Source organism: Poeciliopsis prolifica, unplaced genomic scaffold (genome assembly GCF_027474105.1).
Source record: "Poeciliopsis prolifica strain line A6 unplaced genomic scaffold, Auburn_PproV2 SCAFFOLD036, whole genome shotgun sequence".
NCBI classification, from domain to species: domain Eukaryota; kingdom Metazoa; phylum Chordata; class Actinopteri; order Cyprinodontiformes; family Poeciliidae; genus Poeciliopsis; species Poeciliopsis prolifica.
The window spans coordinates 1609389-1679757 of NW_026562411.1; the positions used below are offsets into that span (position 1 = coordinate 1609389).

At 40.5% G+C, this 70369-nt stretch overlaps 3 protein-coding genes and 2 long non-coding RNA genes across 8 annotated transcripts in view; 3 read left to right on the forward strand and 2 right to left on the reverse strand.

Moving 5' to 3' along the window:
- Window positions 1-10049: 10049 nt before the first annotated feature.
- Window positions 10050-26066, forward strand: LOC129374453 (tissue factor pathway inhibitor-like). Of its 2 annotated transcripts, XM_055052898.1 has the most exons (7): window positions 10054-10206; window positions 15486-15689; window positions 20082-20258; window positions 20643-20711; window positions 21842-21898; window positions 24794-24982; window positions 25055-26066. In XM_055052898.1, exons 1-7 carry the CDS (start codon window positions 10125-10127, stop codon window positions 25120-25122), a joined length of 846 nt encoding a protein of 281 aa, XP_054908873.1. In that variant the 5' UTR covers window positions 10054-10124; the 3' UTR covers window positions 25123-26066. The 2 variants fall into 2 exon arrangements, with proteins under 2 accessions (XP_054908872.1, XP_054908873.1); XM_055052897.1 differs by having other exon boundaries at window positions 10050-10206; window positions 24794-26066.
- Window positions 26067-27263: 1197 nt separating this feature from the next.
- calcrla (calcitonin receptor-like a) lies at window positions 27264-49235 on the forward strand. Of its 2 annotated transcripts, none has more exons than XM_055052877.1 (13): window positions 27264-27427; window positions 38470-38575; window positions 39818-39971; window positions 40440-40550; window positions 40670-40782; window positions 41018-41109; window positions 41202-41328; window positions 41579-41732; window positions 41847-41907; window positions 41977-42043; window positions 42920-43138; window positions 43912-43953; window positions 44826-49235. In XM_055052877.1, exons 2-13 carry the CDS (start codon window positions 38501-38503, stop codon window positions 45045-45047), a joined length of 1437 nt encoding a protein of 478 aa, XP_054908852.1. In that variant the 5' UTR covers window positions 27264-27427; window positions 38470-38500; the 3' UTR covers window positions 45048-49235. The 2 variants fall into 2 exon arrangements, with proteins under 2 accessions (XP_054908852.1, XP_054908853.1); XM_055052878.1 differs by lacking the exon at window positions 27264-27427 and adding an exon at window positions 37205-37592.
- Window positions 30983-32040, reverse strand: LOC129374462 (uncharacterized). The gene is made up of 2 exons (XR_008607503.1): window positions 31680-32040; window positions 30983-31328 (listed from the first exon to the last, which is right to left on the reverse strand). It is a non-coding gene; the product is annotated as an uncharacterized LOC129374462 (long non-coding RNA).
- Window positions 49236-51756: 2521 nt separating the features above from the next.
- Window positions 51757-52749, forward strand: LOC129374461 (uncharacterized). Its single transcript, XR_008607502.1, has 2 exons — window positions 51757-51871; window positions 52133-52749. It is a non-coding gene; the product is annotated as an uncharacterized LOC129374461 (long non-coding RNA).
- A 15918-nt stretch (window positions 52750-68667) lies between these two features.
- LOC129374455 (uncharacterized) overlaps window positions 68668-70369 on the reverse strand; it is a 2337-nt gene continuing 635 nt past the window's right edge. Inside the window, exons 2-6 of one of the 2 annotated variants that reach the window (XM_055052900.1) lie at window positions 70153-70369; window positions 69850-69978; window positions 69635-69763; window positions 69503-69534; window positions 68668-69376 (exon numbers count right to left, since the gene is read on the reverse strand). The exon at window positions 70153-70369 is cut by the window's right edge and continues 89 nt beyond it. In XM_055052900.1, the coding sequence (XP_054908875.1) occupies window positions 69104-69376; window positions 69503-69534; window positions 69635-69763; window positions 69850-69978; window positions 70153-70369 (780 nt within the window). In that variant the 3' untranslated portion in view covers window positions 68668-69103. Of the gene's footprint in view, window positions 69392-69502; window positions 69535-69634; window positions 69764-69849; window positions 69979-70152 lie in introns of both variants that reach the window. The other variant, XM_055052899.1, reaches the window with a different exon arrangement.

The window sequence follows — 70369 nt, forward strand, 5'->3', positions numbered from 1 at the left end:
GTCTAAAGTCTGCAGCAGCGGCTCAGTCAGCTTGATGTGAAACATTGTCCTGAGATGAGCTGTCAGGACGTCTGCAGCAGTGAGTTAAAGCTGCTTGTTCCCCTGGGGTGCTGCAGTCTCCAACAACTTAGACACACAGAGGGTGAGTGAAGAAGCTGAACTCTCTGGGCTGTCTGACTGGAAAGCCCACAACTTTTTGTCTGACATCCTGTGGAAATCTTTCTCTGACGTTAAATCGATCTGAAGGCAGACGAGCTTCTGTTCTCAGAAACAGAGAAATCCACCATCTTGACTTGATTTCCTCTCAAAGATCGTCAAAAATCTGCAGCCACAGCTTCAAAACAGACATTTCACATCTTTACCAAGTCAGGTTGAAGACGATTCTTGGCCTTTAATTAGGCCGTTTTAGATGATGATATTTTAGGAACCTGGGTGTGAATGATGGGTGTCCATCATTGGACGGAGGACATCGACAATGAACAAGTTCAGAGGGAGCGAATGTGATGTGTGCAGGAACCAACTGGTTTCCATTAAACCAGTTGGTTCCTTTCAACTGGAGCATCTCAATGGGAACTGGTTGATAAGTTGGTGAAGTCACAGGCGTCCCTCCACCGAGCCACACGGCTGTCTGACCCCAACGCCTGGTCCGTTTCTGACTGGGAACAACGCTTTGCTGAAAATGGATGAAGATCTTCTGCACTGTTCCAGGATGAGCAGCATTTTCTCCTTTTGAATCAGAAATCCAACGATCGGTTGACCCGTCCAGACTCCCAGAGCTTCAATCCTTTCAGTTCAAATATTTCATCCAGGTCTTGGAGCCCGATTGCGTCCAGGACATTTAGGAAGCATCCAGAGGTCCTCAAAGAAGCTTTGAGGAAACTTTTCCAGGAAGGCTGAGAAATATTCCTCAAAAGTTTCACCTCCAGCCCGGTTGACCACTTGGCCAGTGTTGTCCTCCGCGTCACATCGACGTATCGCGTCAACCCCAGGAGTCCGGAGCGTCTCAGTGAAGAACATCCAGTCCTGGCAGCAGGACGTCCACCGGGATTTCTGGCAGTTGCTTTGTCTTCTGTATTTTGGATTTCCCTCTGTGTTTCCATTATCTCATCTCATCAGACTGCGCTCTCGTTTGTGTTCAGGAACACTTCACACAGCAAGACAGTCCAAAACGTTAAACATCCGGGGCAGACCTGAAGTCTTCTGAGGAAACCAGATCACTCTTAACACACGGCAGGAAGATTCCTGAAGATGATCTTTAGAGTCGTCAGGATAATCAGGGCATCCCTCTGGTTTTTGACAATATCAGAATGAATATCTTGCCGTGTGAAGCAGGCATTAGGGAAGAGCTGCTCAACCAACAGAACCGGTTGTGTGGACTGGACCGTCAGGACATTAACAGGCTTACTGACTAATACTGGCTCTCAAAGGATCACAACAACATCCATCAAGAAAGGACTAAGAACCTTTAGCAACCTTTGCTTTGTGTTTTTGCTCAATGGGGACAAATCATGAGGATTTGTTGTGGCTGATGAAAAGTCTGTAACTGTATTTAAACATCTTCAAACCTTGTGGCGAATCTCAACGTCTTGTCCTCACTGGGTTATCAGGAGGTAATTATTCTCACATCGTTTAAGGATTTTCTGCTGTCAGATTTTATCTCCAGAAGCCTATTTTTACTTTTTCCCTAAAACCATTTCCAGATATCTGTAGTTCAGAGTTTGAACAAAACCTATGAGAGCACAGCGAAGCCTGATCTGCAGGAAGTGATGGAATGAGCTGAAAATCCCCTCCAGCTCCTGTTTTTGACTTCAGCCGGGATCTTTAAACCGTTTTAATTGCGTTCCAGAGGAGTTCTGCGTTAATGTGGTGATGTAATGTGACACAGAAACGGTTTTGTTATATGGGGAGCGTGTCCTTCCCTGAACCGGATCATTTCAGCAATCCACCGAGAGGGAATCAGGCCTGCAGGGCCCAGGAGGATGTGAACTCGGGGCCCTTCAGGTTGAAAACAAACCTTCGTGCATTTAGAGCCACTGAGTTTGAGTCAGTTAGCGTCTCTGGATGTGATTCTCATTCAGCTGCGATCACAGGGAACACAAAGTTTGGCTGCTGTACCGCAGTCCCCCACAGGGTGGCAGTGCTAAATGGTTAATCTCAGTCACACAAAGGGTCTAGATCTTATTTAATTACAGGCTAATACAATCTATGTCATCAAATTGTTTAATCTGGTATAGATTTTGTTTTGACAGGGAAATATCGTGTATTTTGTTCTCATTGTGACGCTTGCATGCTAACTGCCCCACTAGCTTAGCAGCTAACGACAACATGGCTCCAATCTTTGCCATATTCCACATTAACGGTTGCATGTTCACCCACATGACGTCACATTTATTGTGCATAGACTTGCTATGAAGCTCTTCCTGTGTATGAAGTTCAAATGATGTGTAATGTGTTAGTTCTGCTAAACTGAAGATTAAATGTTATCTGGAAAATATTTCATGTATAAATGCGTCATAATATCAGTACGGAAGACAATTAGGGCCAATGAAAGGAAAAATCTCATTTGACTTTTCAGAGTCAAAATTCAGAGGAAAAAAGTTCAAATTCCATAAAAAGCAAAGAAAAAAAATTAAAAATTTGATATTAAAGTCTGAATTATTTTGTGTCGTCTGTAAAGCTGCATTTAATTGTTTCTGGAACAATTATTGAATCGGCCTGAAGAGGGAAACAGAAAGCAGCAAATGGTTTCCATCTCCTCGTTTAATTCCTGATTCTGTGGCGATCGCGTCGGGCCGATACCTGATGCAGGTACCTGGTGCCGATACCTGGTGCCGATACCTGGTGCCGATACCTGGTGCCGGTACCTGGTGCCGATACCTGGTGCCGATACCTGGTGCCGATACCTGGTGCAGGTAACTGGTGCCGATACCTGGTGCCGATACCTGGTGCCGATACCTGGTGCAGGTACCTGGTGCCGATACCTGGTGCCGATACCTGATGCAGGTACCTGGTGCCGATACCTGGTGCCGATACCTGGTGCAGGTACCTGGTGCAGGTACGGGTGTGTCTCTGCACATCTGGGTCACTCCGGAGGCAGACGCTCACCGTCCCACAGGACTCAGCCAATCACAGAAGGACGTGCAGAAATGCCCATAAAATGTTGATGAGGGCCGTAAAATCTGAGGATTTATAAAAGACTCATCTGTGCTTGGCAGGTTCACACAGGCTGGTGGAAAAAAACGCAGCTATTAAGCTAATGTCAGGTGTTTACACAGTGAGTCAGAGCCAATTATCCCTAAATGAAAGAAGTTCTGGTGCGTTCCTGGGAGCATGCACATTCTCTGGGGGATGAATGTGGTCAGAGGGAAATTAATTCAGAGGCATTGAGTCACAGATGCAACACCTGCAGGCCGGCGGGAATCTGCCTCGGATTATTCTCATCTCTGAGGAGGTTATTTCTGCTGTCCGCTGGCAGCCGGGTGGCAGGTAGACGAAGCCGCTCATCATCCATGAACTACTTTGTCTTTGGAGGCAGACAGAGAAAATTACATGTACATTAGAGTTTACACCTGGTTACAGCAGGCGCTCTGATCTGGGAGCCGCTCTGCGTCATTTCAGGGGGAAGAAGAGCTTCTATTGTTCTAAAAATAAAACCAGGTGAAGCTGCTGCTGCTGCAGAGACGGAAATGGAAAACTTTCCTTCCAGCTCAAAAATCCCCTTTCCTGTCAAGACGAAGCTCTGGCAGCCGTTGCATCACTTTGATTCTTCTCTTTCTCAGCTGTTCTGTCGTAAATCTGCTTTCATTTTCCTCAGCTGCTGGATGCAGGAGTTTACAGTGAATAGATGGGTTTCCATCAGCTTATTATCATCTTTATTTTGAAGAAAAGGTCGATGGAAACATCAAAACTGCTGTTACTGTACAAAAGGGGCGATGGAAACACAGCCTGTCGCAAAAACCAATTCATCAATACGTCGTTCCCACAAGAAATTAAATTAAAAATCACATCAGAACAAGTTTGTTCAGGCAATAAGTCATTAAAAATCGTCATCCTCCAACCATTTCCTGTCGTCTTCTTTGTGGTTTCCACCAGCAGTAACTTGCAGTTATTGGTCATGTGACTTGGGACGTGAACATTTGTTTCCATTGCAATTTTGCAAAAATAAAGTATGTCAGAGAAAAACACCTCATCCCAGCACAAAATGTTTTATCAAAAAAATATATATATTTTTATTTTAAATTGGCAATTTTCCATTCAGGGAATTTATTTTCAAAATTCCAATTTGGTAATTATATTTCACCACATATAATATCACATTAGCAAACGTATTTGCATGTGATTTCAATTTAATTTCTTATTTAAACAAAACACAGCAGTTTTGTTAACTTTTTCAAACATTAGTGGAATATTCACCAAATTCTGCAGATTTTGAAAGAATTCATAACTTCCCATCATCACTTCACCAATAGTTTTACTTCATGTTAAAACCCAAGTTAGTTTTATGCCCATATTTTGCATTAAACATATTCAATCTAATTGGATTTTTCCATCTTATGTTCTTGTTTATTTTCTTTCTTAATAAATATCTCGCGGTGAAAAGAGTCAGAATATTTTTTAGTGTTGATACATAAAATGGAAACCAATCTTCAGTGTCAGGCAGAAGAAAGTTCCTGAAAAACAAACAGCGTCTCCCTTTATCTGTAGGCTGCAGAGTCACAGATCTGCAAACTTTGAACATATTGAGGTCAAGACATTGTGGGGAAACTTGCACACAGGAAATTCCTTCAGATCGGAAAGTTCGACTTCTGCTTGTCTTTCTTGTCTTGTTTAAGTCGCCCCACAGAGCGGCTCCGTTTCCCTGAACAGTGTGAGTAATTTCTCTGCAACATTAGACTCACAGACAGGCACATTCTTGTCGGCTGACATCTTGAACAAAAGCTCACACAAAAAAAGCGCACTCACTGAGAAACGTGTTGCCAGCGCTGCGGTCTGCTGTTACCTCAAATGAATCATCCTCATTTCTGCCTCCAAGGCTCTTTTTTTTTTAAACCAGGGGAAAGAAGGTCTGTTTCATGGAGAAGCCGGCTGTGTTTGGCTTTTGTTTGTTCTGGAAACCCGAAAAGCAGACGTCACCGTCTCAACAGGAGCCAGAATATTTGGATTTAGTTCTGACTGTTGTGAAAAGTCAAAGTCTACAACCTGATCATTTTAAATTGACAGCAGTGACAAAGTGCGAGAAACAGAAACTCCAATAAATTAAAGTTTAAAGACACTTCCTGGTGTCACTTTTGATCAAATAAATTACAATTTCACTACGATAAACGTTTTTGTGTTCAGATTATTTATTCATTTTGACTTCAGCCTGATCTTTAATCTTTAATTTATTGTCTCAGAAATTTTTCCTTTTAGCAACATTTCAGTCGGTAAATTGCAACAAGCTGATTGTCAGAATCTCTTGTTGCTGTTTCTGCATTTTGGGTTTTGAGTCGACTCAGTTAAACTTATAGTTCTGATTATATGCAACTGGATGGGTTATTTATTAAAGGTTAACAAGTTATCGTATGAGAAGTTTGTGTGAAAATAAGATGAAAGTGTTTTTGTTGTGGCTCTGCATCCAACTGGAGCAGTCGGCGCTGGCCGGGATCCAGACGGTTCTGAAGCTCGCCGCTGCGTATGGAAACAGAGGGAGATTGATTAGACAAAGCCCGCAGCAACACCAATCAGTCTCACCCGGCTTTGTTCCCTGGAGCGTTTTCTCCTCCACCAAACACTCACTGCCTCGTCTTTTTTAAAGTTTCTTTTAATGTGAAGTTTCAGGCTTAAGAGTCGGATATTCACTTAGTTTAGTTTTTGTTTCGCTCTCATCTGATAAGATTACCTCAGATTATCAACTTAATGAGAGCAAATAATAAAAATGTTCCTGAAGCTGTAAAAGCCAGTCAATGAACTTACTGCAGTGAACCTGCAGAGCAGGGTTAAAGGTCATGAGCCCCTTTTTTATATCATTTGAGCCAAACAGCAAAGTCAATTCCTATATTGTTGCTCCAAACTGAAAATATTTTAGTTTAATGATTCTGTGATAGAGATCACACTCTGAAACTTTGGTAAAGTCATCATAAAAGCTGAAGCAAGTTTTATATGTGGAGTATTTCACAGATCCAGACTTCAGTATTTGGTCACATTCAGGGTAGAAAACAGAAAAGATTACACACTGAGATGTTCTGCAGACTTAAAGCTTTCACAGCGGTTACGCTCGAAACCAAATTCAAAATGTTCGCCGACCTTAGACTTGGGGAAACCAGGTACATTTTCACGCCTGATAGTCCGGTAGAATCGGTTCGATTTGGGACCCAAATCGCAACATTTGTCACATTTTTTTGGTTCTCTTTCACAATCTTTGAGCAACCTGTTCCCCTCCTCGCCTGTGGGGGCGCTGCTCCAAGAAACACTGGAGGAAACAACACATGAAGACACTCAGCACAACTTCCTTCTTCATGAAATGGAAACAAAAATGGAGGCATCAGATTTAGTGATTGTAGGATTTTTCTTTTGTCTTTGTCTAAAAACCTCGAGTCATTTCTCCTGGTAGTGAAAATGCACACCTTGGTTTTGGTTATATTTACCCAGAATGCCTTGTGATGTAGTCCTGATCTTCACCGACTTCAAAATAATAGCAGGAATATAAACGTTGAACTAATTAAAAAATCCTTAACATTTGATAACAAAAACTTTAACACAGATGTTGAACTTCATTCAACTGAAATTTCAAAACAGTCACACAAATTAGCATTTAGCGTTCTTCACGTTTTCAAAGTTAGCAAAAAGCTAAGTGAAAAAATTAGCTGTGCTATTATAGGATTAGCAGAAATTTGAGACAGATGAAACCTATTTATTAATGTTCAGCTGGAAAATGAAATGTATCAACTGTCTGGAATAGATCTGCTAAAGCTAAGCTAACAGCTAACTAGCCTCACTCTAAAAAAAACAGCTTTCTGTTTCATTGCCAACAAACTGTGAAGTCATCTTTTTTCTATGAAGTGTAGGTGGGAATTTGAGAGAACAAAAGCTGATATTTGTTGTGTTTTCCGTGTTTAGCAGAGATAAAGGATCCATGTCGCTGTTAGGAGACGTCAATCAGCGCTGAAAGATTTCAGCCACTGACCCAGAGAATCAGCTCACAATGCAGGAATCAGACATTGACCTGGAAATCGAAGCATCATCGTTTACTCAGGGTGTGTTGACGTCATCTAAACTGACTCATTTTATCCTCACCCTCGGCCATATTCAGAGACATCAGTTCCTGTTTCCTCTGTCTTCTGGTCTTACTGTCAGATGTCCTCATGAACCTGACCGCAGATTCAGACCTCGGCGTTTCCTGGGGGAGAAAAAGCTAATATTACATTTTCCTCCGTCTCTATCAGAGAGCGATAAAGCAAACAAACAGGAGTTCCCACGTTTGGTGATTTCATACTGACAAAACCACAGATAAAATACTCAGATTCATTTCATCATTTCACATGTTTAATTGTGGAAAATGTGAAATACAGCAACAAAGAGCTCAGATATCACATTGGTTTAGTCAGATTTGTATTGTTTTTCTTATTTATCATTTATTTACGGGTCTATTCAGAAACACTTTGGTAATCTAAGTTAAATGTAACTCAAGTTTCTTTAAAGAGCTGCTGTAGATGCTAATGGCTGTGCGCAGGAAGGATCTCCTGTAGAGGTCTGTATTACAGTGCAATGACAAAGCTTCTGACTGAAGACACTCAGTTCTTGTATTATTATAACATTATGATGAAGAGGACGCTCAGGTTTGTCTATAATGCTCTTTGTTTGATGAACTGATGCAGTTTGTTACATTTTTACTCAGAATTTCAGGCAGGAAAATTGAAAGTTTTCCACCAAACTTTTCATTTGCAGTAATTTTATTTACTGCAAATGAAAAGTCGATCTGCTGTTTAATAACCTGAGAGCTTCTAATTGTTCTGATTCAGTGTGTAACAGGAAGTTACTGTCATACAGTGTTTGAAAAAAAGCCTGCAGTGCCCCCCACTGGTCACATTTTGTTTTGTTGTCTGCTTCCTGTCGTACTTTTAAAAAGGTTTGCTCATATTTACTGAATCAATTTGTACAATCAATATTTTTCTGGACTAATATGAAATAGGAAAGTTGCAGAATCAGACAACAGATGCTAAAAATATCTTAAAATGTATCTTAGCAGAGCTAATGCTAAAGCGCTTTAGCATTAGCTTCTGCTAAATTCCATATTAGTTTAGCATTAGTGGAACTAATAAATATGATTAGTGCTGCAGGGTTAGCGCAACTAGCTTTTTAGTTTTTACGTTTTCTGTGCTATTCTATGTTTTATAGGTGGAATTATCTCAGTTTTTGGTTCTTAAAAAAGTTAATCTGCAGTAAATATCTCAGATTTACCTTGTAAATACCTGCAATAACACAAACAGTTTGAGAAGCAGAGTTTACATCAAGACTAATTTTTAGTTTTTGTACTTCCTGTGACATTAATTCCCCATTTAGGATACAAATAAATCTGAATCTGAGTCTGAAGTTTCTTTACTTCCTGATTGCTTGTTACTCATGAGGGAGTAGTTGGACATAAATTATAAATGAAATGACTAACAGCTCATGATGACAGCAATGACTGGTGCATGACCAGGCAGCTGAACTTCCTGTCTCGTCCATATTATCTGACTCTGACGCTGTTTTTTCATTTAGCTAAGATACAGAAAAACAAAACAACCTTCCAGGTCAGATGAAGAAGCATCAGAGGAAAAAGTCCAATTGATTTAAGGAAATAATTTCTCTTTTCTGTCCCAGTTGCAAACTACGACAGCAAAATTAGGACCGTTGCAGACTGAAAAAATGTCACTTTTTGTGAAAAACTCACAAATTTTCTAGATCACAATTTGGAAAAGCATAAATTTGTAAAGTCAAAAATTTGATAAAAATTCAGAAAATAGACATTAATCTGATATTTCTTTTTATAAAATTTAAGTGTGAATGTCAAAATTTAGCTGGAAAATCATCTGGAATTCTGAGGTTCTTATCAGAAATTTTCTAAAAAAAAAAAAAACAATTTGGAAAAGCAGAAATTTTGACTTTAATCTCAAAAACTTGAGAAAAAACTCAGAAATTTCAGAATTTTGACTTCAATCTCGGAAAATTTCTGAAAGTCAGAGATTTTCAACTTTTAATTCTCAGAAATGTTTTTGTTTGTTCTGAAACAATTTCTGAGATAATTCTGTAAATTTGTCAGTTTTTGGCAGAAATTTGCTCCTTTGTGTTTTCTATCTGGATTTCAGCTGCTTGTCTTGCCCTGACAGCAGTCTGGCCTCCTGATGGTTGCAGGTTGCAGGAATCTCAGACCTTATATGGAAATGGAGCAGTTACACTCCGGAAGTGAAGGGGGCGCTACTCCCTGTATTATCACAGTGTCCCGTTTTTATTTTCTTTTGAAATCTGTGATATATTTTCATCTTTAGGAAGGGTTTTCTCTCTTTTTTAACAGATTCTGTAGCTTCCTGTGTTCTTCTGAATCTGCTGCTCAGTCGCATCTTTTCCGGCCTGATGCTGCCTCTAGTGGCGCGGGGTGGGAACAGGAAGTAGTTAGAGGATGATGGCGCCGTGTGAACAACATTCCTGTGTGATTTTATTTTCATTTATTAATTTTATTAATAAATGAAAAGTTGTGGTTTTTTCGCCATTAGCGGAAAATCGACAAAGTTTTGCGCACATCTGTAAGGAAACGCACACAATCACCATGGCAACAGCAGCGAACTGCCCTCTGATCCCATTTGGACCGCAGAGTGTGAACCCGTCAGATTTATTACTTATGCATCGTAATATCAGCTGGAATTGTTTTTCCTGGAAGCAAAACTGCAAGGAAATTATTGGGAATTTTATTGAATGTGACGTTCTTATCAAAACGGAAGGACACACCCTTTCACACACACACACACACACACACACACACACACACACACACACACACACACACACACACACACACACACACACACACACACACACACACACACACAGCTGTAACAGTTGAAGTTTTCCTGCTGGCTTCCCAGTCTGCTGGAACCTGCAGTGGCTGCAGCATGTCTGGCTCTCCGTCCTGGATCCTGAGCGCCGTCTGGATCAGCTGCCTGCTCGGCGCGGCCGCCTGCAGACGCGGCAGAGGTAACGCGCGTGTGTGTGTGTGTGTGTGTGTGTGTGTGTGTGTGTGTGTGTGTGTGTGTGTGTGTGTGTGTGTGTGTGTTGTTAGTTTTAGCTGAGGTTTGCATGCTTTCCTTGGCTTGTTGTTGGTGAGCAGAAAGTTTCTGCGCGTCAAAGTGGATCAGCGTGGAGAGGAGCGCGCGCAGCCGCGGACTCGCTCCACGGGCTGCTGTGTTTTGGTTCCGTGGTCGGTTCGGTTCGGGAGGTTTTTAAAGTTAGCAAACAGGCAAACACTGGCAGAGTTTCTGTAGTTTGGTATTTTCTCTGTCAGTTTGTTCGGTTCGGTGGCAGCAGAATCCATCCACGTCTGGGTCAAAGTCCAAACCGACACCAGAACCGCCGAACCGGCCTTCAGCATTTCTGCTTCCAGAGCTTAAAAACAGATTTTTAAGAAGTTCATTTTTCCTTTTTTTTAAGCCAGGAAGCAGTTCGGTTCTGGTTCTGGTTCTGGTCACTGCCCGCATCATTTCCCTGGAACATTTTCAGGCTCAGTTTTCAGAGTCTTTGCAACAGGAAAATCAACATCTGATTGAGAATATTTCTATTCAAATCGCCTGAGATTCTTCAACAGGAAGAGTTAAAATAACCAGGGCCGTATTTAACCCATCTAGGGCCTTGAGCTGATGTTACTGTGGCCCCCGGCCCCATGGTTACATTTAAATATTACTAACAAAAACACAATTAATGAATAGTTGTATTAACTACTGGTTGCCTGATGCCAAAGCATCACACCAACATAGTAACTGGTGAGGCTAACGCTCAAATCCAAACCTGTTAACTGCAGTAACTGAAAACATTTTATCTCACTGTGAGCTGAATTCGGCTCTTTTCTTCTTCTCTGGATCATAAACATTCAGGCACAAACTGATAGTTTGGAGATGAATATTTAGTTAGCAACTAGATATTTAGTTGACTAACCAAACATTCAGTTTGTATGTTAAATATTTTAGTTTGATTAAGTATTCAGTTTGAATCTTTGTTTCAAACAATCCAGGAGCTTAAAGCTAAATATTTAGCTTGGTCAGAGTGAATAGAATAGAATCCAATTTTTCTTCTTCTTAATCCAAATTATTGCTGATAATTTGTGACCGGCCCTTTAATGATCCTTTAATGTCGGGACCTGAACTTGTTTCCATCTGTTTTTTACGATGTTTCTGTTGTTTTTGTTGGAGTTTTAATTTCCCTATTGCTGGAACTTATTGATGCGTCTGCAGATGTTTCATCAGTTGGTCCCTCATGCAGATAAATACTCTAAATACTTAATAGGTTTACTCTGGGAAAGCCACCACATTAATAATAAAGATTTCCAACAGTAAATAATGTTTTGAGTCCATCGGACGTGAAGCCGCAGGATCAGCTGTTTCTGTCAGATTATTATACGATGGAGGTTTTGTGAAGAGGCCTCTGCTGTTTGCGTTTCATTAATCTGCTGTCTCCTGAGTCCGCTGCTTGTTGCCACAGTGATTGTCTCATGGAGGCGTAAACACCGGCGCTCGTTAATTTGCAGAGAAATTTAATTACTCTGCGTTTGAAGTGGTCCTTGTTCTGTGAGCCTCCGGGCCACAGATGAAGAAGAAACTTTGAAGTGTCTTAATTATCACTTGCAGGAAGCCGGCGACCTCAGAACGGAGACGACGAGCTCAGAATGACGTCCTGGAAATGGGACCCATAAGGACAGTCCAGCCTGGACATTTGGACGCCAAGTGTTTGTCTTTAGTTTACAGATTTAACCATTGGGGTTAAGTTAGCGTTAGCCTCACCAGATGGGGTTAATTAGTGTGAACTATGACCTCTGTTGCATCTTATGGGTTCTGCAGATGTTTGAATTTGGGCTGAAAAGTGTCCATTGTGGATGAACCCGTACAGTTCCCAGTTATCTGGACATAATGACAGGGTTAGCTCGAACTGTTAGCCATCGCTGATGGGGCCCTTTGTTACCCACAAATACATTTTGACCAGTAAACATTTTAATTTTGTATAAATATTTAGTATTTCTTAATAAATGTTACTCAGCATGTTAGCGTAATCCAACACACCAATTGTAGCATTTACGCTAACGTTAGCTTCTTGCTAAATTGGCTAATCCTCCAGCTCAACGCCTGACTTCACGTCTGCAGAGGCTCTGCTGAAGAATTCCGAGTCGCTGCAGGAAGTTGAGAAGGAGAAGACAGGAAGTTCTGAGTCTGACAGATTACAGAGAACAGCGGCGATCAGATGCTGTGCTAAAACGCGCTGCATGTTTCAGGTCCTCCTGTTTAATCAGAACAACTTTCTGTTTCGTTCCTTAAGAACCAAACAGAAAATAAACTGAACTCGACACTAAAGTCGGAGGGATTAGAGAAAAACTGAACAGAACTACAGAAAAAGTTCAGTTCTGCACGAAATGCATAAAAAATCCCATTAAAAACATAATTAAAGTCAAACTAATTATTTAGTTGACATTTGATGGGGTTTCTGTGTTTCTGTGTAAATTAATTTGACAAATTAGATCCTTTTAAAGTCAAATTCAGACGTTAGCCTAGCGATAATCTGTTAGCGGTTTTAAATCTCTGTCGCTCAGACGGATTAACGGCCGACTCTCCCAGCGGAGGAAACGTTTTCCTCAACGATCTCCTGCTCAGGCTGCAGCAGCAGAGAGCAGGATGACCTTTGACCTATCGATCCACAGCAGACACTAAACTGAGCAGCAGCTGCTTCCTGTTCTCCCTCTGAAGGTTTGGCCTTGGAAAGTTTAGTGGAAGGCGAAACGGTGCAGCTGTGTGGAGTAAACCGTTGCCGACCCGTCAGGGCCCCTCAGAAAGCTGAACTGCTGTATCATCAAATACTTTGATGATTTCTTTTCATTAATTATTTAGATATGTATTTATTGATTTAATTTTGTCCCTTCTGGGCCTCCGTACAGTTGGAGTTCATTTCAGCAGCTGGACTGGCGTTATTTTTGTCCAGATTCTGATTTTGTGAAATGTTCAGAAATCTTTTTATGTTTGAATTTACTTTCAAGTGCAGAGTTTCTGTCTCCACATGAACAGTTATACTCCTAAACGTTGGTGTTTTCCTTTCATTGCATGGTTTTCTTTGGTTTAATCAAAGTTTTCAGACTCTTTTTGTGTTTATTCGTATGGAAGACTTCCTAGTTTTGGCAGATGGAGTCGCTCTACTTTCTCCCCATGACGTCACGCGGAGCTGCAGGCGAACTTATGTCCACATCCCTGTTTTCCATTTCTGCTTCTGGGCAGAGAATCAGGCGACGTCTGTCCAGTTAAAGGGGTCAGAGGAATATTTTGACCCCTGCGGATGGAGGGCTGAATAATTATGTTACGTTACTGGGAGAATTTAAAACCAAATCTGGGTCATCATCCGTTTCTCCAGAAAGCGTGTGACTGGTGGACGGCTGCAGGCTTCAGCTCAGTTCAAGATGGCCGAAAGAATCCTAGTAAAAATATAGCTAGTGTTAAAGCACTATGCTAAATATTTACTATCATCAGCCAATTAATTTATTAGTTTAGAGCTAATTAGTTAGTTGGATGACTAAATATTTATGGATCAGCTAAATTATAATTTGAAAACAAAATATTTAGCTTGCTTTCATTAGAAGCTAAATATTTAACTTTAAACTACAATGCTAAATGTTTAACTTAAACCAAATATTTACTTACAAAGCTACATTTTAGCTCTCAGTATTTAATTGAGTTTTGATAAAAACAAACATCGGTTGCAGAAAACCTCCAGAGTTTTTGTTTCTTCCTGTTTTTGAAGTGAAGGTCACTCGATGACTTCATGCTCCTCTGGCAGAAAGTTTCATTTCTACTCCTTTGAATTTCCCTCCCCTGCAGAAGAAAACATCATGGTTTGACCTTTTGACCCCGTGTCGGGTTACGCCCTGAGGGAGTTCAGCAGTAAAACGCTGGGCTCGGCTCTGACTCAGCTGCAGCTCTTTGTTCGCCGAGGGTTCGGCTCCGACGCCCCATCAAGGCATAAATGCAGCAAAACCAACCAACATGTGAGGCGACCAGCAGCAATTAAGCCGTGGATCGTTTATAAACCGTTACACAACCCAGTCTACCTGCACAGCGTCCACTCAATCATGTGTTTCTGTCATAAAATGCTGTGAAATGATTTTAATCAGAAAATTGGCCCTGCTGACTTAAGCCAATTATTATGATCGTTTTTTCATTTAGAGGATTCAAAGTGATGGAGCCGCCGCTCCTGGCAGACATGTTGGCTCCGTTTCTGTTACTGGGTCGGGCCTCTTCGTGACCTCGGACCGACGGAGGCGTTCCCAGATGTTCATGCTCAGGTCCGATACACGACTGCAAAAAGCTAACTGTAGCTTTTACTGTGAATAAGTTAAGAAGAGAAATCCTCCTCTGCTAAAATCTGACAGCGCCATCTTGTTTTCATCTGAAGCAAGAAGTTGCTCTCAATGTCTTCTGAGGTTTTGTGTCATTTCCTTCGATGGTTCTTGGTGCAGCGCCCCCACAGGCCAGGAGGGGAACAGGCTGCTCAAGCGGTTGCCCTAACCCTAACCTAACCCTAACACTTTGATAAAGTGGCTAAGTTAATATTTTGCCTCAAACTGAGACTTTTCGAAATGACTAAGATGATAAAATCAACAAGATTTTTGCTCTCATGACGCACAAGCCCCGTTAAATCCATAACTTTTCAAATAACCTGATGCAACAGATTCTGACAGATTATTTTCAAGTTTCTCTTCCAAACGTTTCCATTCTGCGTGTTTTAACTTCATGCCTCTGATAAACATGTTGGGAAACAGAGGCGTGTTTTTAAACGGTGGCGATGAGCAGCGTGGATAACGGCCAACTGATCGGATCGGATCCAGAACCCAGAGATCAAACCGGGTTTCATATCAGCCTGATTATCAGCCTGTGGAGAGAAACCGATTCACTGCAGCTCAACGTGTCTCTGCAGGCCACAAGGGTTTTCTTCCAGCTCTGGTCTAAACAAAGTAAATAAACTGCTGCAGGCAAAGGTCACTGCAGCTCTGCAGGAGAACAGAAAGCAGGAGTTGTTTCTGTTCAGCTTCTCCTCGTCTCACAGCCTCAGGTTCTCACGCACAAAGTTGATTGACAGCGCTAAGCACCAGAGAAAAACAGAAACAGTTGAAATTACAGCAAATAACCCAAAATGGTGGTCAGTTTATCCTCTGCTAGCCTAAACCAAAGTTAAAAGCTAATGCTAACCGCTAAAGGTAAACCTTTTTGTTGCTTCTTCCTATTGGGCAGGTCATGGCGGCCATCACAGCCCCATCATCTTTAACGAGTTCTGCGCCATGAAGGACGAGTCGGGGCCCTGCAAGGCCATCAAGGAGCGCTTCTTCTTCAACGTTAACTCTGGGAGCTGCGAGCGCTTCGAATACGGCGGCTGCAGCGGAAACGCCAACAACTTTGAGACGATGGAGGAATGCGAGGAGGCGTGCGTCTTCTCAGGTGGGACAAAATGATAAAAACGTCTCAAGTTTAAACGACGTTTGTTTTATCGCAAGCTCCTTTCCCCAGCTGCATCCACTTACCTGTAATTAGCTCATTTCCCTTTTTGCTGTTGTTGAGTTTTACTGTTTTGTTTTCACCTCCGACCTCCTGCGTTTCGGTCCGATTGGACCGCGCCCATCATCAGAAATGTGATGTTTTTATGATGTATCGTCTCTCGCCTGGAGCAGAAAAGGTTATTTTATAACGTGCAGCGAACTGCAGCTCGGATTTCTCAACCGTTTTGCTGAAAGCAGTTCACTGACACTTGACACAGAGATAAATAAAAGATGATTTAATCATAATTTACGACGGTGCTTGAACGCTGCGTCCTGCTCATGTTTAACAGAAAGAAACCTGATAAACATTTGTGGCATTGCTGACCAAAACGTTAGCAGCACTAACCCTGAAACAGTAATAACAAACATTAGCTCTGCTGAAGCTAGTTTGCTAAATTCACCCAATTTGAGTTATTGGACATTGCTAACTAAAATGTTGGCTGTGCTAACCTTAAAGTAGAAGCCATACACATTAGCTTTACTAAAGCTAAAGTGCTAAATCAACATGGTTTTCAACAGAAGCTAATGCTTAAGTATTAAATTTAACTATTTACAGAAGTAGCTACCACTAACTTAAAAGCTAAACTTAAAAACAAATCATAAACATTAGCTCAATGAATGCTACATCAACATGTTAAATAGCAGCAGCTAAAGCTAAAGGACTAAATAGAACCATTTTGAGTAGTGGACATCACTAACGACCAGGTTAGTTGCACTAGTCCTGAAAAACTAATAATCACAAATATTAGTTCTGCTAACATGCTATAGCAACATAACAATCAGCTAGAGCTAATGCTAAAGCTGAGATTTCAGCCAGTGTGTGTTATAACACCCCTAAAGTTTGTTATTAATTTTCTAACTTTGCAGCTCATTTAGCAGAACTTCAGTAGGTTTTAAACTGCAGTGATGCATTCTGGGTACTGGAGCTAATACAGGATGAACATCACTTACTGCAGGACAGGAAACAGAACTTCACCCCTTCAAAATAAGAGAATATAAACTTCTCACAACTTGAAGAGTCAAAGTTTATTCAACTGAAAGTTTACAAAACAGCCAAAGAGTTTAGTGGTCTAGCTAGAGGATGCTAACGGCGCTAAAAACGTTAAAAGTTGGAAATGCTAACATGTCAAATGATATTATTATTATTATTAGTGCATTAATCAATTTAATGTTAAGACAAATTAAACGGAAGTAAATCCCTTCCTTATGAGAACAAACACTTTAACAACACAGTATGATGCTGCCACCACCAAACGGGGCAACTGTTAGCACCTCAGCTGTTTTCAGCCTCTTTCGTATGAAACGACTTGTTGCTTCATCAGTAAAAACACGAAGCAGCAGCGGTTTGGTTCGGTTCTGCTTTCTGAGTCCCAGGTGGAAAGTTTTGTTCTCCTCCCAGTCGTGCTGAAAGCCACAAGTTGGAGCACGCAGCTGATGTTCCCAGAGTGTCTCTGGCCTGCATGGCGTGACTCGGCTTCATGGGTACAGCACGGCCGCAACAAAAGATCCATTTCAACACTTTCTCCAGGCGTAAACACGGAAATCACTGGGAAAACGTCAATCTGCTCCAGGCTTCTCAACAACTTGGGTTCATCTTCATTGTTTTGTTGAGTTTTGTTTCTGTACTCGTCTACCTGTAATCACCTTTCAGGGTGTTTACTCTTGATATGTCAGATCCACCTGTTTTCATTTTATGCTAGCTGGTCAGCATGGGGTCCAAAAGGAAACGGTGACTCACAGCAGTTTAAAGGTTTCCCTTTGCAGAAAGAGCAGAGAACTGAGAGGAAAGTGTAAAGAAATGAGAGAATCTTTAGTCGTATTTATGAGTGAATTAATCCAAATGGATCCAGACGTTTGCTGGATTTTCTGCACTCAGTTGGTAAAATCAGTTCAGCAAAGTTCAGCTCTGACACAATGACAACCAAAGTGTTTCTGCATGTCAGCTTCACTTTGAGCTCTAAATTATTAACATACATAGTTATAAAACTGCAGCACAGAAAGTCAGAGCTGCAAAAGTTCAGACTAAACTGCCAGAAACGGAACAACAGAGGAAACAAAATAACTTCTGCACCTTCAAACCACCTTGAGCACATTTTTATCCAGTTCCCAAAAAAACTTTAAAATAGTTTTTAATTTGAACTTTAGAAATTCTGAAAGATTCGAGTGATTAAACCAAACCATTTAAACAAACCAGGATCCATTTTACAAAGAGAAAATGTAAATAAAATAGAATTTCTGACCCAAAGTGTGAACGATTCCCACCTTTTCATCAACTCAGTCGGATCTGTGTCAAAGTGTCGCATTTTATTACGACGTTGATGCGCCGTATTTCAGCAGCAGAAGAAGAAAGAGGCTGCAAATCTGGACATGAACAGTTTCCACGTTTCCATCCAGTCCAAAAGTTACAGATTTAACTTCTGAAAAGTCGGAAAGACAAAGAAAAACAGGGAAAAGTAACCGAAGTTTTGGCTAGGCAGCCACATGAAACTCACCAAACCTTCGACTTGATAAAACAAGAAAAAAAACAGATTTTCACCTCAGAAGTGCAGAGAATGGAGTGAACATTTTTATCTAAAAATAAGAGAAATATTCTCACTTTTAATGTAATTTTTATGGCAAAATCTCTATATATTTTTCTGTATTTGAAGTTTATTTATCTACTGAGAAAAAGTTCAGAATATTTGGCTTTCAGGAGAAATTTATGGAAAAAAATCAAGAAAATGAGAGAAATGGTTTATTATTGTAGACATGTCGCCCCCTAGCGGCTGCTGTTCGCCTCACACCATAACGTCATTTATTGTCAGATGTAAATAAAATCCTTTGTAAGGAGTAAATGACGCGAAGCAGCAGGTGAAGAGCTTCAGCCGTCCTCGTTTTGCTGCAGATCAAAACAATCGCAGCATTCAGATGAAATGGATTGTTTTCTGTAATCTGGATTCCTCTGCGCTGATTGGCTGTCAGGTTTTCTCCAGCGAGCCGCTGCCTGCTGTCGTCTCAGCGCAGCGTTAGCGCCAAGCTGACAGATAATTCCTCCACAGCTTAAACAGATAATAACATGTTGTGAATTATTCATCAGCGCGTTGCTCTGGAGGAACAGCACAAAGCCGCAGTCTTCTCACACATCTGTTTGCCCGGAGCTTTGAGCCAAAGTCACCTCATGAAATGCATTTTGATTTTACAGCCGCAGCGATTTAATGGCGGTTCAACAGATCAGCAGACAGAAGGTGTGCAGATGTGTTTGGCAGAAGGTGAATTCTTCTTCTTGATTGATGAATATGTCTCTGCGGTCCAGAGGAGAGCCTGAAACAACGAGACCTGCTGGGGTCCAACCAAACATTTACATAAAATTCATCAACACCTCTGAAAAGTTTCTTTCTGTAAACACTTTATCAAAACATTACTAAAAACACTCATGACACACATTACCTCTGCTATTGCTAAACCAACATTTAGCTAATGCTAAAATGCTAACTTCAAACATTGTGAGTAGAGGGAACCGCTAACTAAAACATTAGCTGTTCTGTTTTCAACGAGTTAAACAAAAGAACTCGTTATATAAACACTAAACACTATTCCAGCCTGGCAGTTAGCAGAAGCTAATGCTAAAGGGCTACATTCAACCAGTTTTAGTCGTGGGTACCATTAACCAAAACGTAAGCTCTGTACCGACATAGTATGTAGTGAAATCTAATGCTAGATGCTACGTAAAACGACTTGGAGTAGAAGACACGGCTTCCTTAACCCGAAAAAACTAATCATAAACATTAGCTCTGCTAACGCTAAAGCACTGCATCACCATGATATTTAGCAAAAGCTAAAGCTAAAGTGCTAGGTTCAACCATTTTGAGGAAAAGGCACAATTAGCTCAAACATTAACTGTGCTAACGCTAAAGGATTAGTCATATTTGCTCTATTGTCTCTAAAGAGCTATTCCAGCATGGCAGTTAGCAGAAGCTAATGCTAAAGTGCTAAACTCAACCATTTTAAGTGGTGGGAACCACTAACTTAAACATTAGCTGCACTAATCCTAAAGAACTGATCGTAGCCATTAGCTCTGCTGACACAAAAGTGATGTGCTAACATAGTATTTAGCAAAGCTAATGCTAATGCTAAACTCGGCATTAAATAACAGGAGCTGTTAGCTGCTCTAGATTTGCTGGGGTTTTAATAATGGTTTTGTAAGTTTCTGATTGGCTGAGCTGAACCTCAGAGATCTGCTGCGTCACCATGTTGGAGCTAAAGTCAGTTTTGCTTCCTGCTGCTGTTAGCGACGTCTCTGTTGTGTTTCCGTCAGACGATAAGAACCCGTGCCACCTGCCGGAGGCCCCGGGCCCCTGCCGCGGTTTGGTGAAGCGCTTCTTCTTCGACAGCCAGACTCAGCAGTGCAGACATTTCTACTACGGCGGCTGCTTCGGCAACGCCAACAACTTCAGGAGCATGGCCGACTGCCAGCAGAGATGCCTCAGCCCAGGTCAGCATCACTATGTCCTAGTCAAAGCATCGGTTCGTGATCCGCAGCTGCAGAATGTAATTGTTTCTGTCCTTTACCTCGAAGCATCGACAGCCTTTCAGAGCAGCGGCGTAATCAAAACAGCTCAACCTCAGATAATTAAGTTGGTGATGAATTTTCAGCTGAGCATGAAATCACTTTGATTTAAACGGTTTTAACTGACCGACTCCAGGACACTCAACTCACAGGCACAAGGAGTTTGGAAGCTGAGATTGTCTGGAAATGAGAGAAGAAGCGACTATTTCACTCCGCGATGCGTAGAAAAACCAATCAGTCTCAAACATGAAAAGCGTTAATGATAAAAATTGTTTCCTTTGCTTTTCGCTTCTTGTTTTGGTTTTGCAGACGAACCGACGGCTGCGACAGACGTCCATGTGAGGAAAACCGTCATGGCTGCTCCCAACGTCGCTGCAGGTTTTTATAACATCATATTCTACTTACAGATAAATTATATCTGACTGACTTGTTTTTTACAAATTAGTAAAAATAGTAAAAATGAATAAAAATGCAAACTGACTCATGTTAGAATTATGCAGCATATAAATTCATGACACAGAGTGAAATATTCCAAACAATTTGTTCCTAAAATAATTAGAATATTGGACAAAAGTTGTTCCATGTTCATAGAAAGTTAAGTGGAAGGACAAAATGTGTGCTAAAGATGTCAAAGTCAGCAGAAAAGCTAAATTATTAACTCATATTATTAAGAGTATAAGAATGTAGCAAATCCACAGGAAGTTGAGTGGAAGGAAAAAATATGTGCTAAATAGTTTCAAAGTTAGCAAGAAATGCTAATTCCTCATTTAGAAAGAGAACATATATATGACATAATTTAAAATGAGCATATCTGTAAATTAGGGGAAGTTTGGTGATGATGTCGTGCTTCTGAGCTTCCAAATCTTTCAAACCCTTTTAGTTATTGTCTCACCATCTGTTGTTTTATTTATTTCTGACCCTCCAAGTGAAAAACAAACAGACTGAATTGTAATTTGTGTAGCAAAGCTTTGTGGACAGGTAAACGCCTCCTCTGAACTTTAAAAAGGACGAATTATTAAATCCATGGAGGTGAAATGAAATCTCAGCGTTTTATGATGTAACTCTGTATCTCTGTGTTCCTGCTGTCAGCAGATGATATTTCAGAGGCGATTTAAACGTTTTCTCCAGACCTGAAATTCTCCTCCTGTTCCCATAAATCTCCTTCATGTCCAAGTTTTTAACGCCGGCCTCCTGAGGAAACGTTTACAGCGATCAGCCCAGACCTGCATTTTAAGGAGGCAAATAATCATTTGCATTTTAGTGAGGCGTTAAAACGTCCCTGAGTTTAAATCTGAAGTTTCCATAAATATATTTCCAACACTGCAGGTTTTAGGAGCTAATTTACACTTTTAACTTTGGGGAAAATACATTTTCCAGTGTTTTGTTGTTTCGGTAAAGAAATAAAAGCCGTCTGCTGAACATGGAGGCGAAAACAGGTTGTCTTCCTGTCGCGTTACAAATGTTTCAGTGGAGAGAAGAAGAAGCTTTAATGACTGTTTGTTTTGCAGAGGAGCTGACTGTGAGCGAACCGCAGGTGCAGCTCAACGCCTCCGACTCACAAACAGGTAAAAACTGTTTCCTTATTTCAACTGAATCATAATATTAATGTGTTAAAACTCTTCATGTTAAAGGTTGGGATGGGAACAAGTAGCTAATGCTAAAGTCCAATTCTGCTGCTGGGTTTAAACTCTGAAACCTGCAGATAACTTTTGCTTTTTGAAGTCAATAATTAATATTCATGATTTCCTGTTATGGTGCGTTTGATTCATCAACCCGGGACATTTTGTGTCTGTCGCCAGCTGAACGTCAAACTAAATCACATTACTGAAACCCTTCAAAACAAAAGCACTGAATGTTTTTCTCAGAAATTCCTTTTTGCCAGAAGTGAAATTATTTCATTTAGAATTTTTTAAATATAAATTTGAATATGAAATTTTCAAATTCTGAAGCTCCTGGACTTCAGCTGCAGCTGAGATTCTTATCAGCAACAGCTGACCAAAGTGAAGAAAGTTAACGCTAATGTTAGCATGTTAGCATGAAGCTAACCTCAACATTAGCATGAACGCTAACAGCAACATTAGCATGATGGCAACCCTAATATAGAATATCTTTGGAATAATGGCAGCAATAATATTACCATTATGTTAGCAATATTGTTAGCATTATGCTTGCAGCAGCATAATGCTAACAGTAACATGTTACTGTTAGCATTATGCTAGCAGGCCTGTTGGACTTCAGTGAATGAAAAACCTGGATGATGAAATGGAAACTCTCTGTTGGAGGAAATGATGACAAAGACAGAATGTCAGCAGCTCCAGGTTCCTGTTAGTCGGACCAAATCGTTTCAGCAGAACCGAGATGTAAACCAGATTTTAAATGGGTGGAAACAACTGGAGCGTTTATGACGTTAACATCTGGAAAACCTGCAGCCAAAGTTTCAGGACGTTCCCTGATTGGCTCCATTTTCCTGAAACAAATGTTGGTGCAACTATCGATGTTTCTGGCTGACATGTTGACCCACATGCAGAACCGAACCCAGAACCCGACCAAACACACACAGGAGGACAACAGCTGGCGGCCATTAAACCAGAACATTCAGCTGGTTGTCCTGGGGGTCAAAGGTCGGAGCCAGAGTGCATCAGTGTTATGAGGGATCATGTTTCACATTTCCTGGCTGCTTGGTGTCGCGGCTGCAGAGGAAACCGACTCCTTTAACTCAGACAGAGAGTTTCTGCTCAGAAAAGTCAACAGTCAGAGAAAAGCAGAGAGGAAAAGATCGAGGTGGATCCGGTTTCTGCTCCTGGTTCATCTGCCAGGCAGTTTACAGAGATCCACTGGAAAACACAATGAACCCTGAATGCAAATAATAAAAGAGAATCAATGAAAAGCTGCAAACGGGATCTAAACTAAACCATATTTAAAATACTTTTAATCAAATTCAACAGCGAAGTAAGAGTTTTAGCCTTAGCATTTTAGCTAAATATAGCTAAAATGTTTTCATGTGTAGTAAGTCAGTGTCAGTCAGCATGATGGTGATAATCCACAGTGATGATTGGCGCAATGAAGAAGTTAAACACAAACACAAAATGTCTTCAGGCTCTGATGATGAAACTCGGCAACAAACCCGATTCTGGCCAGAGGGCCAGTTTTCTGGTTTATAGCCAATATTTTACTCAACAACAAAATCATTGTGAAATAGGATTTCAGGTCTGCAAGCTTTAAATTTCACACCACAAAGTTTGAAACATAAACAGGACGAGGCGCCACAGTGACACCTTGTGGCTACTTGGAGGAACAGTTTTAGATAGATAGATAGATAGATAGATAGATAGATAGATAGATAGATAGATAGATAGATAGATAGATAGATAGATAGATAGATAGATAGATAGATAGATAGATAGATAGATAGATAGATAGATAGATAGATAGATAGATAGATAGATAGATAGATAGATAGATAGATAGATAGATAGATAGATAGATAGATAGATAGATAGATAGATAGATAGATAGAAAGAAACAGAGCATTGAAGGAATTAAAATCTTAAAACTCAGCAGCAGAGAACAGGCAGCTGTTTTCTGCTGGCCATAGATAATCCTGTGCAGAAATACAGTCAATGCAGTGGTGATAAAATAAAAAAACTCTTCATCCCAAAGAGCAGAGCAGATTTATTTGACCACTACAGAGCTGTCAGCGCAGACAACAGGAACTGAGATTTATAGTTGAGTGGAAGGAAGACCAACCAGCCAGGGAACAAAGAGACGCTGCAGGAGGAAAGATGAACAGCCAGAACTTGAGCTGCAGGTAGAAACTGCCTGAGATGAGAGTTAAAGATACCAAAATAAATCCTCTGAACTTCTACATATGATTGTCCAATAAGAGCAGCTTGTGAGATTTATTATTAAAACAAAGTGACTCTAGAGAGGCCCATATATTCTCAATGTATGTATATCTTTATGCTCCCTGGATATTTCAGTCGTTTGACTTTGAGACTCTGCTCTGAGGTCAGGAGTTAGTTTTCTCACCAAGTTGACCTCAAATTCCAAAATGGCTGCCATGCGTTTAAAAGTCACTGACATGTAGATAAAAACATCCTGATGGCGTCCAATCAGCCGACATCAGATCAGGAAGTCTGTTCTGTCAATAAAGACAGTACAGCACAAAAAAGCTTAAAGAATATAGAAAAAGTCTCAAAAAATTTATTCTCAGTTCAGCCTAAAGAAACAAGTTGAGGCAGCGGCCATCTTGGGAGGATTTCCATCAAAACACAGATAGATGTTTAGCTGCAAACTAAAATCTTTGCTTTAAACTAAATATTTAGATCCAAACTAGATATTTATTTACTAAGCTAAAAAGGTTTTAGTTTAAAGCTAATTTTATGATGTGACACGCGGCTGCACCGTCCTGCTGCTGCCAGTGGAGGCGCTGTTTCTCTGACTGTCTGCCTGTCTGCCAGACTTCAGCGCCTCAGAGATCTGCTTCAGCCCCATCGACCGCGGCAGCTGCAGCGGCGCCTCCAGGCGCTTCGCCTTCAACCCAGAAACCAGGCGCTGCCAGTCGTTCTCCTACAGCGGCTGCGGCGGGAACCAGAACAACTTCCTGCTCCGCAAACATTGCTACCACAAATGCATCAGAGGCCAGAAGGGTAAAGACTCCAGACACACAGAGACGAAGCACGGTGCCGCAGCCGCTCCTCATCCTCACGGTTCTGTTTCAGGCGACAGGAGGGGGATGATCCGGATCAGGAAGAAAAACATCGACAGCATCGTGAACCGCGGGGACTGAACGCCGCGCCCTGCGGGACGCCGCTCCTCCTCCTCACATGTATTTATCTCTGTATTATAGCTTCCAGCCTTTTTTCTTCAGAAAATCTCTTTTTTTAATAGTGAACTGTTTTTTCATGATGGACAATTCTGTGCAAAAGTCTTGAGTCGTTCCTCAGAGATCAGAGCAGGAAACAAGAGGCGGTTTAAAACTTTAGCACAGGAGCAAAATAGAAACTTAAAGAAACTCTGAGATTATTTTGAACATTGAACTTCCTCTGGTTTCATGTTTCTGTTTTCATCAGCAGAGATTCTTCATTTTACTCCAACGCTTCTTTTTTTATTTCTAGAGTTTTCAGTTTCAGCTCTAAAGTCTAAAGTTGTAAAGTAAAATAAGTTTTGAATAAAGACCCAGGATGTCATTACAGTGGAAACAGTAATGACATCCTGTAATGTAATGGCTGATGGGAATATTTAAACTCATGCAAAGATCTGACTCTTATCTGCAATAATATTAAAGTTTCTTTTAAAAACATGCAATAACATAAAGAGATTTAAAACTGTTGAAGTTTTATTTATGGGTATCTGAGTTCTAAATTATGAAAACATTTCAGCTGTGAAAAAATATTTTGCTGTATTTTCGAGAAAAAGCTGAAACGATTCACCACAAAGTTGTAATAATCTGTAAAAATCCTAAGAAAACATGTTTTTGCACATTTATGCTGAAGAATATTAAGTCTGCATAGGAAAATATTCCAGTTCATTTTGCATGAATTATTCAGTTTGTTTGAGTTTTTGTGGTTTGTTTTGTTGGTGCAAAGCTTTAAAGCTGCAGATTTTGTTCTTTTATTTGTTGAAATATTTTCCTTTGCTTCATATTTCGGTCTCTGAATATCAGCTGTTTATCTGCAGTTATTGATCATTGTAAATGGATTCATTCATTGATTAAACGAACCCCAGAAAATGTGTTTTTAGTCATTATTATCCGTCACCGCAGCAAACTGAACACCAGGGGGCGCCCGTGCATTAAATGTTGCCTTCAGAACCTGGAAAATATTCAACGAAATAAAAATTAATTTCTCTTCTTCCTCATAAAACATTTTGTTTCTCAGCTTCTGCAGGATGATTTCCCTCTTTGTGTCCAATAATGAGACATGAAACAATTAATAAAAGTTTTTATGAATCACTTTATGGAGTAAAAATCAACATCTGTTCCGATCATTTCCATCGAATGCAGGAAACATCTGGATGCTGCTTTTTCAACCATCTGCAGCGAAAAATACTTTAGAAACTGGATTTGCAATAATAAGATTTACTTTAAGGTCTTTTTCCATATTTAATGTATTTTTTCATATTTATCTCCAGTCTTTACTAAATAATTTCTCTTTTTTCCTGCGGTTTTTATGGATTGATTATGAAATATTATTAAAGAGAGGAAATAAATCTGGTTTACAATAAATGAAAAATCCATTAAATACATAGAAAACCTGCAGAACAACTGATCAATATATACACGTATGTATTAGATATTAGGCCTGCAACTAATGATTATTTTAGTCATTGATTATTTTGATGATTAATCGGGTCAAAATCTGTTCCGTTCTGCAGATGTTGCATCGAACCTCCAGATGTTCAGTTTTAGAAACTAAATAATTAAATTCATTTTATAAATAAGAAAATAAACATTTTACTTGATTGTTTGTAGCAAAGGATGGATCTGCTGTGAATCAGCAAAGAAAACTGCTAACCACGAAGAAGAAGAGTACTTCCGGTCCACTTGTTCGTGGTTTCCGCCTGGAGTAACATCCGGGTGTTGATCACGTGACAGAAAGAAAGGCATCCATTTTTAAATGGCGGGGAAACTCCTCCCCTTCTGATAAACAACCTGAGTTTTTTTTTTAAATTGTCACCTTTCGATCATTTATTTGCGTCATTTCAATTTGCGCATTTCCACGTTTTTCCACGTTGCGCATTTCCACTGCATTTCCACTTTATGACTTATTGTTTGGTTTTGACCCAGTTTATGATTTAATGGGAACAGATTTGCGCAGTTTATTAGAGGAACCGCAGTTATTGCGGGTCAGAACCGCCCCGCCCCCTCCGCGCTGCGCAGCGTGGGAGGAGGGAGGGGGGGTCCACTCAGCTGTGGGCTCTCCACTCCACTCCACGGTGATGTAACAGGAAGCAGTGGGCTGACTTCCAACGTCAAGCTCAAGCCGCCGGAGCTGCGCGCAGAGCCACCGCAGACCCGAGCCGAGCCGAACCGAACCGGACCGGACTGGAGGAGCGTGATCGGATCCGAACCCGCGGCTGGATCTCCGTGTCCGGTAAGGAAGCTGGAGCGTGTTGGGGTTTGATCCCCAGCTGGCGGCGGTACCAGCCCGTTTGGACCTCCAGTTCTGCTGATGCGAACAGGAAAAGGTTCGGGACGGACGTGGATCCGTCCTGGTTCTGGTTCTGGAGTCAGGGGGAGATCCGCGGATTTTCTAAAACCTTCCATTGATTGTCTGCTGGTGCTGAGTCAGCGGAACCACCGAACCCGTCCAGAACCTCCCGCTCGGTCCGGTTAGTTACATAACCGGCCAGAACCGAACCTGCTGGCGGGTGATGAAGAGCAGCAGATGATGATGAAGATGATGATGATGCTGTGGTGGAGGTTCTGGTTGAACTGGACCTGCGGTCCGGTTCTGGTCCGGATTCAGGTCAAAGATGAGGAGTGAAAACCCAACAGAAATGATCCGAACTAAAATGGTGCTTAAAAAGCTGAACGTTTAGTCTGGAGTTAAATGTTTTAATTTATAAATATTTTTGAGCTGAATTTTAAAATCCAAGCAGAAATTTAGCAAAAATTGACCTGAATTATTGAGTCAAAAGCTAAATATTTAACTCCAGGCTGAGAATGTTGGTCATGAAAAATATTTAGTCTGGAAACTAAATAAATTAGTTTAGAAGGAAATATTTAAATCTGTTGAAGTTGTTTCTAAATGGACATATAAAAATATGACACTAAATAATCCAGATTATTAGTTTCTCATGGCGATAATCTGGAGCTTCTTGGATTTTTATAGTGCGTGACCTTTAACCCCAGAGCGTGGCTGAGGTTTTACATCCAGTGTTGACACAGCAGCTGGTCCATGAGGGCCTGACGGCGGCGGCCATGTTTCCTAAATATCTGCCATCTTTGATGTGATGCAGGTGATGAAACTGTTTGTTCTCGCAGTGAAGCTTCACTTTCATGAAATAATCCGGATTAATCCGCCGCTGCTGTTTTGAAAAGTGGATTTCAATAAAACTGGTGCAAATAAACCAGCGGGACGTGAAAACTGTTGATTATTAATAATAATAATAATAATCAAGCTGCTGAGTCGTTTTATCATCAGTTCTTTTGGTTTATTTGATCATTTTACTCATTTTGGTTAAATAATCTGAGGACAGTTTAGGTTGTGATAAAAACAAACACACTGAATCTGACGGAGCAGAAAAAACAACTAACCATAGCAACCACAGAAATTCAACAGCACTTCCTTGTTTACACTGTAAAAAACGTGTTTTGAATTTGTTAGATCCATGTTTGTTTTGAAACACAGTTTATTTGATCCTTTGATCTTTTATTTTATGAAACATCAGATTCTCAGAAAGGTGGAAAACGACACGCTAAAAATCAGCAACAACAGTTCAGGATTCTACAAACGATTCGCAGAAAACCCGACGGGTTGCAGCAAAGAAAACTTGTTTTGAAAGCAGCCAATCAAGAAGCTCCATTTCCTTTCCTTGGCACCGATTGGCTGGAAGCTGAGATAAAGGAAACTGTTAGCCTCTGCGGTTGAGCTAAGACGTTTTTATTGATCATATTTGGTGTCTGAATATTAAAATATGTTTCATAAATACTTTTAGGGGGAATCTTTGGTTTTTCAGTCAATAAATGAAGCTGATTTGTGCAGCACATTTTCAGCAGTTGAAAGTGCTTTACAGCAGGAAAACATAAACCACATAGTAATGTTTTATTCTAAAAGTCATTTTAGGTCTTTGTGAAAGTTATTTGCTGTCCCTCATGAACACGGATGCTTCATTGTTTAATAAAATCAAATAACTGCAATTTAAACGTACATCAATTATATTTACACTTTTACCAAATCTACCCAAAAAATGCAGGAATAAAAATAGAAAAAAATTATTGGACATTTATAATTACATTTTTTGTATTATATTTATTATTTATTGTCAATAATTATTATAAAATTATTAAAATAATTTATAGGAATGTTACTTTCTATTCTCATATTTCTGATTGGCTGCCAGTCAATTTATCAAGCTATCTTAGCTAGCATAGCTATCTTATCTAGCATGGCTATGCTAGCTATGACAGGTAGGAGGTGCAGAATAGAAAGGTTTGTAAGAACAAAGATTGAGGCGCCTGCAGCAGCTGATCTGAGGAAAACACATCTGCAAAGAATCTAAATGACCGACTGAAATCAGAAAGTTAGCGTTAGCATTTATGCTAAAGTAATAATAATAACAATAATCACTTAAAGGTGAATAAAAGTAATAAAAGTAAATGGGAAAGTGTAATCAACTCTTTAGCTAAAGAGTGAAGTAACAATTTTAAATTATATATTTTTCTAAAAAGAAAAACAAAGTTCTAAATGTGCCTTTAGTTTCTGGTTTTGTTTAAAGCTGAAATATTTTCCATATTGTGTTTGTGCTGCATGCTGTTCTGACCTCATGGTGTCGTCTGCTTGTGGTCAGCTCTGGATTCAGTTTCATGGATGTGAAACCTTTTGAAATGTTTTATTCCTCTCATGCATAATAAAGAATGAAGGCTGGTTCCCGCCAACCCGGTTCTGGTTCTGGTTCTGATGTGGTGGACGCCGTCCTGGTTGTGGGTTCAGAAAACTTTGAAGATAATTTAGTTTTTATCTTCAGTCTGAGTGTTTTTACCGTCTTTTAACAGGAAGCCTGAATGTTTATGTTGCAGCGTTTTCAGTCTGACGTTGTTCGCTAACGGCCAGCTAGCTTGACCTGCTGTGAAATTATTATTATTATTATTATTATTATGAAGCTCATGAAGCTGCAAAATGGCTGCAGATAATCAGTTTTTCATAAAATGTTCAAATTACTTTTAAAACATGCGTTAACATTTGATTCCGGTGGGAAAGTTTTGATCGAGGCTCAGTCGGAGCAACGCTAGCTGCTAGCTTTCCAGGTTTAATTATTTTTTAAGCTCCAGAGTTCTGAAAAACTCCTGAATTTCCATTTATTATATTCCAGATCTACAGAAGAATTAAAATAATTCAGTCCTGTATGAATCCAGAAAATTTTACAGTGTTTGCCTTTAAGACACTGTAAAAACAGCTTGATTTAAGTCAGTAATTCCTTAATATTGATGGGAAAAGTTTTTGTTTTTCCATGTTACAAGTGAAATAATCTGCCAGTGAAATTAAAACTTTTTATTTTAAATAGTTTAAAACAACTTCTTGATGAAGTTTCTTGTAAGTTTGTATTGTCTTATTTCAAATGTATTAAGAGATTTGCACTATAATCTAGACCAAAAATACTCTACAATTTTGTGTTTTTGCAGTGTAGCACACCTTAGGCTTTACATTTAAGCTTTATTTTTGTTTTTTTCAGTAAATGACAAAAATTCTGTGATTTTAATTCTCATTTTTAAATAATAATAACATCATTTAAGCAGAGAAAACTTTGCTAAAGTTTCCAAATTCTTCCTCAGTCATTATCCAATCTGTTACAGATCTGAGAGTAAAATCGACTGCTGTACATGAAAGAAATCAACAAATTTTAAAAAAGAAAAAAAACTAACATTTTCAAAACAATTAATTTTTGAATGTTGGAGGTTCATTATTTTGACAAAAAGAATCCCATCATACTGAAGCAGATCTTCCTTTAATTCTGGAAATGTTCTTCAGGTGATAAAAGGCCGACTTTGTAACCGTCTCTATGTGGTTCTGAAGGTTCAGGTCAAAGTTCATCACTACTCCCAGATTTCAGGCCTGATAGTGAAATTAAACGATTCCACTTAAAATATAAACAAAATTTAGTTTCCTTTGCGAGTTTCTCTTGTCGTTCCCGTTTTTTCGTATTTCTTTCTCTTTGTTGGGATCAATAATTTATCAGTGATCTGACAGTAAACGAATCTTCACCTGTTGATTTAATCGATGGCCTGGAGATTAAACCTCGTCTGGTTTCTGCTCAGCAGATCTGAAGCTTTTTCTGTTTGAGAAGATGAGAGAAAATATTCCTACTTCAGAATATTAATAAGGAATGAATGAATAAATTATTCATGGAGAAACGCTGCACAGACTAAGAGCTGGAATGTTTTAGACTTTATTCCACATTTCAGTGAAAATCGGTTAAACGTGCCGACCACTGGAAGTAATGTTTTTGTAATTAGCTAAAGCGCTAAATGACAAATTAGCTTCCCTGTTAGCGGCTAAGATAAAATCAACAGTCCAAGCTGTAGCTTTAGCTTTGTGGACTGTAAAAATGTCGTAACAACGAATCAAAATTCTTCTGACAATAAAAACAAATTCATGAAAATGTTGAAGAGTTTGAGAATTTTACCATTTTTGCTCCATGCTGGTGGATTTCTTTGACAGATCCCTGAACCCGGTGAAACAGATCCTCCCCTCTGACCTCCGACATCAAAGCTTTGATTAGCCGGTGTAATTTCTACGATTGAGTTTTTGCAGTGTCTCAGGCTCTCAGTCGGATATCGGGCTTCCTGTCGGCCGGTTTGTCCAGTTATTTTCGGCGCCTCATTATTCGGAGGGAATCGGGGCGACCGGCGCTGACCGGGTTCAGCTGCTCAAAGAGTTTTGAAGGAGTGAAAATGGAGCCATGTTGGAATATTTCAGAGCTGATCTGGATTTTCTCCACCGGTTCGAACTGCTGAATCTGCTCTGCAACTGCAGAATCGGTTTTATTTTTATCTTGGATATTTTTAACTGAGTATTTGTGCCATGTTTTCCTTTGCGCAGAGCAGAGGGTCATCTTTCTGGGAAGACCCTGTTGTGACCTCAGGACCACCATCCTGTTCTCCAGTCAATACCTCAAATCGCAGTTTAATAATCTGGATTATATCTGAGCTCCAGATTTAAATCTGATATTTAAATCAAACTTTAACTCCAGACTAAACCTTTAGATTGAAGCTAAATGTTTTGTTTACAAATGAAAAAATTATCTAGATCAGAGCTAGCTAAATATTTAGCTAGCTTTTAGCTAAATATTTGTAGCTAAATATTTAGCTAAATATGTGTAGCTAAATATTTAGCTAAATATGTGAAAGCTAAATATTTTACTTGCTAGTTTTATAGCTCTTTTAGCTTGCTAACTAAGTATTTAGTTTGGGACTAAATGTTTAGCTTGATAACTAAATAGTTATCTTGCTAATTGATCATCTTTTCCCTCATCTGTAGAGTATTTGTGTGAAACGCCGGGAGCAGCTCAGAATCTCTGAGGTCCACTTGAAATCAGCCTGCAGGACGGATGAGTCAGGAAATCTTGTTTGCTTTAATCCAGAGAGTTCAGCCTAATTTACCCATCCAGCTGGAAACAATATTCCTCTGCTAGTCATAACTCTGAGCACCTTTGACCTCCACCAGTTGTCTTGTGGTTTTGTATTTTCACTGGGACTGCCAGTAGCCGAGAGGAGACAGCAGGAAGCTTCAACAAGCCGACTGGACTTTCTCTGTCGTTTCAACTGACAGACAGAAGGAGGAAAGGCAAACCTTCACCAGCGTCTCTGAGCCCGGAAAGAGGAGCGGCTACTGTGCTAACATGCTAACAGCTACGGGATGTTAGCATATTAGCACCGCAAACGTTTTATATAGTGCTTATGCTAACTTTGGAAACGTTTAGCACAGTTAGCGCACAATTAGCGCACAGTTAGCGTACAGTTAGCTTTCCTTAAATACATGTTTGGGAAAATTCTTGAACTAGTTACGAGTTTATATCCATGGTCTTATTTTGAAGTAGATGAAGTCTGTTTATGTAGCAGTTCCACTTTAGCATTAGCTTAAGCTAAGTAGGTTGTTGGTGTGTAGCGTTATGCTAAGTAGCTTGTTGTTGTGTGGCGTTTAGTGGTTGGGGAACCGATGTTTATGATTTTTTAGTTTAGCGCTGCTAACTTTTTAGCTAGTGTTGCCCAACAATGGAAGAAATAATTGGTAGTGAAGTTAGCACAATAGCATTAGCTTCCACTCCATGTGCTGGTGTGGCACTTTAGCATTAGCGTAGTTAACGTTTATGATTAGTGCTTTTCAGTTAGTGCAGCTAATTTTTAGGCAAAATCCTTTATTTTTGCTCCAAGTTTAAACAAATTAAAAAATTTCAAGTTTTTAATCAGAACGAACATTTAAACTGCAGACATCTTGTCATAAAACCTGAAATTATAAAGTTTGGTGCTGGAAAACGATAAATTCACATTGCAGAACATGAAGTTCTGCAGGATCACCGTGTTTCCTTCCTGCTCATCAGCCTTTAATCTAAGCTTGGAGTGAAAGCGGATCGAGGCGGTTCTGACCCGGAACGTGGCCACCGGACCAAATTCACAGTGACAGGAGCTTCCAATATTCATATCGCTCTCTGATTCCTGATTCTTCCTCCAGCCGTCTGTCTGTCTGTGCGGCTTCAGGGACCAAGTGAGCATCAGGAGCTGCGTTGTCCAAAGTGCGGCACAGGGGCCATTTGTGGCCCTCGGGCTGATTTGTGCGGCCGCCCAGCCACAATTCAGAGATGATGCACATTTGTCCAGTAGCTGCAGAAGGAGAATTTAAATTTAGAATCAGGGGAAAAATCTGGAGAAAGTTTCACTGAAACCAACTTTGCTGCTCCAAAATCAACTTTTATTAATTTTTTTATTAAACTCGGCTAAATGTAACCAACGTTTTAATGAAAGTAACCAAAATCCTTTTCTGATTACTGGAAAAGAAACTGAAAACTCGATGATTTTCTGTTAGTACAGCAAACATGATAAATACCTCAGACGTGTTGGGGGTTATTGACGAAGAAAAGAAAAAGTAGCAAATTTCTGCCGAAAGGTTGAGAGCAATAGAAATGTTGTGCTGGTAAACGAGTCGGGTCAGTTAACGGGTCGGGTCAGTTAACGGGTCGGTAAACGGGTCGGGTCGGTAAACGGGTCGGTAAACGGATCCTCTCCGGGCCTCGAGTCGCTGTACAGGTTCTGGGATCTCTTTCTGTTTCTGGCTGTAAGGCTGGAACCAGTCGCCGGCCTCCGCTGGTCCGATAAGAACCGGGTTCTTCTGGTTTTCCCGCAGAATGACCGTATTTTTCCAGTTTCTGTTTCCCAGCCGCGGTCGCTGGCCTGTCGGTCGTCTCCCATGCCCTCAACTGGCTCCGTCCTCTGCGATGCTGCTCTGCAGTTTATAACAGTAAATTGAAGGAATGTGATCTTGTGGGAAATGAGCTCTCAGAGGACCGACACGATCAGAACCGGTTCCAGTGGATCTGTGTTTACAGAAGAAGAGCAGGAAGCTCAGGAACGTCTTCCTTCCTCCAGGCTACAGAAACACTTTTCCACTTTGGTGGAAAGGAGTCGCTGCAGCGTCTGAAGCTCAGTTTAGCAAATGAAACATTTTAGCTACAAGCGATTTCAATGTTTTTCCTTCTGTTGCTGATTTTATTTAGATTTTGATGCCTAAACTGAGGCAAAAATTCAGACTAAATGCCTGATAAATGCAGAATCTACTCTCTCTTGAAACTGGTCAGTTAGTCAGGCTGTCTGCTCCAGTAGAGCCTGTAGTCAGCTGTTAGTAGTTTACCAGCTGAGTGATGGCTGCACTGTAAAAACTGACTGCCTCCGTTGGTTAAACAAACATTGTAAATTCCACTTTATCTGTTAGACAGAGAATTGGTGGCAAGGTTGAAGATTTTTAAAAATTACAAGAGTAAAGTCGAAATAATGCGATTAAACAAATTATGTTACTGGAATGAAGTTGAAATAATGAGGATAAAGTCATAAAAATGAGCAAATCTCTGAGTGGCTATTAGCATCACTCACATTACCTGCTAGTCTTTCTATTAGCTTCATTGATTAGCTTTTAGCTTGACTGATTGGTTGATAGCTGCTAGCTCTGCAGCTGCTAGCTCTGCAGCTGCTAGCTCTGCAGCTGCTAGCTCATAATACTGCGGTAAGGATGAGGATCTGGCAGCAGGTGAGAAGATGGCAGATGTTCAGACCTTGGACGATGCTGTGCATGCGAGCAGCTGTAATGGGTGATGTCATCTCCCGTGTACACGGCTAACCACCCAGATGAACCTCTCCAGATGAAACGGGCCACCCACAGCCCACGCGGCTCTCGCCGATCAGTGCTGGAGCTGTTGTTCTTCAGTGGAGGTCAGACTTTCATTTTTCAGCTGCGGCGAGGGAATAAAAAGTATGACATAGTGGAATAAAACCGGGATGTTTTATTCCACTATTGAACTTTTTGCCCTCTGTAACAAACACAACAAACATTGTTCCCTGAACTCACCAGAGGTTTCAGCAGGTCAAACTTACGACAATTTAAGACATTGTTAATGCAACGCTCAATGAAATTTAAGAAAACTGTGGGTCTAACTAATTGAAATGTAGAAGTAGCTGCTAATTTATGTGGCTAATTAGCATGTTAGCAGCTACTGCACAGTAGCTTCAACCGCCTCAAGTTACAGAACCCAACAAAGACGTTTGTACATGACACAAACTTTTGCCTGATAGAAAAATCCCACAAAAAACACCAGATATTCCAGATTAATGTCCTGAAACGACAATATTTAAGACCTGTGATTTACATACGACTACTTAAATTAATTTAAGAGGGTTTACACACCTCCCTGTCCAGGAGACTCGACTCAACTGACCAAAATTGCAACATTTGTTCTATTTTCAGCTGTTGTTCCCCTCCTGGCCTGTGGGGGCGCTGGACCAAGAACCAGTGAAGGAAACAACACAAAAAGCTCTTAAGACACTGAGAGCAACTTCCTGCTTCATGAGCAACAAGCACCTAGCTTAGCAGTGCAGCATTTAGCTTGTCTCTTTCCAGCTGTTATTAGTCACTAGCTGGACTCTGATTAGCTGCTAGCTTCACTATGAGTAGCAGCTAATGGCTATGCTTGTAACTTGTAGCTTCTAATTAGCAAGTAGCTAGCCACTTTAATTAGCCGCTAGTTTTACTAGGAGTTGTAATCAGTTTCTTAGTAGCTTTTAGCTTAGCGTTGCTTTGCTTAGCTTTACTCTTTAACAACATGTTCAAAGCTTATTTCAGAGGAGTTGAAAAAAAGAAAATGCATATTTTAACTAAATGAAAGACTTTCTAGTGAAGGTGTGAAGAAAGTCTGTGAGACTCTGGCTTCATCCTGATTGGTTTGACCAACAGGAAATGAAACTGAGCTGTGTGAGAAAATAATGATTTTATGAAATTAATCGACGGCAGAACCAGTCTGCAGAACCGATCCACAGACCAGTCTGCAGAACCGACCCGCAGAACCGACCCGCAGCGTTTGCGTTGCCTTATGTTGACGTTGATGGGCCAAGAAGCAGCTGGGGAACTTGGCAGAGCGTCGCTGTGTTTGTGAACGTTTTCGTTGTGTATTTCCACGGAGCAGCTGACCTTCTAGTGGCTGTTTCCAATTTGCAGGTCACAGCTCTGCTTTGCAGCCTCCCTGCTTCAGAAAGGCTCTTGCAACGCCGCGCCGCGACCTGGAGGTCAGATCCATCTGCGCTGCCTTGTTGGACTAATAACCCCCGCTTGCCTTTGCGTTTATTCTTCCACGCTCGCCCTGCTGCAGCCAGAGAATTTTGATTTGTTAACCAAACAATGCAAATTGAAGGTTGCTTGCTGCCAAGATTAATGGCTCAGGAATCTCTTGCTGGCTTGTGTTGTTGGTTTTAGTAGAAACTGTTGTTATGTGGAGATGCAGCAGCAGATAGAAGAGCAGCATCGTTGAAAATGAAAACCAGCTGGCGACCATCAGGTCCAGGCTCTATACTCTGAACATGATATGGAGTGAACAAGGCCTCGCTCATAAACCCAGCAGCAGATGTTCATCAGGGCAGCGTGTGAAGCTAGCAGCTGCTATCAGCTAGCAGCTGCTAGCACCCAACAGGATCTGCAGTCATCTGCTCTTCAGGAGGTTTATATGTTTATGCCATATTGTTGGAGAAAAAGTTTGTATTAATTGCAGATTTTATTCAGTTTCAGTTTCATGCATATAGTTTGGTAGGCTCAGTTTGATGGAACATTTATGATATTTTTAGACCCTGTGATTTTCTTTCTCCTTCACCTCCCAGCCTGTGGGGGCGCTGTACCACTGGAGCAAATGACACAAAAATCTCCAAAGAAGACCGAGTGAAACTTCCTACTTCACAAAATGCAAACAAACCTGGAGTCAGATTTCAGCAGTTGGAGGATTTCTCTTTCGTCTTTGACTGAAGACTCAGGATGCAGATTTTCCACCATTTTGGTTTTTGTCTGCAGAGTGAGAGAGATGATAATCTGTGATCTAAAACTGTTCAAATGTTTATCATTTGATTTGCTTTCATTGCTGTTAAACTTTTTGTTTTTCAGATTGAGGGAGGAAATTGATTCCCTTGACTCTGAACATCTGTTAGCTTGTCTCTGATTAGTTACTCTTGTCCCTGAGTGGACAAGATTATTATAGCTTGACTATAATTAACTGTTAGCTTATGTCTGAATATTTACTATGAGTCCCTGGTAGTTTGTCTCTCAGTAGCAACTGAATCTATGCGTTAGCTTCACGTTACCTTGATGCTTTTTCCTGCTTTTGGTCGTATTTAGTTGAATTTACGCAGATGAGCCTGTAAAGTTCATGTTTCTGTTTGGATTCTGGCTCTGCTGTGTTTCAGCCTTGGGGCTCCAGTTGGTCCAGCCATCCCTCCAGAGCGCTGCCTGTAGAAGCCCGTGAACATGCTTGATTTACAGCGCCCGCCTCGTTTCAGGCTCGGCGACTGGATGCTGATGATGTGTGGCTTTTTAAAGCAGCCAAACATACGAGCTGTTTTCAGGAAGCGCCCGTTGTTGTTTCTTCCTCCCTGGTGTCCCTTTGATTTCTCGACCCAATTTGCTGCAGGAGCTTCTTATTTTGCGTGAGCCACACGATGCCTGCAGTCATTATCCAGCAGTTTCCTCAGATTACACTGTAGGAATGTGCCTGTTCTTTCAATTAGGACATGTTTTGTTTGTTTGTGATCATGTAAATATTGATTTATGTTGCTTATTTTTTTGACATTTGAATTTCTCGGGGCTAAAGTTACATAAACTGCAGTTTAGTCTCAGTAGATCAGTGAAGCAGCTTTTGTGAGCGGATTTCAATTGTTTGCTGTTTCCTGTTTCAGACCCGAAGCTGTTGAATCATCGTTACCTGACATGGCGGAGAGGAAATTCGACGGCTTCAGATGGTGCTGGACGGTCGCACTCATTCTTCTGTGCAACCTAACAACAGTAAGACAACACAAAACATGATCTAGAAGTTTTCCTGCCTTATCCACTCCAAAACCAGTTCCGTTTTGTTGGGGATTATTCTTGCCATGACAACAATCAACTCAGACGGCTCAGTTTTTTCTAGTTTGACCAGAAAAATTGGATCATATGTGGCATATTTACCAAAGTTGCCATAAGGTTAGCATGAGGGCTATTGCTAGCATGCTGACGTACAGCAACGTACTCTATTAATTTGGCAAAAACAGTGAACAAGTAAAAATTGGCTAAAAGTCTAATTCTAGCTATGAAGCTAACATTAGCTTGTGGGGCATCATGTTAGTTAACAGACTGAAACAACTAACATGATAATATCTGCCATGCTAACATAACTGTATTCATTTGGCTTACGTTAACGTCATCATTCATATCAAAATTAGCTAAATGCTATGGTAGCATATTACTTTATCACTGGCATGTTGACTAACATAGAACAACTATTCGGTATGCAAACATCAGTATATAACCAAAAATTAGCTAACAGACCAATTCTCCAAATTAAGCTAATGTCAGTTTGTTATCATGGTCGAATGGGGCACCATGCTAACATACACTAGCACTAACTAGCATATGTATGATGCAAACAAAAATAACTAACACAAATCAACTAAATTATGTATGTTAAACTTAGCTTTCGTATACAAAATGGTTAAAATGCTATTGTATCTATCAAGCTAACACTGGTTTGTGGACGCTAGCTAGCATGTGGGCTATCACTAGCATGTTGACAAACAGAATAACTCCATTCAGTTTGTCAACAGCAGTGTACAAGCAAAAAATAGTTAAAAGGGTAATTCTACCGATTAAGCTAACAGCAGCTTATATGCTAGCATGCTAACTAACATAGAATAACACTAACAACTTCAAACATGCTCAGAAAACTAGCTAATATAGACTGACTCCATTTAGCTATGTGCTTATATACTGTTGTAACTATCAAGCTAACTTTAGCATGCAGGCTATTGTGCAGCAGTTCTCCATGTTGGATCTTCACTGGGTTTTTGAACTTTGACATTCCAAGTAAATGTTATTTAACCCACTGAGTGCTGAAAAATTGGTTTGTGTTACAGACCAGAGAGCGGCTCCCAGGTGCACTCAGTCATCAGTAGCTAGTGGCTAACAGAGTTTATCCGCTCAAATGATCCAGACTCTCCAGTTTTGACACTGTGTGGATTACTTGTTTTGCTTGTTACCTTGTGTTTTCAGTTCCTGGTGAGGGCCAGCATGGAAGTGAATAAAAGCCAGCAGCAGCATCCCAACAATGTCTACCACGACTTTGGGATCACCAGGAACAAGATTGTCACGGCGCAGTTCGAGTGCTACCAGAAGATTATGAAGGACAACACAAACGGCCGACATGGTAGCCTTCAGATTTCCCATTACTTCGCAACTGTATGTGTTTTTTACAACTGTATAATGGCTGCTGGAAAAGACCAGAAAAAAATGTTAGTTGTTGACGGTCATCCACAAAACACTTGCTGTATTCTTGTTGGTTGTGCAGGAGGCTCTACTGATGCCTTTCAAACATGTACGGTTGTATCACTGTAAATATTGAGTTGGAGGGGGCGTGGCCAGCGGCGGCTTATTTACATATGAAGTGAGAAGAGGTCCTAAAAAAAGCTCAAATTAGTCAGAAATGACCAGATTAAAATTTTAATTTTGTGCAAAAACTGTAATGTTTTGTGTAGGCCATAGATGAATCCTCACCTGTCAGAGAAAGTGCAATAGGTCCCCCTTAACGTATCTACTGCTAACATTTTGGCTGCAAAAGGTGATCATTTTCTGTGTGGTTGGTGGATTGTACTTTAAAGCTTCTGTGTGTTTTTAGAGCCCATGTGTAACCGGACCTGGGATGGATGGCTGTGCTGGGACGACACTCAAGCCGGAGTCACGTCGGAGCAGCACTGCCCCGACTACTTCCAGGATTTCGATCCTTCTGGTGAGCAAAACAACAAACACTGAACATTTCCGTCAGTTTCCTGTATCGTGGTGACAGTGGGAAGGAATCCTTCTCTGTTAACGGACAAAACAAGTTTTTAAAATGTTTTTATCTTTCAGAAATGGTGACAAAGATTTGCACCGACAGCGGTCAGTGGTTTGTTCACCCTGAGAGCAACCGGACGTGGACTAACTACACGCGCTGCAACGAACACACCAACGAAGGAATCGTGGTACGAGACAAAACGATGCTGAAAACGTCACAAATTCAGACAGAGCAACATTATTGTTGCTAAAACAAAGAGATTTCACCAAGTTGAAAAACAATCAGTAAATATGAGCCTCAGTGTGTGCGCACACCTCCAAATTGCACCTTGGCTGGTTGGTGGGACGAAGGAAGTGTTTGAATTTATGAAGTTGCCCCTCATGGGGAGTTTTTGACCAAATTTCTCTTCTGCTTCTTTCCAGACTGCAATGAATCATTTCTACCTGACGCTCATTGGACATGGACTCTCCCTGGTCTCTCTCTTCATCTCACTGGCCATTTTCTTCCATTTCAAGTAAGTTCCTAACATCAATCTGCTAAAACCAGTTTAGGTTTTATTCATCGGTTCTCATCTGAGTGGATGAAAACTTCTGGCTTTTCTTGCAGAAGTCTGAGTTGCCAGAGGATTACGCTTCACAAGAACCTTTTCTTCTCTTTTGTTCTGAACTCTGTCATCACTATCATTTGGCTAACTGCAGTGGCTAACAACCGGGAGCTGGTGCAAAGAAATCCAGTAAGTTCATTGTTTCTTCAAATCCATCTGGTGTTTCGGTTTCAACTGCTGCAAACGGCTGAAAGGAACGACACAGACTGCAGTCAAAATCTCCCAGATTAATCCTGCTTAGAGCTGTAAGCTAACTGCTAACAGCTCTAAGCATGGTACCTATGCTAGCTCTGCTAGCCATGCTAATGTCGTTTAATATGCTAACTGCTGGTCTGTGTTCTGCAGCCACTTTGACGTTATTTGCTTTGTGTTTCTGCAGATGAGCTGCAAAGTGTCCCAGTTTATCCACCTTTACCTGTTTGGCTGTAATTACTTCTGGATGCTGTGTGAAGGGATTTACCTTCACACGCTCATCGTGGTGGCCGTGTTCGCCGAGAAGCAGCACCTCATGTGGTATTACCTGCTTGGCTGGGGTAAGTGGCTGAAAGCGTCTCAAATCCTCTGACTGTGAAAAACCAACAAGTTGCTGAAGTGAAGAAACGTTGGTTGCAGAAAAGCAGCAACTGAAGCGTCGTTTCATTTTTCAGGCTTTCCTCTGATTCCTGCGTCCATCCACGCCGTCGCTCGGAGTTACTACTACAACGATAAGTGAGTAAAACGCTGCGGGTGTTTTCTGTTGGGCCTTGTCTCCTGATCCTCCTCTGTTTGCTGCTGCAGCTGCTGGATCAGCTCCAAAACGTCGCTGCTCTACATCATCCACGGCCCCATATGCGCAGCTCTGCTGGTAAGATGAAGTCGGCCGATCCGCTCCGGGTTTCTGTTGCGCAATGGTTCTGGTTCTGGTTCTGGCCTGTGCTGTGTTTCGGGGGGCTGATTGTGTTTGTCTTGTGAAATGGATTTCTCTCCCCCCAGGCTGCTGGACCTGATCCAGTTTTTCTTTCCCTTCAGAACTTTTGTTTTTCATTTTTCTGAGAAAAGCATCTGAACTGTGTTGTTGCCGTTTCCATCTGGGATTCCCATCTGAACCGGGGAGTCTAAAGTGCGGCGCGGGGGCCATTTCTGGCCCCTGGGGTCGTTTTGTGAGGCCCACATTTGACCCTCTTTTTGACAGTTTTTGTAATATTTTTGGAAGAGATTGACATTTTCTTAAACAGAAGATTTAAGTACAACACTTTAGTTTTCCTTTTCTTAAATCTCCTAATGAGTAAAACATGAAACAAGTTTTCACTCCAAACAAAAACAAACTGGGTCAAATCCATTCATCATATTTGGCCAAAAACAGAAAAGTTTTGTTTCTCTTCTGGGATTAAGCTGATAATAAAAAAGGAAAACGATAATAAAAGTAAAATTTTACTTTTATTTTACTGTATTCTTGTTGGTTGTGCAGGAGGCTCTACTGATGCCTTTCAAACATGTACAGTTGTATTACTGTATTTATTGTTGTGCAGGTAAAAGAAATAAATCACAATATTTTAAAATGTTTTTTAATTGCATGCGGTTTGGAGACAAATCCAGACAATAAAAGCAGGTTTTATGGAGCAGTTTTTAAAGAAACAGTGAACTTTATGAAACTGAACTCGTTCAGGTCGGCCTGAAGCAGAAAGCTGCGTTTTGCTCACAGCGTGTTTCTGCTGTTCCTGCGTCTGGGTCGGTTCTCCAGGTCAACCTGTTCTTCCTGCTGAACATCGTCCGGGTTCTGATCACCAAGCTGAAGGTGACGCACCAGGCCGAGTCCAGCCTGTACATGAAGGCGGTCCGAGCCACGCTCATCCTGGTTCCTCTGCTGGGGATCGAGTTCGTCCTGCTGCCCTACAAACCCGAAGGACGCGTCTCCTCCGAAATATACGACTACATCATGCACATCCTGATGCACTACCAGGTGAGACGGCACAAACCCGACGGGTCGGACCGGGGGACTCTGATTTATGGCCAAATGAAACTCAAACAAAAGAGTCATCTCTCCAAAATAGGAGAATTATTGTTGTTCCTGTCTATTCCTGCAAAGGAGAATTAGGACAAAACTGAGCAAGAAAATTAATTAGAACAATAAAAAAGTCAATATTACAGCAAAAAGTCATGAGAATAAATATGAGAAAAGTCAGAATAAAAATGAGAGAAATCATACGAGAATAAATATTGAAATATAACGAGAAAACAGCAAAAATTTACATTGAAAATAGTCTCAATAATACAAGAAAAAGTCAAAATATGAAAAAGTTGTGAGAAAAAATCATGTTATCAGAAAAAACTCGTAATGATTCAAAAATAAAACAATTATTAATAATGTGAGAAGATTTTCATCCAAAACTTAAGTCTAGAATCAGACTTAATATGAGCATTTGCCAACAGATTCTGCTCAGCAGCAGGATGTTGAAATGAGTCAAAAGTTTTTTTTCTGCTATTGTGTTGCTCCTAATATTCTGACCTTATGAAGGTAATTCAGAGGAAAATGAAGCGTCTTCCCCTTTAAGAGGTTTGTTTACGTTGTGTCCCGGGGAGGAACAGCAGGAAGGAAGGAGTCAATTATCTGTTGGATGTTGACGAGCCGTTATCTGATCGCTTCTCCCAGCAGGAAAACAGCGAATCCCTCCCTCCCAGAATGCATCTGTCTCAATCCTGACGTTCCCTTACTGAGAGTTTTTCTCATTGCAGGGTCTGCTGGTGGCAACCATCTTCTGCTTCTTCAACGGAGAGGTAAGCGCTGACGCTGCCTTTAGCTTCAGCTTTAGCTTCAGCTAATGACTGCTTTAGCATATTAGCCCAAATCAGAGCTCAGAGCCAAAAACCCGATGGTGTGGGAGATTTGGTTCGATCTGCGAACCAAATCTGCAACATTTGTTTCATTTTCAGCGAATATGTGAAAGATATGTTCCCTTCCTTACCTGTGGGGGCGCTGCACCAAGAACAGCTGAAGGCCACCACACGAAAACCTTCGAAGAAGGCAACTTCCTGCTTCATGAGCAACTAGCACCTAGCTTTGTTACGTAGCTGCTAGCTTGACCCCTGTTAGCGATTAGCTGACCCAGATTAGCTGCTAGCTTTGATATGAGCAAAAATGGAGCAGCATCAGATTTTAGTGGTTGGAGGATTTTCTTTTTTTGTTACAGACCACTAGCTGCGGCTAACGCTAGCAGAGCCGCCATTTTCCATGGAGATAATCAGAAAAGTTGTTGGTTTAATTCGTATTTTGAGTCAACAACTTTAAAACTGACACATAAACGGAGAGTTTTCTACCAAGATGGCTGCCAGCTACACATTCCTGTAACGTGAGAACGACGTAATATTTTAAATAAATGCTTCATTTGTTTACGTTTGCTTTTCCTCTGATCGGCCGTTTCAACAGAATCTCTGGACTGAATCAATATCCAATCATTAAACAATGAAAGATTTGCATTTCTTAAGATTTTCATAATTTTCCTTCTGTTTTCTGAAGAATAAAGCAAATGTCTAATTCCTCGCCAGGCTGAATTAAAAACAGCTTCTTTGTTGTCCTAGTCAAAGCATTGATGAAAACGTTTCATGCGTCGCTGCGATCTCTGCCTCTAAAACGTCTGACCCGTTTTCAGGTCCAGGCGGTTCTGAGGCGGCACTGGAACCAGCACCACATCCAGTTCGGCAGCAGCATCGGGAACCACTCGGACGCGCTGCGCTCGGCCTCCTACACGGCGTCCTCCATCATCGAGGTGCAGGGCTGCTACTCCATCGACGGCCACACGGAGCACATGAACGGGAAGAGCTTCCAGGACGCCGACGTCGCCGTCCTGAAGGCGGACAGCACCTTCGCCTGACGCCCGGCGCTGCCGAGCGGCGAACCGGCCGCGGGAACGCTCGCTCGCCCGGGCGAGGTGAGCGCGGCGCCGCGCCTCCGATTGGACGCCGTCACGTTGTCTTAGCGACTGCTGGTTCACTGCGTGACTGAAGCCGGTCGGTTTCACTGTAAAAACACAAACTGCCAAATCCAACCGTCCGTTTCTGGAGAAACGTGGATTCCAGTCCAACGAAGCGCCGCCGCCGTCGTGTTTCTGTCAGAACCGCTGCAGATGGAGAAAAGGAACACGCGTCTGGAAAAGAAAGAAAAATACATTTTGAGACTTTTTGGAAAAAATAAGAAAATTCCCTCAAAACGTTTGAAATTTGCAAAGAAAAAAAAAGTTGAAAAATTTTGATTTTACAAGTTCAGAAAATTTCCAGGTTCATCTCAAAGTTTGAGATTTTTTTCTCAAATTGTTGATATTTTCATGATTCTTCTAGAAAATGAATCAGTTTGAGTTTTTTTCAGACATGCTCTCCGTTACTTCCTGATCCGCTGTCGTTCGCTTCCATTGATCCGACGCAGTATTGATTACGGATTCTGCCTCGACGGCCGGGAGGAAACGTCACATTCCCTTTTCTCGGACTGAGCGAACACCGACGCCGTTTCGGGTCGAAGCTTCAGATTGTCGGCTGGAAAAGTGAAATTATGGAAACATTCTCCTCTTTCAAAGATTTTATCTCAGAAGTGCAAAAATGTCCTCGATGTTGAGAGAAATGTACAGACTGAGGGAGAAACTAAGAACACCCCTTGATTTAATATCAGCTCAACGTCGATTCGACCTTCTGCAAAATCCTGTCTCCCCTTCGTTCTCGTCAGCTAGTGGGTTTTCAACGCAGGTTCAGGATGTGTTGGTATATAAGCTAATTAATTCAGGGCCATTTGGAATTGTGCACAACTTTTATGGAGTTCAATTGGAGCCAAAAAATTTAAAAAATATATATTTTTAAAGTTTTTAATAGGAAAAAAATATTGGAAAAAGATTTGAGAGGGTACAAAAAAGTTAAAAAATATGGAACTAAAATAATGCAGATGCTTCTATGGAGCTAAAGTGTGAGGCTTAAAGTTTTAATGGAAATAAAAAATTGAAGCTGAAAAAATAGTTTTGAAACTGGAAAGAAGATCTAAAACTGAAAACTATTTTTTTTTAACGGCAAAAAAAGATTTGAGAGCAAATAGAGTTGGTCTGATATGGAGCTAAAATGGTGCCGAGACACTTTTCGTTGATGTGACATTTGGAATTCTAATTTTTTCAAATTAAAATTAAATGTTCAATTTCAAAAAGATTTTTATTAAAAATTAGTTTTCAGTACTAAATCTTTTTTTTTAATTTTTTATTTAATTTTGTTTATTGTAAGAATTTCAGTTAAAAATTTATTATTTTTCAGTTTCAAATCTTTTTTTTTTTTCAATAATTTTTTTTTTTTCATTTTATTCTGATCAAATTTTGCGCCATACAACTTTGAACTTTTGTGAACAAAAACACCAAAACGATAAAAGCTCCAGCATCATTTAGAGCAGCAAACGTTTTGTTGCTTTTTTGCAGTAAATATTTGGTTTTGGCCCCAGAATCAGGAGAAAACTCGGTAAATGTTTCCTGTACGGCGAACTGAACGTGTCTGAACAGCTTCTTTTGTTAAAAATGTCATTTTAAGGCCAGTATGGGTTCATTATTACTGCAGAAATATATAGTTTTTAGTATTTCTTTGAAGACACAGCATGGAAAAATTTGATAAAATTACAGATTTAATCACACCAAAGAGAAGAAATATTAAACATGCACAAAGATTATTTTTTCATATTTGTTCCTTCTGAGAATAACCATTATTTTAAAGTATATTTTTGATTTATTTAATCTCCTTTAGCTTGTTTTTTGAGTGTAGATCAGACGTTTTCAGTTGAAGATGATGAAGATTGCACTTCTCCTCCGTCGACGGCGCGCTTTCCACTGGATCCATCGGATCCGTAACGCTGGAACGTTTCAGCTGCTGTAAATAATTTTGTACATCCAGCCAGTTTTCCGAGTGAACATGCCAGAGAATGCCTGCATGATTTGTCTAGGCCGTATTTCTGTAAATTCAAAAGCGCGGAGCCAGAGGGCGACGCCCGTCTCCGCCCGCCCCTTGGACCTATCAACATGGCCGTGGCCTCTCCATTGTGCCTGCCCGAGAGCGCGAAGCTCTCACCTTTCAACAGAGCCGCCGCCGGTTGTTTGTTCATCGAATGTCTCCACTTCCTGTCTTTGACCGGGCTGTGAGGTCACCGCTGGGTTTCAGATGACGAGGCGCCGGCGGCACCAGATGGAGGGCAGGAAGTGAACGCAGCCCAGTTATTTCTGTTGGTCAGCATCAAGATGTCTAAAGTCTGAGTCCTGTGCAGTTGTTCCAACCGTCCTAATGGAGAGGATTATGTTCGTGCTTCAAAGGTAATTGGTCACAACAAGGGAGTTGGGTTTAAAAACCAGCATGGAGGTTTCTGCAGATCGGGGCGAATCGTTGACCTGCACCGATTTGCAACGTCTCCACATTGACATGCAACTCCAGCAATGATTTGGGTTAACAGAACCAAATACGGATCGTGTTTCTCCGAGACGCCTCGTCTGCTCCAGCCCGTTTAGGGCTTTAGCGACTCGCTGTGATCCATTTGATCGGAACCAGATAAAATCTCTTCCGGACCTCCATCTGAATTCTGCGGGTCGCGTGTCTGAAACCCAGCAACAGAAATACTACAAATGTTTTGTTTGTGACAAAAGAAAAGAAAGTACCTCCTCATTCAACCCGACCTGTTGTTTTGGTGCTGATCAGTTTCTGCATGGAGGGATGAAGGGTGCACTTACTTTTTTATTCTTGCTTCATGGAATAAAAACTGTTTAGGATCTGTCTTGCATGTTTTTTTCCCTTTCTTACAAAAACACAAAATCTTACCAAGTAATTTTTGGTCTAATTCAAGAATGTCCAAAGTGTGGCGCGTGGGCCGTATGTGGCCCCTTCTACTGACTCTGTGTGGCCCCCCAACCACAAATCAAATGCTGGCCAAAAATTTGGTTTGTTTTTAATTTTTGCAAAATGATGAAAACATCTGATGTAATGACTTTAACTAGGCACCAAAAGTAATCAGGAAGTGACTTTGATGCCTTTAAACAGGCAAACGTGCAAAATCCATTTAAATGTTTAACTAGAGCTAATGTTGTTAGCTCCAGCTAATGGCATTCATGCCTGCCAATCGTGTTAACGCCTGCTAACGGTGTTAGCAGGCATTAATGTTGTTAGCTCTAGCTATTGGTGTTAGCTCCTGTTAATGTTGTTAGCTCTAGCTAATGGTGTTAGCTCCTGTTAATGTTGTTAGCTCTAGCTATTGGTGTTAGCTCCTGTTAATGTTGTTAGCTCTAGCTAATGGTGTTAGCTCCTGTTAATGTTGTTAGCTCTAGCTAATGGTGTTAGCTCCTGTTAATTGTGAACTAGAAACTAAAAGGTAAAATTTATTTATTTTTCCATCTTGGCTGTTTTTGTGTCTGCTAATGGAATTTTGATATAAACGTCGTTGACGGTCCTGTTAGCGTTGGAATGTGTCGGTCTCTGCAGTGAACTCATGAACTGCGGTGAAGCCAAAGCGTTTTGGCAACATGTTGCGAGTTTCTCTGTATTTATGTGAATCGTTTTCGTTTGTTTGACGTCTCAGTGATTCTTCTGTGAACCACTGAGGACGACGTCTGCAGTCCGTACTGTAACTAACTCTGATTGACTCCACTGCTGTTTGAATGTTTGGTTTTTATTCCTTGGATGTGAAGAACATGCATATATATATATACATATATCTATATTTACATGTCAATGTTTCTCTTTTTAATATGTGGGTGAACTAGACAATGTTGCTCTCTTGTGTGTATCTGCAAACTAAACCAGTTTAGTGCAGCACAGCCTGAGTTTGTTGTTTCTTTATTGGCATTTCCTGAAAAGACAAAGAGCTTCTGGCAGCGCGAGCAGCGGCTCAGTCAGGAAGTTTCTTTTAGACGCGAGACGCTTTAAAGAGGCTGCAGACGTTAAACGAGTGTGATGTGATTTATGTTTCCTCAGACAACGCAGAGAAATGATGCTAAATATGTGCAGATGACACAAAGACTCACTGAGGAAGCAAAGCCAATAAAACGGTTTCATTAACAATTTCACCTGCTGTGCAGATTAGCATGTTATGCTAATGTAGTTTCTGTCTGTGAAGCTACACTATAAAAAATGAACAGCAAAAAAGTTGATTATTTAAACTGGAAAGAAAAATTTATCTTCATCTTGAGCATTAATTTATAAAATTAATGCTAAATAATTAGCAGATTAATTATTTAGTTGAAGTGATTATTTAGTATAAGACTAAATTGTTTTTGTGGTATTTGGTTTATAACTCAAATATCCAAAGTAAAAATGTTAGCAGGCTAAACATTTATCTTTGGTTTTGGTTATGCCTCAAACTAAACTAACGTTCATAAATGAATGAATGATGTGGTAAAAACACAACTTTGAAAAATGAACCTCCATTTTTCTCCAAACGATTGCTGCTCAGTTTCGACTGACTTTAGAAACCGAGCAGCTGGTGGCAGAAACAGGAGGAACATCTGCTCCACTGATGCGTAATTCAGTTCCTCGTTGCTGCGAGTTTGTGGAGTCGAGCTGTTGTAAATGGAAACAGAACAAACAGGATCTTCAGTCCATAAAAACCTTCTGTGGGCAGAAGACGCTAATGGCAAAACACCAAATCACGCTAACAGAACAAACCTGTTCTCACATATTTACAAATGGCTCAGTCAAAGTAAATCCAACTCAGAATCTCTTCAATGTGAATTTTCCTTCTACATTGAAGCACAAATTTGTGCCGCTCTGCCCTGTACTGAAGTTTGAAGGTTTATGTTGCTTCATTAAGACGACCTGTTTTTATTTTAGTTTTTAAGTTTTTTCAGGGAACATTTTTGAAGTTAAAGTTGAAGAAATGTTGTTAAAAATGAGTCAGCAGAACAGATTGTCAGGTTTAGTCACTTGAAATCAAGCAGTTCGTAACATAACTGAACAATTTTTGAAGGACGAATCATTAATATGATACAGATACTGACAGCACAGCACTGCTCCACATAACCCCGCTTTGCTGTGTAATGTGACCCAAATAAATGTTTCATGAACTCTTTGTGTAACTAAATGTTCAGTTATTCAAAGAGTTCATTTATTTTAGCACAAGTCAGAGGCTTCCTGAGGGCCGCTGTGATACTGACTGCTACAGTTTCTTTTCTCGGTGTGACTGGAAAACGGAGTAAAGCCAAAAAACTCACTTTTTTAGTTTGGAAAGTTAAATATTGGCAAGAAAAATCTGAAATTTTGAGATTAATTCACTTTTGAAAGTTGAGTTTCAAAAGTGAATTTGTTTTATTTTTTTTCTTTGAAACTCTTAATATCTATTTTTTGAGACAAACTTTCAGCTTTTCAAACTTAGAAATTTCCTTCCTTTTTTCCAATTTTTGGAGCTCATATCTACATTTGCAAGTTTTTACAAGAAAATCTCAAAATTTCAGTCTTTTTACTTGCAAATTTTAAAAAAAATCTAAGGAATTCTTCAGATTCAACTCAACATTTCAGAAATTTTTCTTGCAAATTTCTTGAGCTCAGAAGTTTTCTTGGAATTTTTGGGGAAATTTTTAGATTTTTTTTGTGGAAATTGACCTTAAAAAAAAAAAATCCGTTTAAATCTGGTCCGCTGTCTCCCGCCTTCGCTCTTCGCTGTTCCTCCTCTTCCTCCATCATCCAGATAAAGAGGATTTGGGAACTAAATCGTGTTTCAGTTTCCAGTCAGAGGAGGGATTATTCTGGGGATTATTCTGGGGATTATTTTCCCGTCACAGAGAAACGTCGCCTCCTTAAATATGAAACCATTTGTTTCTTACTGAACAATAAATCAACAAGTTTCTATTAAGTTTTTGTCTGTATCTGTTAAGTTTATGTAAATTTTATGAGAAAAGTTTCCAGTTCTGAATCTGACGGAACCATTTCAGTCTTTCTCTGAAATATTCATATTTGTTTCAAACTTCTGCTGCTGATCATAATTTGATGATGTGTTAAAACTATAAAACTTACACCAAAGTATAACTTCACCAGATCCGAACATTCCTCATTTTAATTTATTATTTTTGTGTAGGAATTTAAAAAATTACAAATATATTCAGTTAATTTTATGACTTTATCTTCTGGTGACTTTTTTCTAATACTTTTATGACTTTATTCTTTTAATACAACTTTGTTATACAGGTTTTATTCTTGCATTATTACACATTTGTTTTGGTAATATGATGTTTTCTTGAATTATTGCCACTTTATTTGACATATTATTGTGCCTATTCTCATATTTTGACTGCAGTATAACTATTCTTTTTTATTCTCCTAATTATTATTATTTTCTTATCCTGGGTCTTTCCATATCTAAAACAGTAACTGCCCTATGCGTGTATTAATACCCCCTGCCCTGTGTTTTTACCCCGCTCTGCTCTGACAGGTGCAGATATCTGAGAATCTGTTGCCTCCTCTGCTGGACTGTGTCAAGTCTTCAGATTCCTGGGAAACACTGGGAGGGATTTACTGTGGTGGACGTGACATTTGACCCCTGCAGCATGTTTCCTCCAGAGTCACTGATGATTAAATACAAACAGTTCAGGTTATTTGACTTAACGTTTCTCTTGCAGTAGAGCTTCTGCAGAGGGGCGTCAGTTAGCATGAAGCTAACGGTCTGAACTGACAGGATGTGGAGAAAAGAGACAAACATCGAAACTATCAGGTGGGAAAACAGCAAAAACAAAATCTTATCGAGTGTTTCTTTACGTCAATAATTATTGAATAAGTTTAAAATATTGTTTCACTTATAAAATAAGAAACACGTTTAAAGTAAAACTTGATGTGAAACATCCTGCTGAGGTCAGTTAGGGTCAGAGTTCAGCTTTTAGGTATTTTCTCTGAAAGCTGAACCACTTTCAGATTTTGTTTCGATCCAGAGAGTCAGTTTCTAAATCTGAACGTTCTGCATGTCGTTTCCTGACAGGTAAAGTCCTGGGTCAGCAGCTTTCTGCCTCCCTGCTGCAGCTCTTCATGCGTCGCAGCTCTTCATGCGTCGCAGCTCTAAATGCGGCCTGCGGCTCTTCTGGGAATCCCTGATGCTCTTGTCCTGCAGGGTTGAGGACAGACACAGGATCTGTCGCTGTCCGTCTGTCCCGGAGCGACGCAGCGCCAGCCGTCAATAGTTTGCATGTTTAAGGCAGCAGTGCTGCTAAAATGCTCTGCAGCCTGCGGATCCATGGCAACATAAACAGCACTGCTGCAACAGCCGGACTTCCTTTACCCTTGGATTTGACACCAGAGGTTCAGGGATTTAGCTCCGTGCTAAATCTGTCAGCGACGCTGGACGAGTCCCAACATTCAGCCGGAGCCGGTCCACTGGACCTCACTGCAACCAGACAACAGATTCCACCAGAACGCAGAACCTTTCCCGTACGGAAGCCCAGAGCGGACATTTTCAGCACGTCTTTCTCCAGATGACCAGTTAAATTCTCTCTCTGGCACGACATGCATTTAAAAATGACCTTGAGAAAACCACCGGGGAAAAGTTTAAGAAAACGACTGGAGATAAATCTAATAACTTCATAAAAATATATAATTTCACGCTGAGAAAATTTCATTAAAACAGGAATATTTTTAAAACTCTAGATATTTGCCACTGATTATTGTGATTTAATGAAAGGAGAAGCACTGAAAAATTCAGAAATGTTGAGATTAATTTCAGAAATTTTCTAAAACAAGTTCTGACTTTGAAAAGTTTAAAATTTGGCAGATAAAATTTTGAAATTTTGAGATTAATGTAAAAAAAAATTTTTAAAGATTGTTTTTTAACATAAAATTTCTAGAAAAAACATGAAAATTTCTGGGTTTCAAAAGTTGAACAATTTGGACTTTTCCATATATTTTTCAGAAACTTTCTGGGATTAATCCCAAAATAATTTCAAGCCATTATTTTGACCTTTGGAGCTCAGAAATGTCAACATTTTTTCTGAAAACTATCCTAAAAATAATCTCAAAACTTCACTTTTTTTCTGGAAAATTTTAAACTTCTCAAGCTCAGAAATGTTTTTGGGACAAATTTATTCTGTAGAAACTTTCGGTTTGGTAATTTCCTTCCCTTTAACTAAATTACAATCAAGTGCAAATATCTGTATTTTTACACATATTCTCTGTTTAAGCTCTTTCCAGTAAATCAGCAGGAGATTAAAGTGTAAAATCACTGCTATTGTGTATTTTAACAGGAAGCAAACAGAAACTTGCAGCCTGCTGAAGGTTGAATCCTCAGGAAACAGATCCTGAGGTCTAATAGATAAACATCCTGTCCGCTGTTGGAGTCCGGCTCCAGGGAAAATGACTGATGGGCGAAAATGTCCCATTAAAGGCCAAAACAATGAACCAAAAAGCAGAAAACTCAGATCCAAGAGCAAAATGAAACAAAGTAATCTGACTGTTTGCATCATTTTAAAGCTAAACATCTGTAACTATTGCAGAGAAAACATGTTTTGGCTTTTCCACATATTGCTATTCCCATATTGAAAACAACAACTTAACTTTGACTCAAAGGAAATTTTTCAGCTAGCAGCTCTGAAGCCAAACATTTTAAAAAGTTGATATTTGTGTTTCTGGTGATGCTGTTTGGGCCAAATATGAAAATCTATTCTGAAATGCAACCAGTTTCTAATGTTGGTTAGCAGTCTTTTATATTTTTCAAAGGAAAATTTAATTGAAAAAGCAGATGTCCTAGTCAAAGCAGGGAGAGTGAAAAAGCAGAGGTCCAATAATACAGCCCAAAAACAAAGCGTATTTAAATGTGCGTGTTTTTGGCTCACATTCAGATTAATTCCCATTCATCAAATCCATTTAAGAATGTGATTACACTGCTTTGCAGAAATGTTCACAGAGTTTAATTTGTAATATTTTGTCATGTTTGAACCACAAATTCAGTATTTTGGGTATTTTACTGTGAGCTTCCAACAAAATGCCAGTGAAGAATTAAAGTGAAGTGGAAGGAAAACGATGCATGGTAAATAATGTCATGAGGAAAAGAATCTAAGCTGCAGAAATAAGAAACATCCGACAGAAAAGGAGCATCTTCATGTCCTTCAGACTTTATTCTGTCCATTTCCTGATTATTATCGCTGTGAGTCATGAAGATTGTCCTCAGCTTGTTGCAGCTGCAGTTGTCTTCTCTGTGTTTCATCCCTCAGATAAGACGTCTGTGTAAACAGTCAGAGGTTGTTTACTGAAATCCTCTTCAGCCCTTCGCTCAAACCTGAACGTAATTAAGGAAACGATATTGAACTCGGCTCTGCTTGGTGTGGCAGCGCCGCCGGGCTTCTGCGGCAGACAGCAGGAAGGGAAAGGGAACGATTTATCGCTGTGTGTAAACCTCAAATGAGAAGAAAGAAAACTCAAACATCAATTTATATTCATGCACTGAGCAACAAGGACGAGGCGCACAGCGAGTCGAGGAGGAGGAGGAGGAGGAGGAGGGAGAGGAGGAGGAGGAGGAGGAGGAGGAGGAAGAGGAGGAGGAGGAGGAAGAGGAGGAGGAGGAGGAAGAGGAGGAGGAGGCGATGCGAGGGGTTCAGACCAAACTAACAATTCAACCAAACTCAGAGGAAAATACTCCATTCATCCCAAAATAAGATAAATGTTGAACTGTCTTCAGATCCATTGTTGTTGTTGGTGGTGATGCTGGAGCAGGAAGGAGCTCCAGTAGCAGTCAGTCTCGCAATTCATCTGGAGAAGCCTCTGACTGAAGACTGTTGCCTAATAGCTCCATGCTAACATGCTAGTCACTCAGTTTGATTTTGCTCTTCCCCTCTCAGCGTGTCGGTGAGAGATGCTGGAGTAGGGGATAAAATCCAGCTTCCTTTTCAACTCCTTTGGGCTTTGGGGTCAAAGTTCAGCTATTATTTGAGCGTTACAGATGCTAATTAGCTGCTGCCAGTTGTAAAAGCAATACCTTGTTACCGGGGTTACTGGAGCTGCTCCAGTAACCAGCTCTGCTAATCCACTTCATTTGCTTTTGCAGCCTCCTTTCCACCTCCTGGTTTAGTACTATTCAGGTTTTCTGTGTTTTTTATCCACTAATGATTCTTGCACACAAGAAACCATCTGAATTTGCTGAAATGTAAACAGAATTAGACCAAATTCATCCTAAATTCTAGAATTTCAGACGTAACTCATGATGATAAGTTTCCTCTGTTCCTCGTCAGGCTGCAGTTTGGGAGCGAGTCGCTGAATCTCGTTAACGACGACATGAAAACGGCTCAGTGTGTCTGTCTGACGCAGAACTCTCTTCTTCTGGTGCATGAATGACTCACCAAAACAATGACTAACACAACATGACCGCCAGCTCCCTTCAAGTGACACTCTGAACATAATCAGCTTTCATAATGTCGCGTTATGAAATAAAGGGGAAACAGCCAACAACCCACACAGCTTGAAGCTCTCAGTACAGCTTCAGGGTCGGCCGGAGGAAACCAGAACGTTCCTGCCGTCCTGCAGAGCGGAGCGGAGCGGCGGACATCAAAGACTCTCTGAGTCCTCTGGAGGAAAAATTCATGAAAGTTTCTACTTTCAAATGAACAGTTGGGTTATTCAAAGAAACAAACGGGACGATTTCCTTTTTCACCCAGTTCTAAATGTGTAGTTTCCAGTTTGAGCTGCATGAACAGGTGCATCCAGCAGAAACGCCGGCAGTGGGAGGACTGGAGCAGAAAAGGGAAGTCCTGAAATATTCTCTCTGTCTGAAAGGGAAAGTTGGCAGCAAGCGGAGGAAGTCATAACTCCGGCTCGGTTACAACCCGTCCTAGTTAAAGCACAGAGTTTGGCTCCATTGGATGAAACCTGGACGTATTCAGATCACAATCTGAGTGTGGGTCCAAGAAAACGGGTCGTTTTCATGGAAACCAGCAGCTCTGAAGCTGCTGTGACTCCTTCCCATCAGAACCAGTAGAAATGATTTTAACTGATTAAAGTGAACAAACAAACCGCAGGCTAGTCAACCAGCTGCAGAGGAAACAAACGGCACAACTATTTATATTTGAAGTATTTTCTGTTTTTGCAAGACTTTTCTATCAGGCAAAAGTTTTGGTCACACAGACATTTGAGGCTATTTATCTGCTAGCTACTGGCATTGAAAGCCTTTTAAATGTGTTTAAAAATTAATGTGTTTAAACTGAAACTGATCTGTGGCTTGATTCAGTTGAGTGACCATCTGCAAGCTAACCAGCTTTTTGTATTTAAAATGGATAATTGCTCATTTCTGTGAAGATCTAGGTCTTCAATTTTATTTATGATGGTCTTAAAATGTCTTAAAAGGTCTTAAATTTAAGTATCTGTTGTAAAAGCTTAGAATATAAACACAAATACTTTTTATTGTTCCAAACATTTTACATTGTAAAAAAAATTTTGGGTAATAATTTTACCCTGATTAAAATAAACAAACCTGAGCGATTCGTAAATCAGTCCAAGGGCCACAAAAGGCCCCCAGGCCGCAGTTTGGACAACCTGTCATATAGTTTATTCAATCTGCGATGAACTTTGACCCCTCAGAGTGAGACCTGTGCCAGTCCTGACCCAAAGTGACCGGAGCAACAAACAAGCAGAACAATAGCAAACGAAACTGTTTAAAGCTGAAGTTCCTGTTTTGTGTTGTTTTCTGTGTGAGTGAGGGAGTGTGAGGCCTCTCGCTCGCCCGCCCGCCCGCCCAGCCGGCCGGCCGCCGGCGCGGCTCGGCGTTGGGAAACTGGGCTGAAGACCCAATCTCTGGAGAATGCAGGAAACCGAAGAGGAAAGGAAGGAAACGGACACAGATTTTTCTGTGGGATTGCAAAAGGTTCACCAGACTCTTGTTTTTACTTCCAAGACAGAGAAAACAAAAAGCTGCTCTGCTCATGTTAATGCATCCTAAGATAAAAAAGGGAAGGTGAAGACTGATGACGGAGGCTTTAATGGAAGGTCATGGGTGGAGAAGAAGAAATCAGCAATAAATAAGTCATATGTTATGAGTTTTACATAAATAAACTTGATGATGGGAAGAACGGAGGTCAAGAAATGGAGGAAACAAACAACTGGGAGGAAAATATTCATGTTTCTAATGTCTGATGGGCTGAATAATTCATAAATGAACTGATTAATGCCAAAGAGATTAAAGCATTGAAAACAAGCAGCTCTTATCGGCGCTGCCACCTTCAAGCTTTCAGCTCTTTTCACGCGTTTAGGAAAAACTGAAACCAGTTCAGGCCGAGCCGCCTGGAGGCTCCACAAGCGTTTCCTAGAATCAGCCTGACGTGTGAATCCACACCCAGGTTTCTCCCGTTCAATCGGCCAGTTGAGCGAAAGCTTCGGAGGTGTCAGCAGGCGGACTTCATGCTCCCTGGAGCCGCAACTTGGACGGAGCGGAGCGAATGGTTGCTGGGTGTGATCGAGTCCGGCATGAAAAAATACTCACAAATAAAGACATGCAGCAGCTTGAGCTGGACGGAGACGCTTTCTGGCTCTTAAACACATTCTGAGTCTCCGCAAGAGCAGAAATGTTTATTTAGTTTCTCCTGGTTCTGCGTAGATGCTTTTATGACCATTTAGGATCAGTTCAGTTTCCTCTATTCCCTTTTATGTTATTTGAATTATTGCATCACAGTTTTTGCCCTAAACTGCCAAACCAGTGGTTTTAATATGCCATTTGAAGCCACGTTTGAAACTCAGAAAATATCCACATTTTTTATGTTTGCAGCTCAGACATGTCCAAGATTTGTCTATAAAAAAAATTTCTAGCAAATTTCTGACTATTGGAGCTAAAAAATGTCCTAGAAAAAAATGTAAGGTAAAACTTTCTGAGTTTTTTGTAGCACATGTTTGACTTTTCAAACTCTGAAGTGACTTTGTTCCATCAAATTTCTGAAATTAATCTCAAAATATAATTTTTTCAAGCAAATTTTTGGAGTTTATAAATCTCTGGAGTTTTTCTAGAAATGTTCAGAAATGTCTCTAAAAAGTTCTGTTTTGTCAAACAAATTTTTCACTTTTAAATCTCAGAAATTTCCATGCTTTCTTTCTAGAAAATTTCTTACATAAATATAAAATTTTCCTGGTTTTTGTCATAAATTTTAGACTATTTGAGCTCAGAAATCTCATTGTTTTTCTGAGATCAATTTCTAAATTTTTGCGTTTATTGGTGAAAAAGTCGTCCTTCTTTTCTGTCGACCACGGCTCTAACATGCTGTCGTAGTTTTCTCATCTGTTTGATTGGCCAACATTTGTTGCGTTTTCAACCTGTTCCCCTCCTCGCCTGTGGGGGCGCTGCACCAAGAGTCACTGAAGGAAATGATACTTTGAAAAAAACACTGAGTGCAACTTCCTTCTTCACAAAATGTAACTAAAAGTGGAGATTTGTGCGATTGTAGGATTTCTCTTTTGTTTTTGGAAATCAGTTTCTCTTGCTAGCGCTCGGCTAGCTCGTTTGTTTTGGCTGTTTTTATCCGGTCGTTATGTCAGTAAACCTGCAAAACATTTTCCAGTTTCACAGATTAAAGTAAGATTCAACCTTTAAATGTACCTTTTTATTTTCCCATGCTTTCAATGTGAATTTCAGTTCAACTCTGCTGACTATCCACAGAAATCTGGTTTCTGTGTTCAAGCACTGAATGTCTCAGCAGAGATTTATCTCTTCATCAAAGTGCAGCAGGTCCAGCTTTTCATGTAAAATCAAGTCCAGATGTTAGAGCAGAAAACTCAACAGAAATCAGAAGAAAAACGCATTTCATTAACTTTATAGGAAACAGCAGAGAAAGATGCTTATTGATGTTTTGTAGCTTTAACTTCGCTGACAGAAAAATAGGAAGAAAAAATCTGTAAAACAGGGAAGAACCTGCATTTAGAAGTAGAAATCACAGCAAAGCAGTTTCTAAAAATGAGCCGTCAGCACCTGAAACGTTGGCTGACTCTTGGTTGCGGGTTGCCCTGGTGACCTCTGACCCGCTCACATGTGTTCGGTGCTCCGGTTCCAGCCGCTTCCTCAGAGGCCGCAGAGACCAGGAAACCACACAGCTGGCTTTGGTTGGCTTTGATTCCCAGTTCAGATTTAATCAGTTTTTCTCTGACTGGACATTAAATTAAAGAAAAAGTAAAAATGTTTGTTACGATCAACAGACGTAAACAAACCAAGATGTAATGCGATCTGCAAAAACTCTATAGCTTCATTTTACTTTTCACCTGCAGAGGTCGCCATTGTTTTTTTGTTTTTTTAACCAGAGCAATGCATGATGGGCCAATGCTGCGGGTAGATAATAGTGGACTAGAGTCTGTAAATGAAACATAAGTCAAGGCTGTGGAATTTGACAAAAACGTCTTGATTGAGACAAACTAGCTCAGAATAAACATGAGAACATGAGCTGAAACAAGCTAATGTGACGTGACTCGTGCTCTACTGTTTACCATATTAGCTAAAACTACCACCATTAGCTAGAGCTAACAGAATTAGACAGAGCTACTACCATTAGCTAGAGCTACTACCATTAGCTAGAACTACCACCATTAGCTAGAGCTGTCATCATTAGCCAGAGCTATCACCATTAGCTAGAGCTACTACCATTAGCTAGAGCTACTACCATTAGCTAGAACTAACACCATTAGCTAGAGCTATCACCATTAGCCAGAGCTACCACCATTAGCTAGAACTACCACCATTAGCTAGAGCTGTCATCATTAGCCAGAGCTATCACCATTAGCCAGAGCTACTACCATTAGCTAGAGCTACTACCATTAGCTAGAGCTACTACCATTAGCTAGAGCTACTACCATTAGCTAGAACTAACACCATTAGCTAGAGCTAACACCATTAGACAGAGCTACTACCATTAGCTAGAGCTACTACCATTAGCTAGAACTACCACCATTAGCTAGAGCTGTCATCATTAGCCAGAGCTATCACCATTAGCCAGAGCTACTACCATTAGCTAGAGCTACTACCATTAGCTAGAACTAACACCATTAGCTAGAGCTAACACCATTAGACAGAGCTACTACCATTAGCTAGAGCTACTACCATTAGCTAGAACTACCACCATTAGCTAGAGCTAACACCATTAGACAGAGCTACTACCATTAGCTAGAGCTACTACCATTAGCTAGAACTACCACCATTAGCCAGAGCTACTACCATTAACTAGAGCTACTACGATTAACTAGAGCTACTACCATTAGCTAGAACTACCACCATTAGCTAGAGCTACTACCATTAGCTAGAGCTACTACCATTAGCTAGAACTACCACCATTAGCTAGAGCTAACACCATTAGACAGAGCTACTACCATTAGCTAGAGCTACTATTACAATTTTTCTGCAATTAGATTAGATAGAGCCAAAACAGAGCATCCTGTTTTGAAGGAGAAACTTATTTAAGCTTAAGCTTAAATAAAAAGGACTGAATGTTACTCAATATGCAAAAATTGCCGTTCTAACTGGACGGAGCTAGCTAGCGCTGTACCTAGCATATGTCATCTACCCAGGATGCATTTCGGCTTAAACAACCTACAGTATTTTTCCCGTGTTTCTTTTACGTCTGAAATAAATGTTTCTTGAATAAAGTCTAATATGACTAATCGTTGATCCTTTTAAATGACTTATGCGATTATTTTTGCAATAGTCTTCCTTGTGCTTTGTCCAGTCAGGAAGGGGAAAGGCAGGTAAAACATTGTCTCAGAGCGCATAAGCCTGGAGATCTACCAAACCGGCAACTTAAACTGGGAATTTGAAAGTTCTCAGAATTTGACAAACAAAAATTCTGGCTGCATTTTGGTCGGTGCTGTAACTTCTGCTCCAGTTGTGGCTTCACATCAGTAGAAAACCTTTTCTTTACTTTCTTCCATATAATCAGACCATCGTTTACTCTGAGTCCGGTTGTTGTGGTCTACAGCGTGGTTAATGTTTTGAAGAGAGCATCCTGTTTTGAAGGAGAAACTGAAAAAGTTTTTCCTTACAAAGTGGGAAATTCTCTGCTTTGAAAAATACAAAAACAGATCAAAATTTTAAACTTTTTCAAAAGGTTTTCTGACTAAAAGCTTTAGTGGCAGATGATTCACTTGTGACAACATAAGTTTGTTTGTTTTTCCATCTGATCTTATTGTGACCAAAGTAAAAGTCCGAATCCACCAGAAATCCAGTTTGGCAGGAAAACGGAGCCAAAGGCCAGAGAAAATGCTCGGCGTTAAGGTTCCTTGCACTCAGATAGAATTTTCTTCTGTTTCTCCTCTTCTTTTCCTCAAGCAGCCCCCTGCTGTGCGGAGATTAAAAAGGGTATAGTTCAGACTCAGGAGGTTTGGGGGAGATGTCAGGATTAGGAAGCGTTGCTGAGCCGGAGAGGCAGCAACCAACATGACAACCTGCGGTTGCAACATTTCCCCCCCAGAAATCCTACAAAATCAGCTCCAACTTTTCTCAGAGTCTGGGAACTTTTCTATTTTACCTAAAACCTTTAGTTTCCTAACAGAGCATGAGCTCTCTGGAGGTCAGACGTGTTTTACGAGCGTTGGCTAACGTAGCGTTACGTCAGAAGAAACATTTCCACACCGAGTTTCACCAACAATACGAGACGTTCGTTATGAAACCGTCTGACTCAGAGAAAGTAAATTAGATTAAATTCATGTTGTCCTGCAGTCGCGTAGAGGTCATTGCTAAAAAAGATGGACGGCTAATTTCTACTTTCAACAATAAAATGACAATTTTGCTTTCCATCCACGTGTGTTCAGCCGACTGCAACAAACGGCCATTTTTACAATTATGCATCTGTTTGTAGCCATTTTCGCATGTTGGTGTAGCTGTTGATCTGGGGGCGTGGCCTGCTTGTTTGGATTTAAAGTGACAGAACGCCATAAAACAGTTCAAAATAGGTAGACGTATATGGAGCTATGTTGGGGTCATACATTTTGCTCAAAAGAAGAAAAATTAAAATAAAAGATGGAAACTGAAAAATACACAAATAAAACTAAATTTGAAACTCAAAAAATAAATAAAACAAAGATGAAAATTTTGAACCTGAAAAAAATTTCCAAACTACTTTTCATGTTTAATTTTTCCCCGGTTTCAAACCTTTATTTTATTTTTTTCAGTTTCTAATCTCTTCTTTTTCCTTTTAAAAGTTGAACAAACATTTTGGCCCCGATTTAGCTCCGTAGTCATCTAGGAAACACAAAGAATGCATGGTTTTTCTGAAAAACATGAGAATAACCTGGTTAATATCAGGATGTGTGAGTTTTCTGCCACCAGATTGTGATAAAACAGTCTTCCAACAGTAACATGAATAAGTTGCACCTCCGGCTCTGCGGTTGGTCTGCATGATGAACTGATGTGTCGCTGCTCAAGGGCAGCAGGAGGTCATCCAGCCATTTATCCATGGACGGCCTCTCCAACCCTTAGCGCCATTATTTGACTCAATTAAACTGACATTTGAAGCTTCGCCTCAGTCTCGTATTATCTCATTTGGAGCCGTGGTTTGCACGTACACTCGCTCGCCGGCCTGCTGCCTCTGATTTGCAGTTTAGGCCTGTCTCTGTGGCCGGGGGGAAGGATTTATCTGAATCATTCCCAGAGCGCAGCGGGCCTGTCTGCTCATTGTTCAGCACATAAAGCGGAGCCGCCTCGCCCTCAAAAGGCCGTTCCGGGCAGAGCAACCCGAACCGCGGCTCTGACCTTATCTGAGGCCGCGCAGGTGTCAGGACGCAAACATGGCAACCCGAACGCATTATCCCAGCATGCAGCCTGTTTCCTCTTTATTTGCACAGCTGAAGGCGTTAGTGATGCTGCTGCTGCGCCGCCAAACAGACGAGGAGCCATGAGAAAGTCAGGCTGAATAAACACAGCCGGCCTGACGCGACTCTTTTCTGTCATATTTTGCTTCATATTCAGCTGCTGATTCTCACAGTTATCGCGCTTTTGCAGCATCCAAACACAGAAAGGCTAAAATCCTGTTCTTAATCCTTAGTATGGATTACACAGTTAAAACCTGGGTTACTTGATGTCAAAGAGGAAAAAATGGGGCTTCGTATTTTTACCTTGTTACTCATTGATTTATAAATGTCACTGTTTAAAACTAAATATTTCATTTACAAGTTAAATGTTTGCAAATTAAATATCAGAGCTAAATATTTGCCTTCCTAAATAAATATTAGATTGGTAAATAAATATTTATTTAGCTAGCTAAATATTTAACGAGCAAGCAATTAGCTAATAATAACAAGCTAACTGCTACATTGTTAACAAAATATAAAGATAAATGTAGATAAGCAATTTTGGTGCTAAGTTTGTTGCTTTGTAATAGCTATGCATTCAGTAAGCTAAGTATGTACTTAGCAAGCTAAGTATTAGGCTAAACATTTAGCTTGCTAGCTAAGCAACATTTAGCAACAAGCTAAAATCCAGTTGCGTTAGATCTATGAATCATATAGTTTGCTAGCTTTGTCTAAATTAATATCTATCTTAAACATTTAGCACGCAATCCAAATATTCAGGCCAAATATTCAGTTCGTAAACTAATTGTTACATTGCTAATTCAATATTTAGTCAGCAAACTAAATATTTAGCTGCCAAGATACACATTTGGTTTACTAGATATTTAGTTCAGCAAAACCAGAAAACCATATAATTCACAGAAACATTCAATGCTACTCAATCTCAACATTTACTTAGCAAGCTAAACATTTAGCTAACTATTTAGCTTGCTAGTTGAATGGTTAGCTAGCATCCATCCATCCCAGAGCTGGTTGTAAACATCTGCTCTGCATTTGGGCCCAGAAATCAGATGAACTCTGATCCGTCCGTGTTCCAGCGAATGTTTGTTTGTAATGAAGTCAGCTGTGAACGGCTGAATGTCGGCCATCATTAATCACTCTGCCCTCCTCCCTTTATTTGAGCTGTGAGAGCTTTCTTTGATCCGCCCGGCCTGTAACACACATGTCCTGCTCTCTGTTGTTCACAGAGGCTCAAAACGCCTTCAAGCTTCAAAAAGCAACATGTTCAAATTAGCATCAGCACGACTTTGCATTGCTTTATTCCTTCATTATCTAATTGTTGTAAATGTTCTGTCATGTTTTTGTCCAGGCTACCTGTTGCTTCCATCCGGCCGCCATTTTCATCCTGGAAAGGAAGCGATTGTTGCAGAGCAGAGATCTGCTCTCATGACAGGGAGGAGAAACTCAATCTGCACCACAGACATCATAATGACTTTGTTTTGACAAAGTGGTTCAAATAAATCCTTAGAAAAAAGCCCATTCACCCAAACATGATTAGCTGGGTGGGAATGATTCGGATGGATTTTCCTCCATGTTGCCGCAGTAAATTAGCCGCAGTAATGTGACGACGTTATAATGACACTGGTAAATGTTCATTATCATCTTGTTTTATGATCTTCAGTTTCATCATAATGAGCCGGTCTGAGCTTGTGGTTTTTGACATAAAACACTTTTTTCTCCCATGGTTGGAATAAACGACGTCTTATTTCCAGAGTTGGATGGTAACTAGTAACTTTTACTGGAGAAATGTTTTCTTGAACAAAAAAGAAACAAATATGTTTTAACCAAAAACTCACCAGACACAAAATATTCACACCTGCAGTTTCTGAAGCTTTTTTGTTGAAAGAAAATGATTTGGAAAAAATATTTTGCCTGATTTTATTTCTTCTTACTTAAAGTAATTATTGTCATTTTCATCCCTGAAATACCAAACTTTCCACTTCAGTTACTCAGTACTTGACCAGACTTTTTACCAAATACTTTTTCCGTCTTTATAATTTCTTTGGTTACTTTTTAGTTTTACTGGAGTAAAAACATGGTGAAGTAGTGCTACTATCCCTCGGCTTATTTCCCCAAAAGATACAGACAAAAGTGGAAAAGCTGTGTGAAAAACTAAGTTTATGATTTAATAAAACAACCTTATAGCCTCATATTAGCATTAGCACATCTACATGCTTAGACTGTCAAAGTCAAGCTTGCATAGCTGGCCTGCTCCCCACATTCGTCAATGAAAACTTCACAAAAATGAAAACTTTTCCTAACCTGTGAATGTGAGAGCCTTGGATCTTGATATCTAGTTGTTGTAATTTTTGTGTCATTTTTGTAGGAAAATAAGCAGAGTTGGGCAGCTACATGCTAAGAAGGTCAAAGTCAAGCTAGCATAGCTGGCCTGCTCCCCACTTTCTCGCCAAGGAATTAAGAAATTATTGACTTAAAACAAACTTTTATATCTTGCTGAACAGTTACTTCTAAGTTAGTTTTGTCTAAGTGCAGTAAGATGTTTACAGAAGAAACTAAATAAAACAGTTTTGCAATGTAAAAGATATTTGTCTTCTACATGTTGGAGGAAGTGATAAATCAGTGTTGACAGGGCAACACCCCCGTCATAATACCTACTTGGTCACAAAGCTCAGTGTTAGAGGAAAATTCTCTTCTAAGACCCTTCCATCGCTCTGGGTATCCATGTCAGGCCTTGTTCAGCTTCAGGCTATTTCTGAACCCATTTACAGCCGGCGCTGTTATTTTGGGTCAATGGGAGCACAGGTGGGCCTGCGGTGGACGGAGGCGTGTGTCATAACAACCCCAAGAGACGCCACTCAACTGCTGCAGAGTGACAAAGTGTGTGAGGACTGCAGGGAAGCTGTCAGCCCAGATTTCTGCTCCACACTGCAGTGCTTCCCAGAACGGGTCAGAACCACGTTGAATAGCCTCCATGATGAGTTTATCCTGTTAATGGAACTGAACTGAGCAGACTGTAATATTTAGGGGAATCACGGTGCATATCAATCAATCAATCAATATGGAGATTATTTACCAAGAAGTACGATAGTAAACATTCACGAAGCAAATCACTTTTCAGATTGTTTTTTTGTTTTGTTTTTATTGAACTTTTTAGGTCTAAAAAAACGGGGATTAATTTTTCATATTTTTACTGTCATTTGTTCATTTATAAACTTGCTAATTGAATATAGTTTGAAACTAAAGTATTAGCAGATTTGTTAGGAAGCTTAGATAGCTTCCTGTCTAAGCTAATAATTTCGCTTTGTTAGCTTAGATCCTCAGCTAACTCAGAAAGTTTTGATAGCTTCCTTACTAATCTTGGGAACTAAACTAAGGAAGATTAGTTCTTAAACTCAGCTGGCTAAGCTAAGGAAGCTTAGATAAGTTTCTAGCATCGTTAGGAAGCATGCAGAGCTTCCTAACGATGCTAAAATCCAGCCAAACTGTTGGTTTCATTCATTTATAAATGTCATAAATCAAAACTAAATATTGAACAAACAAGCAAAATGTTTTGGTTTGACTGCGTAACGTTACAAAATGATGCACCAAATATTTCAGCCTGGTTCATTTTGGACGATGGTTTATCTGTGATCATCCATTCTCTAGATATCATCACATCCTTATTAAATGGTTGAAAACATCTTTTTCCTTTCAGAAGAAGAAGAAGTTAATGTTGAATTTAATTTTTTAAGTGCAGAATCAAAGGTGTAGCCTGTGTGAGCAGCCTGGCAGTGGAAGCGCAGTGAAAGGTGATCTTTGCATTTCGAATGAACTGAAAACGAAACCCTTTTTCCATGCTGCTGATTTCTGACACGGCTGGTAACCAACGTTCGAAACGAGCCGCTGCTACACAAACCGCTGCTCTGTCGCCCGTGTAACGGATCCGCCCTGCCGGAGCAGCGCCGTCTGGCCCGACGGGGTTTGAGTTTCCAAAGCTGTGCAGAGCAGCAGCATGTCCCATACCGGGTCAGCGGGTCAGGACCCGGCGGTCCTAGATTTGGTTTTTATCTTGGGTTTCTCATTGGTCGAGTTTGACTTTGTTGCTTCTGTATCGATTGTTCATGTCTGTTTGTGAGTACAGAGACCTTTTCTTTTCTAACAAGATGATTTCCGATGAGTTGGTCGCTGAAAACCTGACATACAGCAGATGAAATTTCTCAGGGTTCGAGTCAGATCCCAGTAACATGCTGTCTGCATTCAATGTTTTCTTCATGCTGGTTTTTACCCACAGTGAAATGTTAGGAAATCAAGCTAACTGCAAATCTAGAAATCAGAAGGTCAGCAGTGGTGGACACTGTTTTTAGTGCTTTTAGTGCTAAAAAGTTAGTTGCACTAACCTAAAGCACTAACAATGTTATATCTGCTAATGCCTCAGTGATACATGAACACAGTATTTTGAGTAAGCTGATGCTAAAGCGCTAACTTTAATTCAAATTATAACTGCCTTTGAAAGACTGAAGAAATGTCTCCATAAAGTGTTATCAGGGAAGCTAAGTGTGCTAAATGCTTTCAAAGTTATCTAAAGCAGTAAACGGGACATTAGCGCCGCCACTAGAATCAGTTATTGAACCATAACTGGTTAATAATAATAATAATGCTATTAGCATTGGCTATATTTCACTATTTGACAGATAGAAAGTTTGCCTGCCAGCTGAACAGATAAGACAGAAGAAATGTTTATTAATGATCCATAAATCAACACTTTCGCCTCTGTTGCTCCAACTAGCAGAGACAGGAAGGAGGATGGAGACGAGCTCCGGGTGAGCGCAGCGGCCATCTACCCAGTGAGCTGTTGGTGGGTTTCCTCTGCGCCGGAGGTGAAACCGCCTCTGCGGTTCCAGCCGGGCCCCCGAAGTCGGTCCTGGAGGGCCGGCATGTTTCAGCCTCTCCCTGATTTAACGCCCCTGGATCAAATGATGGCTCGTTAGAGGCCTAAGAAGAACATTGACATTCTGGAAAGGCTGTTGGTACCACCAAGGAGAGAACTAAAACATGCAGGATGCAGGCCCTCAGGACCCACTTCGGGGACCCCGGGTTAGAGGAACCAGACTCTGGCGTGAAGCTGGTTACCAACCCAACCAGGCTCTCTGTGTTCACTGGGAAAGCAGCCAATTCCCTGCAACTCATCCACCACATGTGGGAGTTTTTATCTCCAAAAAAGATGTTCGGAGTTGTAAAAGCGTCAGGATGAAATATGGCGGTGAGGCAAGCGGGAGGTGTGAGAGTGTTGTCCTCCTGCTGCTGTTTTATGATCCACCAACTGCGTCAGACTGTTTCCATTCCAAGCGCGTCTTCCAGCCACCGGCTTTCTGCGCCTTGGTGCCCCGCCAGAAACCCGAGATCCCGTCCAGACTGGAGACGCGACTCCGGCCAATATTTACTGAGACCGACGCCATCTTTCCCAAGTCTGAATAATTTAAAAGTTCGTCTGTCAGAGAGCCACCGGCGCTTTTCATTAAACTGTCCACTGATGGTGAATTAGCTGCGTTATTAATGAAAGCAAATTGGTGAAAATTCAAGAGGAATCATGACTGAAGGCCTCCAAAACAAACCTGCAGCACTTCTGCCCTCTGGTGGTTGAACTGTCGAACTGCAACTGCAACATGAAGCCTTCTGTCATTAGTACATTAATTTCTGATCATGTCAATTTAAAAAACATAATACAATAAGGTTGAATTAAATGTATCTTTGAAATTGTTTATTCTTAATGGGAAATATCTGTGAATTACAAAATCTATGATTTTGACTGCAAATTACAAAAACAATTGTAAAAATATTTATAATTTAATGAATACAAACTTTTATTTATACATTTTTCCACAACTGACTCAAAATAAAAATGAGTATCACACACATTGACCTAAATCTTACATTTAAAATGTAAACAATTTAAAATATTTCATGTGGAAGCCTTTAAATAATATTTAGTCGTTAATTCTCAATTAAAAACATTAAAATTCAGAAGTGTGCTCACTGCTGTTTTTCAAAATTAGCTAAAGGCACTAAATGAAAAATGAGTTCTGCTGTTAAAATGATTATTTTAAATAATATTACAGGGTTAATTTTACCCAGGTGGTGTTTGGATTCAACAATTATTCATCCTAATGATGATTAGATCCCGTCTCTGAAATTAGAGCACCAACAGAAAATAATATTTCACACATTAATTTTCGATCTCTAAAATGTCCCTGACTGGTGGAAATGTGTCTAGAACTCCAGGATCTGTGAGAAGCTGAAGGAAGTCTCCACATTTCTGCGGCCCTTTGTTGAGAACCAGGTCCAGAAGCCCGGTGATGGTTTCCTGTGGGCTGGAGGAAAACTTCAGGTTCTGGTATTCTCTCTGTGAGACGATGGATTTCTGGTGGACGAGCTGCAGGACGTAGCTGTGATCGCCCATCAGGCATTCGATCAGCTTCACCTTCTTCTCTCTGATCGTCTTTTCAGCAGGGTGCTCCAAAATGCAGAGCAAACGTAAAAAAGAGCAATGAAAAATGTTAATATTTAGAGTTTTTAGCGGTAATTCTTGTCAGGCTTTCCGGTGGGTAAGATTGGGTCTGTTTACCTGGTAGAGATGGTCAGCGGTTCCTGCTGGAGCTGAATGGAAAACAGGAGAAAACACGACGGCGTCAGGATAGAAAACAGAGGAATACATTTCTGCTAACAAACCTGATGCAGGTCTGATCTGAGCCGTTACCTGAGGGGACCTGGGATGGTCTGATGTTCACAGAGAAGTTTATGTTCTCAGCTTTGACTCCGTCTATCCTGTCAGCAATGATGACGCTCCCATCTGTTGCAGTATAATGAGCGCCTGATGCAGAATTACCTGATTTAGAGGAAAATTAGACAAAGACGGAATGAAAATCAACATTAACTCTCAGAGAAATGAGTGTCAGAGGTATTTATCCCTACCAGATGAATTTCCTCTTGTGCTGCTCACTGTTTCCACGTTACATGTGAGAGATTTTGTATTTACATTACGGAGTGTTCTGCAGGTCACAACGCTGTTTTCATCAGCAAATATCGATGCAACAGCCGAATCTGCAAACACAAAATAATGCATCAGAAATCTGTGATCCAATTCCAGAGATTCACTCAGTCATTCTGAGGCTCTTTAACAATCATCCAGTCATGAACTCTTATTTGATAATATTCCCAAGTATTTATGGCTCTAGATAAAGTTTAAATGATAAATCTGATGAGACGTTTCCTGACCGTCAGAGGATGATCTGAAGAACTGCTGGAGCTGATGGTTCCAACCCTGATTCCTCCTCAGGATGTCCATGAACGCCTCACAGCTGTTTGGTCCTTTACTAATGATCACTTTCAGCAGGTGGCTCATCTGCTCCCCCTTCGGCTGCTCTGCTATCTGTTTATATTCATTTACACTTAAAATATCTCCGCACTCATTGAGGATGTGAGCAGAATCTGC

What these genes read in the sequence shown, in the direction of transcription:
- calcrla (XM_055052877.1), top strand. Translation starts at nt 38,501, where the DNA reads ATGGCGGAGAGGAAATTCGACGGCTTCAGATGGTGCTGGACGGTCGCA. An exon ending in TTCTGTGCAACCTAACAACA is followed by an intron (nt 38,576 to 39,817) that starts GTAAGACAACAC and finishes TTGTGTTTTCAG; the next exon opens with TTCCTGGTGAGGGCCAGCAT. An exon ending in CAACACAAACGGCCGACATG is followed by an intron (nt 39,972 to 40,439) that starts GTAGCCTTCAGA and finishes GTGTGTTTTTAG; the next exon opens with AGCCCATGTGTAACCGGACC.
- LOC129374453 (XM_055052897.1), top strand. Translation starts at nt 10,125, where the DNA reads ATGTCTGGCTCTCCGTCCTGGATCCTGAGCGCCGTCTGGATCAGCTGC. An exon ending in CGCCTGCAGACGCGGCAGAG is followed by an intron (nt 10,207 to 15,485) that starts GTAACGCGCGTG and finishes CCTATTGGGCAG; the next exon opens with GTCATGGCGGCCATCACAGC. An exon ending in GCAGAGATGCCTCAGCCCAG is followed by an intron (nt 20,259 to 20,642) that starts GTCAGCATCACT and finishes TTGGTTTTGCAG; the next exon opens with ACGAACCGACGGCTGCGACA.